The sequence below is a fragment of the Zingiber officinale genome, chromosome 3B (assembly GCF_018446385.1).
Source record: "Zingiber officinale cultivar Zhangliang chromosome 3B, Zo_v1.1, whole genome shotgun sequence".
Classification (NCBI taxonomy): Eukaryota; Viridiplantae; Streptophyta; class Magnoliopsida; order Zingiberales; family Zingiberaceae; genus Zingiber; species Zingiber officinale.
The window spans coordinates 8,176,768-8,248,856 of record NC_055991.1 but is presented as its reverse complement, the minus strand read 5'-3'; the positions used below and the strand labels follow the sequence as shown (position 1 = coordinate 8,248,856).

At 38.5% G+C, this 72,089-nt stretch overlaps 3 protein-coding genes, 1 long non-coding RNA gene and 1 other non-coding gene across 6 annotated transcripts; 2 read left to right on the top strand and 3 right to left on the bottom strand.

Annotated features, from left to right (window-relative positions):
• Positions 1–22,538: 22,538 nt before the first annotated feature.
• LOC121968059 lies at positions 22,539–24,096 on the bottom strand. Its single transcript, XR_006107911.1, has 6 exons — positions 23,967–24,096; positions 23,710–23,748; positions 23,514–23,577; positions 23,090–23,164; positions 22,699–22,882; positions 22,539–22,606 (listed from the first exon to the last, which is right to left on the bottom strand). It is a non-coding gene; the product is annotated as an uncharacterized LOC121968059 (long non-coding RNA).
• A 9,426-nt stretch (positions 24,097–33,522) lies between these two features.
• Positions 33,523–37,172, top strand: LOC122055795 (histone deacetylase HDT2-like). The gene is made up of 10 exons (XM_042617418.1): positions 33,523–33,616; positions 34,488–34,558; positions 34,636–34,859; positions 34,957–34,973; positions 35,056–35,106; positions 35,849–36,024; positions 36,148–36,228; positions 36,316–36,415; positions 36,666–36,801; positions 36,883–37,172. The coding sequence occupies exons 1-10, from the start codon at positions 33,604–33,606 to the stop codon at positions 36,944–36,946; spliced, it is 933 nt and encodes a 310-aa protein (XP_042473352.1). The 5' UTR covers positions 33,523–33,603; the 3' UTR covers positions 36,947–37,172.
• A 385-nt stretch (positions 37,173–37,557) lies between these two features.
• Positions 37,558–41,404, top strand: LOC122055794 (histone deacetylase HDT2-like). The gene is made up of 10 exons (XM_042617417.1): positions 37,558–37,699; positions 38,280–38,350; positions 38,433–38,656; positions 38,752–38,768; positions 38,850–38,900; positions 39,872–40,053; positions 40,155–40,232; positions 40,301–40,400; positions 40,977–41,115; positions 41,200–41,404. Exons 1-10 carry the CDS (start codon positions 37,687–37,689, stop codon positions 41,261–41,263), a joined length of 939 nt encoding a protein of 312 aa, XP_042473351.1. The 5' UTR covers positions 37,558–37,686; the 3' UTR covers positions 41,264–41,404.
• A 1,434-nt stretch (positions 41,405–42,838) lies between these two features.
• Positions 42,839–42,912, bottom strand: TRNAV-CAC. The gene has a single exon. It is a non-coding gene; the product is annotated as a tRNA-Val (tRNA).
• Positions 42,913–44,301: 1,389 nt separating this feature from the next.
• Positions 44,302–47,640, bottom strand: LOC122055792 (PAP-specific phosphatase HAL2-like). Of its 2 annotated transcripts, none has more exons than XM_042617415.1 (4): positions 46,954–47,640; positions 45,295–45,982; positions 44,759–45,114; positions 44,302–44,672 (listed from the first exon to the last, which is right to left on the bottom strand). In XM_042617415.1, the coding sequence occupies exons 1-3, from the start codon at positions 47,363–47,365 to the stop codon at positions 44,811–44,813; spliced, it is 1,404 nt and encodes a 467-aa protein (XP_042473349.1). In that variant the 5' UTR covers positions 47,366–47,640; the 3' UTR covers positions 44,302–44,672; positions 44,759–44,810. The 2 variants fall into 2 exon arrangements, with proteins under 2 accessions (XP_042473349.1, XP_042473350.1); XM_042617416.1 differs by having other exon boundaries at positions 45,295–45,907.
• Positions 47,641–72,089: the final 24,449 nt, after the last annotated feature.

The window sequence follows — 72,089 nt, the reverse complement described above, 5'->3', positions numbered from 1 at the left end:
TTAGAGCCACTTTTTCTCTCTTGAGCTTCGCCTAACTTGAGCGTCGGAGGGTCGCCGCCGGGAACCCCTTCCCGGCCCGACTTCTGTGTAGGTTCGCCGGAGGTTCGTGCAACCAGTCGAAGACCCACGTCAGCAGCCGGGGAGCGCCACGTGCCCAGCGTCCGTTGATTCAGCATTTGGACAGGATCAATTTGGCGCCGTCTGTGGGAACACTCCTGCATCCGAACGGAAGCAATGGACGAGACTGGACGACAACACACGGTGACGCTCTCTACGGAGGAACTCGACGCCCTGGTCGAGTTGAGGGCCGCTAAGCTTGTGGAGCAGAAACAGAAATCAGCGGCCGAGCGGCCGGAGCAGCAAGCATGTCTGCTTCTGGTGGCCGAGCGGAGGCACCTCAAGCCACCGTTGAATTCCACTGGGCCCTATTCCGCACCCCCGAAGCCGTACCCACTCATAGAGATAGGGGATCTTCTTCGGATGAAATGCCGAGACGAGACGACAGGAAAGGGAAAGCCCCCCGAGCGGACGCATCGCCTGAGAGGATTAATCGCCAATTCTCAGAAGCCATCTTGAAGGATCCTCTGCCAAAGCACTACGTGCCCCCAACGATCGGCGAATACAATGGAACCACCGATCCGGACGATCATTTGGGCAAGTTTGATAACACGGCAACCCTGCATCAATACACAGATGGGGTGAAGTGTCGGGTTTTCCTCACCACCCTCTCTCGGTCGGCTCAACGGTGGTTTCGGAGGCTGCCGGACGGATCCATCACGAGCTTCAAGGAGTTCCGAACGGCCTTCCTCCACCATTTTACGAGCAGTCGACGCTACCAGAAAACGAGCGTGAGCCTGTTCGCCATCAAGCAAGAAGCCCGTGAATCGCTCCGAGCTTACATCCAGCGGTTCAACAAAGTGGCGATGGACATTCCAACGGCCACCTCGGAAACCATGATGAATGCCTTCACACAAGGCCTAGTGGATGGGGATTTCTTCCGATCGCTCATTCGAAAGACGCCCCGAGATTATGATCACATGCTACACCGGGCCAACGAATACATCAACGTGGAAGAAGCGCAAGCGGCCAGGAAAAAAGAAACTCCAACCGAGCGGGCTCCTCCTGCCGAGCGGAAACAGCACGCCGCTCATCAGAGCCGAAGCAATCTGATCCCCCCATGTTAGGTCCCACGTGCAAGAAGTAGTTGCCGCCCGGCCCAAGCCAAAGAAGAAATGGACCCCGATGTTCTGCTCCTTCCACCGGACAGATACGCACAACACCAGGGATTGTCGAAGTCTTCCCTTCGTGGCTCATCCCGTGCCCCGAAATAGCGGCCGACGGTCTCCCTCAGTCGATAGGCGACAGAGAGCACATGAAGCCGATCAGACGCGAACCGATAGGCGACAGCAACAGACTCCCGATCGACATCGTTCTCCAAGGCAGGAGAATCGCCGAATGTCACGAGAAAGGTCTCGACCATCCGCTCGGGAAGAAGAGAATAGAAGTAATACTTCCCGAGGTGAGATCAACATCATTGCTAGCGGGCCGACCGGAGGAGACTCCAACCGAGCAAGAAAGGCGAGCGTCCGGCAACTCCAAATCCATGCAGTCGGCTGCAGCAGAGAGCGGGCGAGCGGACCCGAAATCAGTTTCGGACCCCGGGACTTGGAAGGAGTTGAAGTGCCCCATGACGACGCTCTGCTCATCAAAGCGGTAATAGCCAACTACACTATTCACCGCGTATTTGTTGACACAGGGAGCTCAGTCAACATCATATTCAAGAAGGCGTTCGATCAACTGCAAATTGGTCAAGCCGAGCTGCTACCCATGACAACCCCCCTATACGGGTTCACGGGTAATGAAGTTCAGCCGGTCGGACAGGTTCGGCTAGCTATTTCGTTGGGAGAGGAGCCGCTCAGAAGGACGCGAACTACAAACTTCGTGGTGGTCGACTCTCCCTCATCATACAGCGTCATTTTGGGACGACCAGCGCTCAGCGAGTTCCGGGCGGCCGTCTCCACATTCCACCAGAAGATCAAATTCCCCGTCGAAGATAAAGTAGGAGAGGTACAGGGAGACCAGCTGGCAGCTCGGCGATGCTACATTGAAATGGTCCGAGCAGAAGCAAGTTCCGCTCGGAAATCGCCTCGGATCGAGGTAAACGCCATAACTGAAAAACCTCCCTCTTTAGTTTATGAAGAAAAAGAGGAAGTGCAGATACACCCGACCCGATCGGAGGGCACGACCTTCGTCGCGTCCGATCTGGGGGCCAATCAGAAAGAGGAGGTAATCCAATGTCTCCGAAGAAACCATGATGTCTTCGTCTGGTCGACGCATGAGCTGCCCGGAATTTCACCAAGTGTAGCGCAACATGAGCTCCACGTCCGATCGGACGCTAGGCCTGTAAAGCAGAGAAAAAGAGATTTCAACGCCGAGCAGAATGCCATCATCCGAGCGGAGGTGGAGAAGCTTTTGGAAGCTGGCCATATACGTGAGGTGCAGTTCCCGAGTTGGCTGGCTAACGTGGTATTAGTCTCCAAGCCGGGCAACAAGTGGAGAGTATGCATAGATTTTCGGGACCTCAACAAAGCTTGCCCGAAAGACTTTTATCCTCTGCCCCGGATAGATCAGTTGGTGGACTCTACGGCCGACTGCGAATTAATTTGTATGCTCGACGCTTACCAAGGCTATCATCAAGTGCCGCTCGCCCGTGAAGATCAAGAAAAAGTCAGCTTCGTGACGGCCGACGGCACATATTGCTATAATGTGATGCCGTTCGGATTGAAGAATGCGGGAGCCACCTATCAGCGCTTGATGAATAAAGTATTCAGAGAGCAGATCGGGCGAAATCTGGAAGTGTATGTGGACGACATTCTCATCAAGACCGTCCGAGCGGCCGATCTCTTCAAAGACCTGGAGGAAACCTTCCGAACGCTGCGCAAATATGGAGTCAAGCTAAATCCCTAGAAGTGCCTGTTCGGAGCAAAAGGAGGGCGTTTTCTGGGATACATAGTTACCGAGCGGGGAATCGAAGCAAATCCCAGCAAGGTGAAAGCTCTACAAGACATGCCGCCTCCAAGAAATACAAGGGAAGTGCAACGTTTGACCGGTCGGATAACTGCTCTGTCCCGATTCATCTCCAAAACTGCCGACCGGAGCCTCCCTTTCTTCAAAATCTTGCGCAAGGCCACTAAGTTTCACTGGGATGAAGAATGCGATCGGGCGTTTGAAGACTTGAAGACGTATTTGAACTCCCTCTCGGTACTAGCCAAGCCCGTTGCGGGTGAGCCGCTCTGTATTTACTTATCTTCTACTGAACAAGCCGTAGGCTCAGCGTTAGTAAGGCCGAACGGAGAAGAGCCAGTGTATTTTCTGAGCCATATTTTAAAAGATGCTGAATCTCGCTACACCGGGCTCGAGAAACTTGCTTTTGCTTTGGTCCTAGCCGCTCGCCGCCTCCGTCCATATTTCTTGGCTCATACTATCATCGTCCGGACGAATAGCCCATTGGGAAGAGTGTTGCTGAATCCCGAAGCGTCCGGATGGCTCATCAAATGGACGACAGAGTTAAGTGAATTTAACATCCAATACCAGCCCCGCTCGGCAATCAAAGCGCAGTCCTTGGCCGATTTTGTGACTGAGGTGCAAAAGCCGGAGCCGGAAGCTATGTGGAGAATATATGTGGACGGGTCGTCCACTCGGCTCGGAAGCGGGATTGGAATACTACTGCTCTCTCCCCAAGAAGAGAAGATGCACTTATCCATCCGGCTGGATTATAAAGCTACAAACAATGAGGCAGAGTATGAGGCCCTCATAGCCGGCTTGCAGGCAGCACGACATGTGGGAGCCGGTCGGGTAACGCTTCATTCGGATTCCCAGTTGGCCGCTCAGCAGCTCTCTGGTACCTTCGAAATCAACAGTGCTCGACTCAAGCTCTACGCTGAAGCCTTTGAAAGGCTTAAAGGCGATTTTAGAGAAGTTATTGTCCAGAAGATACCCAGAGCAGAAAATCAAGCGGCCGATGAGTTGGCCAAACTCGCAAGCTCAATAAAGCTGATCGCCATTCAGCAGCCAATTGAATAAGTGTTGTTGGTGGCGCACATCGACCGCATGGAAGGCCTTACGTTTCCGAGCGACTGGAGAGCACCCATTACGGAGTTCCTCTGTTCGGGCGCCACACCGTCCGATCAGAATGAAGCCCAGCTGCTAAGGAGGAGAGCCGGTCGGTTCACACTCATCGGCGATCAGCTTTACAAGAAGGTTTTCTCACGCCCGTTGTTGAAATGCGTGAGCTCCGAGGACTCGGCTTATATCCTCCAAGAAGTACATCAAGGATCGTGTGGAGGGCATCTGGGCGGACGATCGCTAGCTAAGAAGATCCTGCTGGCCGGGTACTTCTGGCCAACCTTACAAGCAGACGTCGCTCGGACAGTGTCGACGTGCCTTTCGTGCCAGAAGTACCATAACTTCTACCACCGACCGGCAGAGGAAATGAAGGCATCAACAGTTTCATGTCCGTTCGATCAATGGGGAATGGATATTGTTGGTCCATTTCCGATGGCGACCGGGCAGCGGAAATTTCTGCTAGTGGCGGTCGATTATTTTTCCAAGTGGGTGGAAGCCGAGCCGCTAGCCAGGATCACCGAACAGATGGTTAAAAAATTCATCTAGCAACACATCATCTGTCGGTTCGGCATCCCTCGCCGACTGGTTTCCGACAATGGGAGGCAATTCACCGGGAAATTGCTCGAGGACTGGTGCAAAAGCTATGACATCGAGCAACATTTCACGTCCGTGGCCTATCCCCAAAGCAACGGTCAAGCCGAAGTAGCCAATCGGGAAATTCTTCGCATCCTGCGCGCTCGGCTCGACCATTTGGGAGGAAGTTGGGTGGATGAAGTGTCAAGCGTCTTATGGGCCATCCGAACGACTCCAAAGGAAGGGACGGGCGTCACGCCTTTCCACCTGGTGTATGGCGGCGAAGCAGTCATTCCTGTTGAAGTCGGCGTCGAATCCGCTCGGATCCAAAATTATGATGAGTACAACGCCGAGCGGAGGAACATGGAGCTGGACTTGGTCGAAGAAGAAAGAGCCAAGGCATCCGTGTGGCTGATGGCGTACCGGCAGCGGATGAAGCAAAACTACAACCGCCGCGTAATCCCCAGATCATTCCAAGTCGGCGATCTTGTCTGGAAGAGAGTCAAGCCGGTCGGCGACGTCGGCAAGCTGGAAGCTCCTTGGGCGGGCCCCTTCAAGGTTATTGAAAAGCTCCGCTCAGGCGCTTATTATTTGGAGGATGAAGACGGGCGTCAACTGGACCGGCCGTGGAGCGCGAATCATCTCCAGCCTTATCAGGCTGGGTGAAAGGTGCACTAATGTAACTTATTTTTGCATATATTTTGGTTGCCCGTACCCCTGTAATGCAGGAAGCAAAATTAATTCAAAGGATGGTCAATGGGTTTGCCGAGCGGCTATATTGAAGTTAGCCTTAAGGAAGGCCGTCGAGCTCCGACGTTAAATATCGAGAGACGAGCCGGCGTCTATAAATAATCCGAGCGGAAGACCGTCAAGCTCCGACGTTAAATATCGAGGCAGGCGTCATAAATAATCCGAAGGCGGAAGACCGCCGAGCTCGACGTTAAATATCGAGAGGCAGGGCGTCTATAAATAATCCGAGCGGAAGGCCGTCGAGCTCCGGCGTTAAATATCGAGGGGAGCCGGCGTCTATAAATAATCGAGCGGAAGGCCGTCGAGCTCCGGCGTTAAATATCGAGAGGCGGCGGCGTCTATAAATAATCCGAGAGGAAGACCGTCGAGCTCCGGCGTTAAATATCGAGGGAGGCGGCGTCTATAAATAATCCGGAGGACCGTCGAGCTCCGACGTTAAATATCGAGAGACGAGTCTATAAATAATCCGGCGGAAGACCGTCGAGCTCCGGCGTTAAATATAGAGGCGTGGCGTCTATAAATAATCCGAGCGGAAGGCCGTCGAGCTCCGACGTTAAATATCGAGAGACGAGCTGGCGTCTATAAATAATCCGAGCGGAAGGCCGTCGAGCTCCGACGTTAAATATCGAGAGACGAGCCGGCGTCTATAAATAATCCGAGCGGAAGACCGTCGAGCTCCGACGTTAAATATCGAGAGACGAGCCGGCGTCTATAAATAATCCGAGCGGAAGACCGTCGAGCTCCGACGTTAAATATCGAGAGACGAGCCGGCGTCTATAAATAATCCGAGCGGAAGACCGTCGAGCTCCGACGTTAAATATCAAGAGACGAGCCGACATCTATAAACCCTCCGAGCGGAAGACCATCGAGCTCCGACGTTAAATATCGAGAGACGAGCCGGCGTCTATAAATAATCCGAGCGGAAGACCGTCGAGCTCCGACGTTAAATATCGAGAGACGAGCCGACGTCTATAAACGTTCGAGCGGAAGACCGTCGAGCTCCGATGTTAAATATCGAGAGGCGAGCCGGCGTCTATAAACGTCCGAGCGGATTATAGCAATAAAAAATACGGCAAGTATCCCGAGGTACGCGATTTCGATACCGTTCGCCCGTCTCCACGCTCCGATTGGCCCAGTATCCAAAGGTACTTGACATCTTGAAAACGAGCTCTAACATCTTGAAAGAGGGACATGGTATATTTCGCCGAGCGGGAGCACGAGAAGTAATAATGGGCGAGCGGATAAACACACAATTTAGTTATGTAAAGAGGCATCAAATACAAGGAAAACATTGCATTAAAGTTAAAACTTTAGGCCGAGCGGCCCAATTACAAAAAGAGATGACATCCAGTCGAGTGGCCCAATTACAGAAACTACTCAATATAATCATAAAGGGTCTTGGGGATGTTATCCAGAAGAGCCACCTGGTCGTCGGCCGGAATAGAGGCGGACTCGGGGAGAAGGCCCTTCGACTTCAGATAAGTCATGGTGGCAGTCATTGCCAAATCAAAGGCGGTGTACATCCGCTCGCAGATTTTCTCCGAAAATTCGGCCGAGCAGATGTAACCCTGTCTTAAAGCTGCAACCCGACTCGGCTCAGCCTCTTGGTACTCTTTGAAGGCCGATTGGGCTGCAGCAAGAGATTCTTGCAAAGTGGTCAGCTCGTCCTTATGCTTGGTGGCGTCGGCCGAGCGGTTCACTTTCTCTTGGTCGAGCTGCTTCATCAACTCCTTGACCTTCAGCTCCAAGCCTCGAGCCTCCACATTCTTCTTCTCCAAGTCAGAAATGGCCGTATTCTTCCGAGTGGTGGCTAGGGTAAATTTTTGGTCGAGCGACTTGACTTGTCGCTCGAGCTCGGCCAAATGATGAGCCTGGTCGGCAGTTCTCTTCTGTTCGGCCGCCAGCATATCTTGGGCCTTCTTCAGCTCCTTCTGCAGATCGGAATATGAAGGGCCCTGAAGGCCGGACGGACCAACCGCTGCCTTCAGTTGTCGCAGCTCTTCATCCACCAGGGCCAAGCGATTGGAAATCGCAATTTCTTCTACCCATCTCTGACGGGAAGAATTAGAAGCTGTTAGTGGCCGATCGGGAGGAAGGAAGACAAAACTTGGTAGATTACAAACTTACCCCCGTGGTCTGCTGCATATGGCTGTTAGCCAGGTTCCCGATGGGGATCAGGGCGACGCGTGCCCGAGCGTCGGCCCACATCTCGGCAAGAGGCCCCTTCAGGGTAATAGTGTGCTCGGGCGCGGTCGGGCGGTTGGCCTCGGGCAGCAGCTCTTCAGTCGGGAGGTGAAGAGATACTCGTATAGTACGGTCGTGGCCGGGGGTCATCCGACCGGCAGTCGGAAGGGGATCAGAAGCCAGCGCAGAAAACTGCGAACGAATGGTCGAGCGTTGGACTGAATGACGAGCAGGCGGAAGAGTGCTGATCGGAGTAGCCTCAACTGGAGCAGCTGGCTCGTCCCAGTCAGAAGGCGTCCGGTCGGATGAAATGGTTTCGGCCTCTGGTGCCTTGCCCCGAGCAGTCGCAGTGACCCGCTCGGATGGTTGGACCGCGGAGGTAGCCGACCGCAGTGGAGTCTCCACTCGGGGCCTCTTTTGCAGAGGCTGCTCCTCCTCCCGAGCGGAACCTTCCTCAGGGGCAGTTGTTCTCCGGGAGAGATGGCTCCGCTGGCCACGTGCTGTTGAGAAGCTTGAGCGGCCAACTCAGCTTGAGTTCCGCTCTCTCCTTCATGGGATCCGACCGGCTGGATACCCAGCGCTTCCATCTCTTTGGCAGCCGCAGCTTCTAACGCTGCCGCCCTTCTCTTCAAAACGCCGGCCATGACCGAATCCATGACGATGTCCGCTGCAAAGAAAGGAAAAGAAATCAGTTAGCAATCAAAGCAAATGCCCAACCAAAGTTCTTACCGAAGCCGGCCGGAAGAGGAGTCCGTATAGGACTCAAGCCGAAGATGTACATCACTCCTTCGTGAAGAAGCTTATTGATGTCAAGTCGCAGACCGGCTAGCATATTTGCGGCGTGGAGATAGTCCGGTCGGGTCTTGAATTTCTTCAGCTCGGGAGTGGGGGGCAAGTTGACTTGCCACTTTGTCGGGAAGGTGGCCTGATCGGGCATACGGATGTAGAAAAAATAATCCTTCCAATGTTTATTGGAAGTAGGAAGTTTGTTGAAAAAAACCAAGCCGGGCCGAGCTTGGAACATGAAGGTGCCCGGCTCGGCTTGCTTGGGGTAATAGAAATAAAAGAAGACCTCCGGTCGGAGGGGGATGTTGTGAATCTTAAACAAAACGACAACACCGCAGAGGAGACGGAAGGTATTGGGTACTAAACTGCTGAGCGACACACCGAAAAAATTACAGACATCTATGATGAAAGGATGTACCGGAAAACGAAGACCGGCGGTAAACTGGTCTCGGAAGACACAGAAAGCTCCGCGCGGCGGTCTGTGAGGCCGAGCGGAAGGACCAGCTAAGCGAATTTCGAAATCCTCTGGGATTTCGAAATTGTCTGTCAAAATATCGAAGTCCCGCTGTTCGAATCGGGACTGCATGGTGGTGTACCATGGGCTGAGCGACTGATCTTCGGGATTGGAAGAGCTAGCCATGGGCCGATCGGAAGGAATCAAAAGGCAAAAAGGCAGGAGAAAAATAACAGCAAACGAAAGGAGGTTTCAAGGATCGAAACTGAGAAAGAAATGCGGAGGAAACACTGGAAAGGAGGAAGGAAAGATATAAAACCTTACTGCGGGGAAAGGGACCAAGGAAAAGGCGCCGGAGAGCGTCGGAGAGCAGAAACAGGATCGCCGGAGCTCCAAAGCGCAGGGGGCAATGGTTGAAATCGCGGAGGCAAGTGAGGGAGAGAAGGAAACGAAGAATTTATAGGGTGAAGGCCGGGCGACCTCCATCGTCGGATCCAGGTCACGGGAATCAAAGCATGCATCGAGCCGTCCATTTCGAATTGCTTCGATCACATCAAAACACCATGCCACCGCCGACGTACGCTGATGGCAGTGCTCCACGTGGCATTCAATCATTCGGAGCATTTAATGAAAGCATGATCAACCTTAATGTCGAAGATTGGCGCAGAACACAAGGAGATCCGGTGAATGCCATCGTTGATTCGCTTAAGGCTATCTCTATGGTTGGCCGAGCGGAGGGTACTAGCACGGAGGAGTCGTTCGGCTAGATTCGTAGTCCAGTCAGTCGGACTATTCGCCTCCTTCGACTAGACTTGAAGGGGAGGCAAGTGATCCGGTAGTAAGAATAGGGGACCCCGTCCTGTGGAGTCAACGCCACGTGGAAGTCAAAGTGGCAGTTGTCCATCCGGGGAGGGCCGGGTCCGACCGACCGTCCGGTGGAATCGAACGTCCGGAGATGGATGGGTCTGACCGACCGGCCGACCGCCTGGTGTTCGGCTGATGGTTAAAGGCGCCCTGTCGAAATCAGGGTTCCGGCGCTCAGTGGAGAAGGTCGCAGGGCCGAGCGGACTGCACGCTCGGCCAAAGCCATAAGGTAACGTACTGCTAATAGTCTCCACAAAGCACGTGATGGAGAATCTCCCCAAGTAAACCATCGCATATGTCCGGCCGGATGTTGAGGGAACTGTCCGGCCGGACGCCAGATATGGAGTAAAGGGGAAAAGGACAAGGGACATCTTTTTCTGATAGCAGATATGTTTCACGTGTAGGCCATACTCCAAATCTTCTGACGGGAGGTTCCGCTGTCCCATCGAGGACATGCTTGGACTGTAGCAGTATGGGTTAGGTAAGCTCACTGACAAGCCCTTACTAGGGCATGGGCCATGGACACGTGTACACCTTGATATGTGTACACTCGCTTCTTCGTTGCCCTATATAAAGGCCCTCATCCTTCGCCGGAGGTACGCTTTGGACGAGTTTTGGAGCCACTTTTTCTCTCTTGAGCTTCGCCTAACTTGAGCGTCGGAGGGTCGCCGCCGGGAACCCCTTCCCAGCCCGACTTCTGTGCAGGTTCGCCGGAGGTTCGTGCAACCAGTCGAAGACCCACGTCAGCAGCCGGGGAGCGCCACGTGCCCAGCGTCCGTTGATTCAGCATTCGGACAGGATCACGCTAGAAACTTGATGTCGATGTGCTTGGACTTCGACGAACTGCGGTTGTTCTTGGCATAAAGTTCTGCGGCCTTGTTATCACAGTAGATCCTAAGTGGTCTGTCAATACCATCAACAATCTGCAATGCTGTGATGAAGTTCTGCAGCCAAATCCCATGATTGGATGCTTCATAGCATGCTACTAACTCTGCCTCCATAGCAGAAGTGGCTACTAACATCTGTTTGACGCTCCTCCAAGATATAGCCCCTCCAGCAAGCATAAAGATATAGCCCGAAGTAGATCTTGTTGGAACCCCAAGGTTATTTTGGTATGATCAACAAGTTAAGTTAGGTCCTGTGTGTCTCTAACCTTGTGTCTAAGTGTACAGGAGCTTAGGAGCATAGGTACTCGAGCGGAAGACGTGACTAGCGAGAAGGACGGCATGGGGAGAGAGCCGAAGGGCTCGGTGCGTCCGAGGGACGAGGTGCCGCGGAAGAGTACCCTGGTGGACGAGAAGGAAGCGTGTGCTGGTTCCGAGGGACGAGAAGCCGGAGTGGAAGATTGCTCAGGGAGCAAGAGACGCAGCTAGCGAGAAGGTCGGCATGGGAGAGAGCCGACGGGCTCGGTGTGACCGAGGGACGAAGACTGCGGACGAGTACACTAGCAGACGAGAAGGAATCATGCGACGACTCCGAGGGACGAGGAGCCGGAGTGGAAGCCTGCTCGAGAAGACCTGAAGTTCGGTTCGGGTGAGCTCTGTTCCGGATGGCAGAGATCACCCAAGCGAGCGGATCCGGAGCAGAAGACCCGGACCAAGGCGGGACTGTACCAGAGAAGAGGTCCCGGACAAAAAGTCAACAACTGTTGACTTTTTGCTCCGGGACGCCAGGAATGGCTCCGGGCGCCCGGACCTGGAATTTGACCAGATCGAGTCAAAACTCGATCTGAACGTTGGGGATAAAGTTTTATTCCCCACGGTGCCCGGAACCCCTTCGGGGCGCCCCGACCAAGGCTATAAATATAGCCTTGGTCCAGAAGCTTTTCAACGAACTCCTGTAATTCATTTCCAACGCTTGTGTGCTTTAGTTTATAGTTAAGCTTCTGTTTTCTGCGCTTCATTATTGTACGAGGCTTCTCCGCCTGAAGGAGATTGATAGTGGGTTTTATCTTCCTTGGATTAGCAACCACATCGGTTGTAACCAAGTAAATACTGGTGCCTCGTTCTTTATGCCTTTTATTTATCTACTTTGTTTATTTTACAAATGTTAGCTTAAAGAGTTCGAGAAGGGTTGTTTGTTTTATTTTCTACAGGATTATCCAACAACACCCCTTCCAGCCGGCCGCAACGGTCCTACAGATCTTCTGTTATCCAAGCATCCAGCAAAATCGGAGTCTGAATATCCAATCACCTCCAGATGATCTGATCTCCGATACGTAAGCATATGTCCTTTGGTTCTTTGCAAATACCGCATCACTCTCTTTACCGCTTTCCAGTGTGACTATCCTGGGTTACTAACAAATCTACCTAAAATCCCCACTATAAATGCTATATCTGGTCGAGTACAAACTTGTGCATACATGAGACTTCCTACTGCTGACGCATATGAGAATTGCTCCATCTCCTTTATTTCAAATTCAAGTCGTCGACACTGCTGCAAGCTGAACTTGTCACCTCTTGACACAGGTGTGTCACCGGGTGTACAGTTCTGCATACCATACCTTATAAGCACCTTTTCAATATAGGTCTGTTGTGAAAGTCCAAGAATACCTCTTGAACGATCACGATAGATCTGTATGCCTAAAACAAAGGATGCTTCACCAAAATCTTTCATTTCAAAATTACCAGATAGAAATGACTTAGTTTGATGCAGCGTACCCTTATTATTGCACGCAAGCAATATATCGTTCACATACAAAATAAGTATAATAAACTTGCTCCCACTGAACTTGACATATATGCACTGATCAACAGGGTTCTCTTTAAATCCAAATGAGGTAACCACTTGATCAAATTTCCGATACCACTGACGGGATGCTTGTTTTAAACCATAAATGGATTTCTTTAATCTACACACTAGGTGCTTTGAGTCGTTAGACTCAAAGTTCTCTGGTTACACCATATATATAGACTCCTCTATGTCTCCATTGAGGAATGTAGTCTTTACATCCATTTGATGTAGCTCCAAATCATAATGAGCTACAAGTGCCATGATTACCCTAAGGGAGTCTTTCGTCGACACAGGTGAGAAAGTCTTCTTGTAATCAATGTCTTCTTTCTGAGTGAATCCCTTGGCAACAAGACGAGCCTTATACTTTTCGACATTACCCCTTGAATCCCGCTTGGTTTTAAATATCCATTTACAACCAACGGGCTTCTTTCCTTCAGGCAATTCGACAAGTTCTCAAACGTCATTGTCCGTCTAGACTTTAACTCTTCTTGCATAGCGTTAATCCACCTTTCAGGATCAGAGCATTGTTTGACTTCTTGGAGAGATGTAGGATCACCTTCTAACCCTATTTCAAAGTCATGCTTTTGGAGATAAACATAATCACGAGAATTCGTGCTTCTCCGTTCCCTTGTGGATCGTCTTAAAGGCACTTGTATTTGAGGTGGTTGAGGTACTTGCTCATAAATATAAGGTAATACTTCAATTACAGTAGCAGGTTCCTCCAATTGCATTGGAGATATCATGGGAATATCTTGGTTCACTACGCTTACTGGATGTGTGATACCCATAATGTGCGGTATAATAACCATACCGCTACTGATCGCACTAGTAGTAACCACAGGAGAATTGCCATCGCATTTCTCAAAAGATATTTCCCTGATTTTATCACTCCTACTGTCCTCAATGAACTTGGCATTTCCCGTTTCGAAGAAGGATTTATTAGAGCGATCATAAAATTTATATCCTCTTGACTTTTTAGAGTATCCTACAAAATTACAGCTAACTGTTCTTGTGTTTAGTTTCCTTTCATTAGGCTTGTAAGGCCTAGCTTCAGCTGGACAACCCCAGACGTGTAAGTGCCTAATGCTAGGCTTCTTACCCATCCACATCTCGAATGAGGTTTTAGTTACTGCCTTATTAGGTACTCTATTGAGTAGGTAAACTGTAATTTTGAGTGCTTCACCCCACAAGGACTCTGGTAGAGAAGTGAAAGTCATCATACTTCTTACCATGTCTTTTAGGGTTCGATTGCGACGCTCAGCTACACCATTCTGACTGGGTGTACCAAGCATAGTATATTGAGGCACAATTCCACACTCAGCAAGGTAATTCACAAAAGGTCATGGACATTGTTCACCTGATCCATCATATCGACCGTAATATTCACCTCCACGGTCGGATCGGACATCTTTAATTTTCTTACCTAGTTGAAGTTCAACTTCGGCTTTGAAATTTTTGAACATCTCCAAAGATTACGATTTCTCATAAATAAGGTACAGATAGCCAAATATGGAATAGTCATCTATGAAGCTAATAAAATATGTGTGCCCATTCCAAGATGCCTTAGGGAATAACCCACAAATATCCGTATGTATTAGCTCCAAAACATCACTACAACGGCTAGCTCCATTATTCCTTTTGTTAGTGGTCTTCCCCTTAATACACTCTATGCAGACGTCAAAGTCTGACATATCAAGGGAATCGAGAATTCCATGTGACATTAACCTTTTTAGGCATTGTTTGGATATATGTCCTAAACGCCTATGCCACAACATGAAAGAATTATAGTTAGTCAATTTACGTTTTGTACCTATACTATACATTATCACGTTGTCAACTGCAAGAGTAAAGGTGTTCAATTTATGAAGCTTATCAACCAAGGAACCATTGCCAACCAACACTGAATTAAAGAAAATACTGAAAACTCCATTTCTAAATGAACAAAAATAACCTGATTTGTCCAAACAAAAAATTAAAATTAAATTCCGTCGAAAAGACGGTACAATAAATGTATTTTCTAAATCCAGAAAGACATTGGTTCCTAAACAAAGCCTAAAGACACCAATCGACTCGACTTTAGCCTTCTTTCCATTTCCTGTATAGATGTATCTTTCACCATCAAGCGGAAGTCGGCTCCTGAGACAACCCTACATAGTGACACTTATGTGAGTAGTAGCACCGGTATCTATCCACCAAGTGTCAGTGGGTACAATAGCTAAATTGACTTCTGAACTAACAAAATTAAGAAATTTACCTTTCTTTACACGCCAGTTAGCGTACTTGAGGCAGTCTTTCTTCATATGACCTTTCTTCTTGCAAAAGAAACAAGTGGATTCCTTATCCTGCTTCTTGTGCTCCTTATGGTCATTGTCTCCGGAATCTGGAGTTTGTTTTCTTTTTCCTTTCTTATTGATCCTCTTTCATTTCTTGCTCGTACTTTGAGAACCAGATGCTAAGTGAGCACTCTCAGATGTCTCAATCTTTAGTCTCTCCTCCTCTTGCACGCATTGGGCAATAAGCTCATTCAATGTCCACTTTTCCTTTTGAGTATTATATGATATCTTAAAAGGAGTGAACCGTGCAGGTAAAGACATCAAAACGAAATGCACTAACATACCCTCAGACATATCAAGTTTTAGTGCTTTCAGACTTGTCGCTATATTGGACATCTCCAAAATGTACTCCCTTATATTTCCTTTACCATTATACCGTATGGTTACCAACTTCGTAAGAAGTGTGGTAGTCTCGACCTTTTTATTTGAGGTGAATCGGTCTGCTAATTGGTTTAGAAAACTCTTAGCATCTTCTCCCTTTGTTATTGAGCCCTTTATTGGTGCCAGTATGGAAAGCTTCATGATACTTAGACACATACGATTTGATTTCTCCCACAACTGAAATTCAACTCTCTGCTCTATAGTGCTAGCACTGGTCAGAGGTGCGGGACGATCATTCCTTAATGCATAGTCTAAGTCTATGCAGCCTAAGACTACGGTTACGTATTCTTTCCATTCAGCAAAATTCGAATCAGGTAATGTTGGGATGTTATTAATGCTGGTAGTTACAGATTGCACTGAAATTAAAGAGAGAAATTTATTTAAGCTCACGATTTTACTAAAGTCAAGAACATATTAAGTAATATAAAATTATACAAATAAAATAAAATTTTAAATGCATATAAATGGGCTCTTTATGAGATACCAAGTACAACATAATGTGTCTTCTTTTGGCCCGACACATTATTTGTTAGCAATACTATCTAATATAACTCAAACTTTAATTGACCACACAATGTGCCTTCCTTTGGGCCGACCCATTGTGTGCATAATATGATACTTTATATGAGTTATATTTTGATCTATAGCTTACAACGACCTTAATCGGCCACATAATATGTCTTCCCTTGGGCCGACATATTGTGTGCATGATCTGAACAAAATAATATTTTGTTCTATAGTTGTAAATTATCTTATGCATATATCTAACATAAAAGTAACCTTCCTTTAGATCGATTACTTTTAACATAGATATATGTCTACCAACACAAAATGCACTAAACCTACCTAAGGTGTCTTCCTTTGGGTCGACACATTAGTTCAACTTAGTAGCACGTTGTGTAGATAGACCTAAGAAAAATACTAGGAACTTAATTCGAATAGAAATTACTTAATCAGCCTTAACAGCATAAAATTAGACCTATTAATCGAATGATACCTTATGATAATCGATTGATTTTATTTAATTGATTATCAAAATCGATTTAAAAGTCTACTATATACGACTACATCACTAACTATATATATATATATATATATATATATATATATATCCCTTATGAAATTAAAATTTTCTTTAAATTCTACAATTAAATAGTATTAATTAATACTATTTAACTTCTTAATTATTTAACTTCTATAATTAAATAATTTTACTGTTTCAACGAAACAATAATTCTGTTTCACCGAAACAGTAAATATATATATAAACGCAGAAACAGTATATATATATATATATATATATATATATATACGTTTTTTTTTTCGGATTCCGCTTCAAGTTATATGAAATTTAATCCATCAAACCCTTTCTTTTGCATGAAACAGTAAGACTGTTTCAGAGTTTTATTACACGAAACAATAATTTAATATTTATTTAATCGATTATAAGGAAATAATCGATCAAAACATGAATGTTAATCGATTAAAAAAAACTGAAATTAATCAATTAAAATTGACATACGACAGTCGTAAGTTTAAGGCAGGAAATAATTTAAGAAAAAATTCTTAATCAATTTTTTATCAATTTTATTAGATGTTTTAAATTTGATAATATATTAGTTAATTAAATCCATTCGTTAAATTATTATTACATGGAAGATCAAGTTTTTTCCTAGACTTTCTATACAAAAGATTTCGACGACCAAATAATTATATTATATTAAAAAAACTTAATCTAGATAAATCGACGAAAAATTCAAACTTTATAGCCAATAAAAACGATGAAACAAAAAACTTGGCACTGATATCAATTGAAAAGTTCTCATAAAACCTAAGCTGCATGAATTCTAAACAACCGAAATAAAAATTCAAATAGGAAAAACAAGAATATATAAGCATGGATCTTGGTTTCGTCGAAAACTTGGCATAAGAAACTAATAATACATAAACATAACGACAAAGAACCTGATTGAAAAGTCATATCTTTGTCCTTCAGCATCGTTCAAAAGATCCTGTGGAATAAGAAGCAGCGGAAAGAAAAAAGTAAGGGGGTGTTTGGTTCTTTCCTAGGAATAGGAATCGGAATGAGAATCATTGTATTGTGGAATGGGAATAGGTATGAGCATGGATATCACTCTTAAAAGCAATGTTTGGCTAGTTGTATATCTTCTATCGGAATAAATCAAAGTTTCCTTTTTTACCCTTAAAGGAAAATAAGAGAAAAAATTAGATGTGAGAGAAAGATGAATGTGAGAGAAAAAAATGATGAAAGAGAATGATGAGAGAGAAAGTATTATGAGAGAGAAAGTGTGATAAGAAAGAATGTAGAGAGAGAAAGTGTGATGAGAGAAAATGAAAAAAGAGAATGTGATTGGAGAGAGCATGATGAGAGAAAATATGATGTGAGAAAAAGTATGATAGGAGAGGATGAAGAGAGAGAAAATATAGTGAGAAAAAAATGAGGAGAGAGTGTGTCATGAGATAGATTGAGGAGAGAGAAAGTATGGTGAGAGAAAAAAAGAACAGTGAATATGATGGGAGAGATTGAGGAGAGAGAAAATATGATGAGAGAGAAAGTGTGTTGAGGAAAAAAGGAGTAAGTGTGATAAGAGAGATTGAGGAGAGAGAAAGTATGAGGAGAGAGAAAGTGTGTTGAGAAAAAAAGGTAAGTGTGATAAGAGAAATTGAGGAGAGAGAAAGTTTGTTGAGAGAGACAGTGTGTTGAGGAAAAAAGGAGTAAGTGTGATAAGAGAGATTGAGGAGAGAGAAAGTATGAGGAGAGAGAAAGTGTGTTGAGAAAAAAAAGGTAAGTGTGATAAGAGAAATTGAGGAGAGAGAAAGTTTGTTGAGAGAGACAGTGTGTTGAGGAAAAAAGGAGGAAGTGTGATAAGAGAGATTGAGGAGAGAGAAAGTATGTTGAGAGAGAAAGTGTGATGAGAAAAAAAAAAGTGTAATGAGAGAGATTGAGGAGAGAGAAAGCATGATGAGAGAGAAAGTGTGATAAGGAAAAGAAGAAGGAAGATAGGGATGTAAATGAACCAAGCCGCTCGCGAGCTATTCGAAGCTCGATTCGATAAAAGCTCGTTTGAGCTCGTTTAATGATGCTCGTTAAGATAAACAAACCAAGCTCAAGCTTCGCAGTATTCGGCTCGTTAGCTCGTGAACACGTTCGTTAAACTCATTAAGTAATTTTTAAATAATAATAATAATAATTTTGATATTGAATTTATAGATTTTACACTCTACTTATGAAAAATATAGACAAATATATTAAATTTATTTATTAGAATAAAATTATAAATTTTAATAATATTATTATAATTTTCTCTAAATATATAATGTAGTTTTTAATGAATATTTAAATTTATGATTTATATTTATTAAGCTCGTTTAGGCTCGATAAAAGCTCGAATAAGCTCGTGAGCCATGAATATATTCGTTAAATAAAGCTCGAGCTCGGCTCGATTATAAACGAGTCAAGCTCAAACATTCAAGAGTTCGGCTCGGCTCGATTACACCCCTAAAGGAAGAGAATGCGATGGAAGAGATTGAGGAGAGAGAAAGTATGATGAGAGAGAAAGTGTAATGAGAAAAAAGAGGAAAGAGAGTGTGATAGGAGAGATTAAGGAGAGAGAAAGTGTGTGATAAAATGATGAGAGAGAAACTATGATGAGAGAGAATAAGGAGAGATAAGTGATATGAAAGAAAAAATTAATAAATATATTTTGATATTTGATATTAATGGAGAAAATTTTAGTTTTAAGTCAAGGGTATTTTTGGAATAAGGGAATATTTTGATTGATGAAAATAGGGTAATGACTCATTGAAGGGGGGTACATGAGAATGAGTTATTACCCAATTTCAAGGATTCATTCCCTTATTTGTATTCCTATTCCTATAATCCAAACATTAACAATGGGAATCAATGATTCTTATTCTCATTCCCCACTCCTATTACCTTAAACCAAACGCCCCCTAAGTCTTCCGAGAGACTTAGGGGATGACGGCGTCAAAAAACTTTAGGTCAATGGGAAACCAAAAACTATATCAAGATCCTTCTAAGTCTTTGGGGACTAACCCTATTTATAGTTGACATATATTATTAGCTCATCGATAATAATAAACGTGAGATTATAAGTCCATATATACTGAACATTTATTATCAGTATATAGATGATAATAAATACGGGACTAAAGGTTCTACACATATAAAATTCACATACAATTACTCGAAACTCATTAGATACAAGTTAGATCATTTTAAAGGATTCGGATCATATTCACATATGTAACTTATAAATAAATCCACTAAATAAAGATAATTATATCCAACATGTTCTTCCGAAAGCAAGCTTGGAGTTCACAAGTTGTGAACCGGTAACCACGAAGCGGGCTGCAATCATGTCGTGCACCAGCGGCTGTGCTGCTCATCGGCGACCACGTCGAGAAGTCGGCGACCGACTGCCATGGTCAGCGACCACGCCTTCGTCGCAACGAAAGAAACGTTCGTTGTAGAAATGAGAAATTTTTTGATTTTTTAAATAAAAAGAAAATAAATTCTCTTCTCATCAAATTCTCACGTGCAATCTTGTCAAAGGAAAAAGTTTTTCCCATGTATTAAAACTTTTTCAATCGGAAGCGTGAGAAGATATCTCATGTGACTGAACCAATTTGGTTCATTTGAACTAGACCAGTTTGATCCTTTTAGATTATGATTTAATTTAAATTATTAATTAATTTAATTCAATTATATTGGATTGAATCTAATTGTGCCGGATCATTTCAAATTTGATCAAGTGAGCTAAATTTATTCTAATGAGCCATATTTGATTAAATTTGGCTAATTTATCCATTGAATCAAAATTGATCAAATGAGATTTGATTTGATGAATAAATCTCAGTTAGACTCAAATAGACTTAAGTTAAATAATAATAATAATTGAATATTTAATTAGATTAATTTTAATAAGGACGGGGACTTAGGATTCAGTTACTCAATTCATCGATCAAATGTGTCAATGAAGTGGAACACCTCAAATAATGAAAATTTAATTTTTTTATTTACTTAATTATTTTGTTTATTGGTTCTATCCATATATGTGAATTGAAATAAATTAATTTTATTATTAGTTTGTCGATTAGTACTGATATTATTATTTTCAATTTTAGATGTCGAGAATGATATAAACGATGACCCATCGTGATATATGATGAATGAGTTGATGGAGGAAATTGAAGAGATTGGATATGACCTGATTTACAGACTCAGAGGATATATTAGACGACTCGATCAATTATTCTGGAAGCTCGAGAAGAAAGATTTTTCAATTATAGATAATTACAAGATCTTGGTTTTTGGTTTAATCGCCACCGATACACCTCAATGAAATATCACACCATTTATGAGGGCATTTCGAAGGGTGAATCTCATATGTACAGTTATGTATGGAGCTACTTTATCATGTCACTACAAAAAATAAGACATTTTGGGACAAAATTAGGGACGAATTTTAAAAAAAAATTCGTTGCAAAAATTTTAGGGACAAAATTTGGGACGAAAATTTTTTCGTCCCAAAATGGTTGATGCCAACTTTTGGAACGAATTAGGGATTGTTGCAAATTTGGGAACGAATTTGGGGACGAATTTGGCGACGAATAAAATTTTCGTCCCCAAATTCGTTGCAAAAAAGTATACAAATTTGCAACGAAAATTATTTTTGTTGCAAACTTAGGAACAAATTTGGGGACGAATTCACATAAATTTACTGCCAAATTTGTCTCTATTTTTGCAACAAATTTGGGGACGAATTCGGTAACAAATTATATTTTGTTGCCAAATTTGTCCCTAATATTGCAACGAATTTGGGGACAAATTCGGTGACAAAATTTTTTTTGTTGCCATTTTTGTTCCTAAGTTTGCAACGAATAATAAATTTGTTGCAAAACTGGCAACGAATTTGGCAACAAAAACTTGCCAAATTCTTTGATAATCATAAGATCAATTTTCGTCCCAGAATTCGTCCCAGATTCTGGGACGAATTTTGTAGATTCGTCCCAGATTCTGGGACAAATTTTGGGACGAATTTTGTGGATTCGTCCCAGAATTCGTCCCAGAATCTGGGACGAATTCTGGGACGAAAATAATTTTATCCCAAATTACGATAGAATTGGGACAAATCATTTTCGTTGCCAAATTCGTCCCTATATCAAATATTTTTTCCAGCTTCAATTTATTTCTGCAATACAATCCAAATACATAAAAACCAAATTCAAATAACAAATAATATGCATTCAACACATCCTAATTTAACATTCAACACATCCTAATTTAACATTCAACACATCAACTCATAATTCAAAAAATATAAAGATTTCAACAAAGTTTATAAAATCCATCTTGTTCAACAAAGTTTACAAGTTCAACAACCCAATGTTTTATAAGTCCATCATCCATCCAACAACACTAAGAATACATATAGTCATCTTCGTGTGCCACAAAATCTTTGATCCCCATCAAATCTCCTTTGCCTACATAACAACAAACAAATAAACTAGATTATGTGTAACAAGAAATATTGTAAATAGTATACGATATGGCCATGTAAAAAGAATAATTGGAAACAAAACATAAATGTGAAATTCCTTAAACATTCTAATAAAAGCCCTAATTCTAATAAAAGTCATATTTACCAACGATATGAATCATCCATGTCATAGCAACGGTAAATAAAATTATAAGCATTATTTTGAAGCTAAGTACATGTATCGTAACTATGATACAACCTAATATAATTGGCACATCATATAGAGAGAAAAAGAGAGAGATCTTGTGAAGTATGGTATTAGGGTTCAAATTTTCTCACTTAGTTAACTTTATTTTTCATTTTAATTTGCTGAATTTATAGTTTTGTCTTTGGTTGGTATTTAATGTAAACTAAAGGATGTTTAAAATAATTGTTCCTTTCATTGTGTTAACTAGTTGACAATTTCATATGAATAACTTTAGCACATTTTTAACAACTCTTTGCAAAATATTAAGGTAGGAGGATGCATCGTTATCTAGTAAAGAATTTTAGAATAGTGTGATGTAATTCTAGATGAAATATAGAACTTTTATGTATCTATATAGTTTTGAGACTGTACATAGATCAAATTCAGAACTTTTATGCATCATTATCATTGAAGACAAAACAAGAAAGAGCAGCTTATCAAAAGAAGGAACACAATTAAACAACTATTTAAAGCTAACTTTAACATAATTATTTAAAGTTAACTTTATATAATTAAACAACTATAACATAATTATTTAAAGCTAACTGTATATATAGATCAGTAAATGCATATTAATGAACTTAGGAATACCGAAAAGAGGTGAACAAATACAGTTGTCTTCAACTACAGTGAGATCACACCAAATTGAGACCTGCACAAACAACATTATCAAATCAGGACAAAAATAAAGTTAGAGTATTAGAGACTTCATTCATATTGCCTAGTTAGAGACTCCAAACGAACCTCTGGATTAGTAGCTCGAGAATCTCTATCAAAGTGCCTTCCTCTTTTTGTTCCTTTCTTCTTTTTATCTTTTTTACCCAAATCATTGGATTCATGTGCCAAAGTATGAGAACCATTTGATATTATAGATTGCTCCAAATTTATGCATTTCAGATATAGAGTTTGCCAGACAAACATTTTCCTTCTTTGAATTACAATACAAGCATAACTCAAGTAAATAACAGAATATGAAACATAATTGAAACAGAGTAAAATTGAGTTCACATTTTCAAAGAATCAACAAAGCTCCTACAACAATATGTTATTTATTGCTTCCATGTACCACATGAACCCAGCCAAACAATAAACCAATTAAACAACAAATAAAATACAACTGAACCCCACAACTTACCTTGAACCTTCTGCACCTTCTTCCTGACCTATCCTTACAACCTTCACAATGTATACGGACTATAAGAACACATGTCTGCAATTGAAAACATGTACTGATTAATACGCATGAAAGTCAATATTTTCTACAAATAATTCAATTCTCATTTCATTAAAAAATATAGAAACTAAAAATTAAAACATATTATTGAAGAAATCACAATGAAATCCTGAACAATGTACTTGGTGTTGATTTCTTAGCAAAGATTTGGATATACCATTTTGATTAGTCATCTCGTCAAAGAGTCTCTGAGTTATCTGAAACGATTCTTAATAAATAAATGGCAAATCTAAAATCATTTAACTGAGCTCTTACTAGTTTCTAGAACTAAAACCCTCATCAACGATCTCTAACCCTTGCAGAATCGAGGACAAATAAAACTAACCTTATTCATTGGCTTTGTAGGATCGAGGAGTTATCTTGGATAGCCATAAACCAGGGAAACAATACTGCAGAGGCAAATCAAGCATAAGAGAAGGCGCATATCAATGGTAAAGAGCAGAAAAGAGATCAATCCTAAGTCAAGTGCGAGAAATCAAACCAAATTTAGGAAAACAAGCATGTTTTTATAGGAAACTTACATCAAGATGCTGCTGCATGATCTTGGGCTTCTTCTTCAACTGCAGAGGGAGACGGCGGTTAGCCACGGCAAGGCCCACGCCGGCGGCCAGACGCCGGCCAGCCAGCGCCTGGCGGTGGCCAGCCACACGCCGGCCAAGCAGCGGCTTGGCGGCGGCCAGGTAGGGCCTGGCGCCGGGCAGGCAGCGCCTAGCGGCGGCCAGCACGCGCCGGAGAGAGGGAGATCCGAGAGAGGGAGATTCGAGAGCAGTGGGCTTACCAATCGAAAACCTTCCACGGCCGGAGATCAAGCGGTCGTCGCATATCACGCCGCCATCGTCGGTTGGAGATGTGGCCGAAACCCTGGAAATCGCAGGTTGGAAGGGGAACGGGGGAGAAAGAAATGGGGGAAAACAAGAATCGGAATGGGATGTAGACATAGGGTTATTAGCATCAAATTTTTTTTGTTCCCAATTTTGACCCTAATCTGGGACGAATCTTGGATTCGTCCCAAAATCTGGGACGAATCCTGGATTCGTCCCAGAATTTATTTTTTTTTTTAATAAAAAAGGGAAAAAATCAAAAGGAATAAATACAGACCTAGAGACATCGGAATTTAATGAAACAAGTTTCTATGCGTTCGTATCATTGTCCTGATCGTAAATCTATCAATAAAAATATTTTTTACCAAATATATATATATTTGGAATTTTTTAATCCCAATTTGACCTTATTTGGTGTTAAAAATTCAAATTACTGAAAATAATAATTAAAAATTATGGATGATGACGTATTTACGATTAGCTCAACGATACCAATGCATAGAAACTTGTTTCATCAAATTCCGAGGTCTCTAGGTCCATATTTAAGCCTTACATGTTTCATTTTAATTATTTAAAAATAATTTTAGGTTTGGGACGAATTTTGGATTCGTCCAAAATTTTGGGACGAATCCAGGAATTCGTCCCAAAGTTTGGGACGAATCTCTGGATTCGTCCCAAAATTTGGGACGAATCCAGAGATTCGTCCCAAAAATTTAATCATTTTTTTAAAAAATAAACAAACTTGGACGGCTTAAATACGGACCTAGAGACATCGGAATTTGATGAAACAAGTTTCTATGTGCTCGTCTCATTGTCATGATCATAAATCTATCAATAAAAATAGTTTTTTACCAAATATATATATATTTGGAATTTTTTAATCCCAATTTGACCTAATTTGGTGTTAAAAATTCAAATCACTGAAAATAGTAATTAAAAATTATGGATGATGATGTATTTACGATCAGCTCAACGATACGGATGCATAGAAACTTGTTTCATCAAATTCCGAGGTCTCTAGGTCCTTATTTAAGTTTTCGGACACTAATTTACAAACGTTTAGTACACAACACATTTTTAGTTAGTATCAATCTATAGATGTTTTAAAAAATATCTACATAGAGATATCGGAATTTGATGAAACAAGTTTCTATGTGCTCGCCTCATTGTCATGATCATAAATCTATCAATAAAATATTTTTACCAAATATATATATATTTGGAATTTTTAATCTAATTTGACCTAATTTGGTGTTAAAATTCAAATTAATGAAAATAATAATTAAAATTATGGATGATGACGTATTTACGATCAGCTCAACGATCTGAATGCATAGAAACTTGTTTCATCAAATTCGAGGTCTCTAGGTCCATATTTAAGCCTTACATGTTTCATTTAAATTATTTAAAATAATTTTAGGTTTGGGACGATTCTGGATTCGTCCCAAATTTTGGGACGAATCCAGAATTCGTCCCAAAATTTGGGACGAATCCAGTATTCAATTTAATCATTTTATTAAAAATAAGCAAACGGATTAAATACGGACCTAGAGACATCGAATTTAATGAAACAAGTTTCTATGTGCTCGTCTCATTGTCATGATCATAAATCTATCAATAAAAATATTTTTAACAAATATATATATATTTGGAATTTTTAAATCCCAATTTGACCTTATTTGGTGTTAAAAATTCAAATTACTGAAAATAATAATTAAAAATTATGGATGATGACGTATTTACGATTAGCTCAACGATACCAATGCATAGAAACTTGTTTCATCAAATTCCGAGGTCTCTAGGTCCATATTTAAGCATTACATGTTTCATTTTATATTTAAATTTATTTTTTTTAAATTATTTTCAATTTTGGGACGAATTGGATTCGTCCCAAATTTTGGGACGAATCCAGGAATTCGTCCCAAAGTTTGGGACGAATCTCTGGATTCGTCCCAAAATTTGGGACGAATCCAGATTCGTCCCAAAATTTCATTTTTAAAAATAAACAAACTTGGACGGCTTAAATACGGACCTAGAGACATCGGAATTTGATGAAACAAGTTTCTATGTGCTCGTCTCATTGTCATGATCATAAATCTATCAATAAAAATATTTTTTACCAAATATATATATATTTGGAATTTTTTAATCCTAATTTGACCTAATTTGGTGTTAAAAATTCAAATCACTGAAAATAATAATTAAAATTTATGGATGATGATGTATTTACGATCAGCTCAACGATACGGATGCATAGAAACTTGTTTCATCAAATTCCGAGGTCTCTAGGTCCTTATTTAAGTTTTCGGACACTAATTTACAAACGTTCAGTACACAACACATTTTTAGTTAGTATCAATCTATAGATGTTTTAAAAAATATCTAGATAGAGATATTGGAATTTGATGAAACAAGTTTCTATGTGCTCGCCTCATTGTCATGATCATAAATCTATCAATAAAAATATTTTTTACAAAATATATATATATTTGGAATTTTTTAATCCTAATTTGACCTAATTTGGTGTTAAAAATTCAAATTACTGAAAATAATAATTAAAAATTATGGATGATGATGTATTTACGATCAGCTCAACGATACGAATGCATAGAAACTTGTTTCATCAAATTCCGAGGTCTCTAGGTCCATATTTAAGCCTTACATGTTTCATTTTAATTATTTAAAAATAATTTTAGGTTTGGGACGAATTCTGGATTCGTCCCAAATTTTGGGACGAATCAAGGAATTCGTCCCAAAATTTGGGACGAATCCAGAATTCGTCCCAAAAATTTAATCATTTTATTAAAAAATAAACAAACTTGGACGGCTTAAATACGGACCTAGAGACATCGGAATTTGATGAAATAAGTTTCTATGTGCTCGTCTCATTGTCATGATCATAAATCTATCAATAAAAATATTTTTTAACAAATATATATATATTTGGAATTTTTTAATCCCAATTTGACCTTATTTGGTGTTAAAAATTCAAATTACTGAAAATAATAATTAAAAATTATGGATGATGACGTATTTACGATTAGCTCAACGATACCAATGCATAGAAACTTGTTTCATCAAATTCCGAGGTCTCTAGGTCCATATTTAAGCCTTACATGTTTCATTTTAATTATTTAAAAATAATTTTAGGTTTGGGACGAATTCTGGATTCGTCCCAAATTCTGGGACGAATCCAGGAATTCGTCCCAAAGTTTGGGACGAATCTCTGGATTCGTCCCAAAAATTTAATCATTTTTTTAAAAAAATAAACAAACTTGGACGACTTAAATACGGACCTAGAGACATCGGAATTTGATGAAACAAGTTTCTATGTGCTCGTCTCATTGTCATGATCATAAATCTATCAATAAAAATATTTTTTACCAAATATATATATATTTGGAATTTTTTAATCCCAATTTGACCTAATTTGGTGTTAAAAATTCAAATCACTGAAAATAATAATTAAAAATTATGGATGATGATGTATTTACGATCAGCTCAATGATACGGATGCATAGAAACTTGTTTCATCAAATTCCGAGGTCTCTAGGTCCTTATTTAAGTTTTCGGACACTAATTTACAAACGTTCAGTACACAACACATTTTTAGTTAGTATCAATCTATAGATGTTTTAAAAAATATCTACATAGAGATATCGGAATTTGATGAAACAAGTTTCTATGTGCTCGCCTCATTGTCATGATCATAAATCTATCAATAAAAATATTTTTTACCAAATATATATATATTTGGAATTTTTTAATCCCAATTTGACCTAATTTGGTGTTAAAAATTCAAATCACTGAAAATAATAATTAAAAATTATGGATGATGATGTATTTACGATCATCTCAACGATACGGATGCATAGAAACTTGTTTCATCAAATTCCGAGGTCTCTAGGTCCTTATTTAAGTTTTCAGACACTAATTTACAAACGTTCAGTACACAACACATTTTTAGTTAGTATCAATCTATAGATGTTTTAAAAAATATCTACATAGAGATATCGGAATTTGATGAAACAAGTTTCTATGTGCTCGCCTCATTGTCATGATCATAAATCTATCAATAAAAATATTTTTTACCAAATATATATATATTTGGAATTTTTTAATCCTAATTTGACCTAATTTGGTGTTAAAAATTCAAATTACTGAAAATAATAATTAAAAATTATGGATGATGACGTATTTACGATCAACTCAATAGATACGAATGCATAGAAACTTGTTTCATCAAATTCTGAGGTCTCTAGGTCCATATTTAAGCCTTACATGTTTCATTTTAATTATTTAAAAATAATTTTAGGTTTGGGACGAATTCTGGATTCGTCCCAAAAATTTAATCATTTTTTTTAAAAATAAACAAACTTGGACGAGTTAAATACGGACATAGAGACATCGGAATTTGATGAAATAAGTTTCTATATGCTCATCTCATTGTCATGATCATAAATCTATCAATAAAAATATTTTTTACCAAATATATATATATTTGGAATTTTTTTAATCCCAATTTGACCTAATTTGGTGTTAAAAATTCAAATTACTGAAAATAATAATTAAAAATTATGGATGATGACGTATTTACGATCAGCTCAACGATACGAATGCATAGAAACTTGTTTCATCAAATTCCGAGGTCTCTAGGTCCATATTTAAGCCTTACATGTTTCATTTTAATTATTTAAAAATAATTTTAGGTTTGGGACGAATTCTGGATTCGTCCCAAATTTGGGACGAATCCAGGAATTCGTCCCAAAATTTGGGACGAATCTAGAATTCGTCCCAAAAATTTAATCATTTTATTAAAAAATAAACAAACTTGGACGGCTTAAATACGGACCTAGAGACATCGGAATTTGATGAAACAAGTTTCTATATGCTCGTCTCATTGTCATGATCATAAATATATCAATAAAAATATTTTTTAACAAATATATATATATTTGGAATTTTTTAATCCCAATTTGACCTTATTTGGTGTGAAAAATTCAAATCACTGAAAATAATAATTAAAAATTATGGATGATGACGTATTTACGATTAGCTCAATGATACCAATGCATAGAAACTTGTTTCATCAAATTCCGAGGTCTCTAGGTCCATATTTAAGCCTTACATGTTTCATTTTAATTATTTAAAAATAATTTTAGGTTTGGGACGAATTCTGGATTCGTCCCAAATTTTGGGACAAATCCTAGATTCGTCCCAGAATTTGGGATGAATCTTCGATTCGTTCCTAAATTTGGGATGAATCCAATATTTATCCCTAAATTTGGGACAAATTATTTTTTCGTTCCAGATTTGGGGACGAATTTAGCAACGAATTATTTTTATGTTGCAAACTTGAAACGAAATTTTTTTGTTGCAAGTTTTGTTGGTTATTTGGGTCAAAATTTATTTTCGACCCTAAATTTGTTCCAATTTTGGGACGAATTTTTTTCGTTCCAAATGTTTGTCCCCAAAGTTGTATTTTTTTGTAGTGTGTGGATCAAGAGGATTCTGAAGTGTTTAAGGAGGATCCACAAGAGAATCTGATAGAAAATCCTAAAGTTAGTCTACTTAAGATTGCCCTTATTGAGTCAAGGATGAAAGGGATAGTATTAAACGTTGCTCTAATATTTGTCTTAGTGGTAGTGGTATTAATTTATCTAGCTTATTAAAATATTATTGTTGTTACTGTCATTATATATGAATAGTATTAGTCCATTAAATGTAATAAAATCATATAGTAAAAATTGTTACATATAACAATACTATTTTATGAAATGTTATGTTATGGGTTGATAAATTAAAAAAGAAATGTTATAGGTTAAAACATTAAATGCAATTATGTATAAATTTAATTTTATATATATATATATATATTCAATAAAACATTCGACGACCAATACTATTAAACTGTATTGTAATAATTATGGTTCATACTCTTGTAATTTGAATGTTTTTTTAATCAATATTAAAATCATGTTATAGTATGCTGCAATATATAGATTACTTACAATCAATATCAATTAATATTATATTATAAGAAATTAAAATGTAAGTCATATTTTTTATATATAAAATAAAAAATAACACCCTTTTAATTTAAAAAAAATACACGAAGGTCTCATTTACGTCCATGCCCCATCTTACCTTTTATAATATATTGGTTCTAAAAGTAATTAATTTTAATTACTAAGGACATCTGCAGTGGGATAATATATGTTATAAATTTCTTAATATAAATCTCTTTTTCACTATATAGATGGGGTTTATAATTTTTTTTTATAAATCTGTATCAAAATCTTGAGACCAAGTTTATAAAAAAAATAACGGAGAGAGGATAGAGAGAGAATTTTTAAAAAAATTGAGTTTTTAAAAAAGAGAGGTTTTATGATAATAGAGAGTTGTTTTTAAAAGAAGTAAAGTTTTTAATTTTTGTTATGATAATGATGTGACAGAATATAAATCTTTTTAAGAGGTTTACGACTATGGATGTCCTTTATACTTAAGTTCGAGTACATCCAAAAATTGACAGAAATTTTAAGCTAAAATGACAATAGGATTTCCAAAGGAGATTCTTTACAAATAATCAATGGTTAGGATTTGATCTAATCAGATCGGACGACAAAAAAAAAGTTTTTTTTTTAAGAAGACTATTTGTATTTTGCAGTGCGGCAAGAGAGAGAAAAAGATAGAAGATCAACAAGCGTAGCTAAGTTGGTAGGTAAATTTGTATCACTATAGTAAAATTTAAATTTTTGGAGATTCAATTTCTTAAAGAATAAGTTATTCTTACCTAAGAGGCCACTTAGTATGGTAATTTACTTCCCTTTTACAAGATTTCGGAACGGACAATGGAGACGGGTATGAGGGACGCTATCACCTTGAGAAAAAGATGATTTAATATGAACTTGATCAAAATATATTACATGCTATTTATTCGATTCTCATATACTATCAGCCTCGGTCCTAACAATCAAGAGGCCCAGATGAAATGATGAAAATATATCTTTAATTTTTTTTCATAAAATAAAAATTATTTATAATAATTTCTTTTAATTTTTTTAAATATAAAATCATCTATAATATTATTAATTTTCAAAATATATTGAACTGCTAGTGCAGCAGTGTAGGGAAGAGGTAAAGGCGTAGCTTCGCTGTGAAGCCATCGTGGAGTCGCCGATAGAAAGGAGAGCAAATTGTAAATAAAAATGAAAATAGAAGGCGAAGAGAAAAACGATGTAATTGTAAAAAAATTTTAAGAGAAAAGAGAGAATATAGAAAAGGAGAACGTTGGTGGAAATTGCAAAAGCTTGAGCGCTTGTAAAGCGGCGGAAGAGAAGGTTTGAAACGTTGAACTTGTCTGCTTGTGCGGCTGTGGAAGAAAGGAACAACAGTGCAAGGTTTAGAAATTCTTAAAACAATTAATATATATATAAAAATTATACAAATATTTAAATATTGTGGGCCCCATCCATACTTGGGGCCCTGGGCAATCGCCCAGGATGGCCCGGCCTCTGGGCCGGGCCTGTATACTATATATTTATAGGATATTTTTTTAAATAAGACATATAATTATGAGATACTGAACTTCTAAATTACCATCACAAATGTTTAATTTCCTGATTTACTTCGACAATGAAAATTTTCTTCGGAATAGGATCGGTTGCGTATTACCTAATTCAATATATTTTTTTTTCTGGGTATTAAATCATGAAAAAAGAAATATAAAGAGAGAACTTCTAAAATATCTAAAATATTTATTATTATTATTATTTAAATGTCTCCCATTTATTAATGTCAAAACACCGAAAAGTCTATTATGGTCATTATGATACTTGATGCGGGGATAAAAGACCCACCTCAAGGTGGGGCAAGGTCACGGTGGAAGTCAAAATCTAGACGTGATCAACCCCCCTATATCACTGGTCGGTTGGGTAACTCACTTGCTCGACCGAGATAAGAAATATCCTATCCAACATCATCATAGCTCGCCCACGTACCGAGGTTCTGACACTCAGAGAAGCATGTGCCGGTGAGGCACACGCCGAGCGACCAGCCCGCTTGGACTTACATCAAATCTCGGAACCAGCAAAGTGGGGTCACGACCGAGTAGAGTACATTCAGACACAACTCCACTCACCACAACAGCGGAGCTCGGACAATGGAAGATTGGAAGGTTGGTCGAGCGACCATCCCGCTCGGCCTGGGAACGATAGCGTTTGGACGGCTGATGGTTGGCTGAACGACTCACTTGCTCGGTCTAGTAACGAACAAAAGGAGGATCTGGCGATATCCTTCTGGGAGTCCATGCCCTCGACAGATGACATGGTTGGCGATATGGTCAGACAAAGGATCGTACGACGGAAATTTTCACTGTTACGTCAGAAATATGCTTGGGTCGTTAAAGTATGGTGTCGGGGACACTTTCCTGATATATCTTTATAAGGAAAGCTTTGAGAAATGTGTACATCTCGAGAAACGTGCACGCGCTACCGAAGCCTTATATAAAGAGGCCCAAGCTTCATTGGAGGTAGGAGATATTACTGTTACTCTACTTCTTTGGCTCCGCTTCCTTACTCCGCTTTCCCATCACCGGTGATTGATTTGAGCGTCGGAGGGCCAATACCGAGGAACCCCTCCCTGACTTGACATTGACATTGCTGTGCTTACAGGTCCATCTAATTTGGAGCTGACACACGGTCAATAAGAACACCACATCTCTAGTATCATCACCTTAACTTTCGAATATGATCAATACTCATTAAATTGAATTTTTTAAAATTACCATAAAAAAAAAAATACAAAATAGCATCGCATAAAATTGGCAAATATCCCCTATGAAATTTCATGAAGTCTAGAAAAAAAGGCCTTTGTTTTTTTTGTTTTTGTGTATTTTTTAAAGAAATTGTAAATCCTTTTTTAGAAGCGGGGATTACTAAGGGAAAAAAATTAATTTTTTTTTTAAATTGCTCCATATTTTGAGATATAAAGGAAGCAATAAAAATCCTTAAAATTTAAAATTATTTAAAATTGGCACATTAGTAATAAATAAAATAAATTTAAAATTTTTTAAGAAAATTTATTACATATTTTAATAATATATTTGTTTAAATTAATATAAATTTTAATTTATTTTTTTTGAAAGTTTTTTCACTTTTAATGGTAGGATCTCTTTTATTAATATGCTTTTAGATTTGTAGATTTTATATTCTCCCTTGTCTCTTTTAGGGATTTATAGAGTTTAATTATTAAATGCAAATATATATCTTCATGTGAATAAGCAAATTATTGTAAAGTTATCTTTCATATGATTTCAAGGAGTTGAATGAAAAATTTCAAAATATTTTGAGGGGCAATATGGAATTCAACTATGATTCGATTACGGTCATTTTCAAATCATGACCATTGGAACCGAGAACTTCGATTTTCGGATCCAAAACGGTATCCGACCCGTTCGGCGCCCGCTTCCGTCCCCTTTAAATTCCCACATGGAGCCTAAACCCTAATCCCCACCCCCTTCGCTCAGTCTCAGTCATCGCCCGCGCCTCCGCTCTATCAAACTTTCCTCTCGCTCTCGTAACTACGCCGACGGTCATGGAGTTTTGGGGTATATCTTATCTGCTCCCAATCGGTTCTTATCTTCTTTTCCTATCGCTTCTTGTGTTTTATGATTTCCGGTTAGACTGTTCGATTCATGGGTTGGTTTCTGTTGAACTACTGATCACGTATGCGACAGTGTTTTCCTAGTTCATTCGATTTTTGGAAATCTCAAACCTGGAATATTTGTCGAGATTGAAGCCAAGCATCTTTTGGCCATAGGTTCTGTTTTTATTTGCGGTAACTATTTCTGGTCTCTTCATATTTTTGCACACGGAATACTAGGCTTCCGTGTACAAAAATAGATGTCCGTCTTGAGTTTTTGAAATTTAGCTCCATTTTTTTTCCTTTTTTTTTTAACTTCGGTATATAGCCGTGTGTTATGATATTTGTACCGTTACGGAGGTCATTCATATTTTATGTATGTATATGATGGCATTCTTCTCATGATGTGCTTACAATGTGAGAAATTCAATTTTACTGGAATTTTTGAATAATAATTTATAAATTAAAGCTACTTACTGACAAAATGTATTTAATGAAATATCTGATTTTGATAAATGTATAATATACATTTCAATCCATTTGTTTGCTCTTCCTCATTTATTCAGATATTGCTTGGCAAGTTTGTTTTTGGTGTTTTGTTGTTAGTTTATCATCCCCTTTTACTGAGATAATTACAATCCTCTTGCCTTGTTTCAGAATATTTGTCTCCTATATGCTTCCATTAGTATTTCAATATAATAGTACTCTTATAATTGGCACTTTATCAGCATTAAATGTGACACCTGCTAAATGTGACGCCTGGCTTTAGCCTCTGTTAATGAAAACATTCTGCACTTGTGTTTTAAACTTGTTGTGATTGATCTGCATTTTATAAGGTTTGGAAGTTCAACCTGGCCAAACTGTCAATGTCAATCCGGGAGATAACAAATATTTGCATCTCTCACAGGTTCCATGTTCAGATTTTGTTATATAGAGAATTATTCTAAGTCATGTTTTAATGAAAAGGTGTCTTGGTTTATGTAGATATCTCTAGGAGAGGTAAAGAAGGAAAAAGGAGCGGAGGGTGCATCAGTCTTTGTAAAATTTGATGACAAAAAGCTGGTGCTTGGAACACTATCTGCTGACAAGTGTGCCCAAATTCAGTATGATTTGGTATTTGAGAAAGAATTTGAACTATCTCATGGTTCAAAGAATGCAAGTGTCCACTTCTTGGGCTATAAGACTGCAGCTTTTGCAGAGGATGATGAATATCCTTGACTTATATTGTTAAATTATTCGATAATTATGTTTCATGTTTTAAATTTTTGATTCCCTTGACTGGCCGTTTTTGTTTTCTGGATTTACCTTTTCTGATCCATTTGGTAAGCTCCTTTTTCTATCTTCTGTTTCTTTCCTTATTTGATGACCTCACTGAGATTATAACCTTCTCTAATAAACCTTCAGATAGCCAATCTGAATCTGACGAGGAGAATCTGCTCGCTGCACTTGCAAATGGTACAAATCTCTATATGTTTTTAGTTTTTTTGTCTGTTGGTTCCTTGCTTTGCATATTGTTATCTTGTTAGCACTAGTGGCTTGTGTTTCATTCACATAATTGTAGCTAGTCTTGTACCCAAACCATTTTCAATTCTTGAATGATAATGTGCCAGTAAGGACAAATATTATGATATTGTTGCTAGTGGTGGACCAATGAGTTGAAGGAGAAAAAGGAGACATTAGTCAATGAAATAAAAAATGATCTACTTAATTTAAGTTTGCTACTAATATTGTCTTGTATAGTTCTCAATGGTGAGAGACCATTTTTGTAGCCAACCCTAATTGTCTTCTTTGTCATAATTGATTTGCAAATAGTATTATGGTAATTGATATTTTTTATACAAATAATCATAACATTAAGTTTGAATTGTGGAGAATAAAAATTATAGTTATGCATATAACAAAATGTAGGTGTCATTGTATAAAAGGAAGCTACCAAATCAATGAAATTATGGATATTATTATCATCCAAGTGTAACTCTAGAAGATCATAAAATGCTAGGAAATATAGTTTAAAATGTTATATTTTCCTCTGAAGATGACCCATTAATTATATAGTCGTACAAATATAATCTATTTGTGTTGAAGGTGCAAGTGGCCATGGGGATAAAAGATTAATCTCCTTAACAGAATTAAAATAACATTGTATTTTATTTATTTTTATCTGTATATTCTTATCTACTATTCATGACTGTACTAGGCAAGCTGGGTACGGCGGCAAATGTTAAAGCAGCAAAACCACATGCCCAAAAGGCGGAAGCTTCTGTTGTTAAGGCAAAGGCCAAGATAGAGGAACCTAAGAAGGATGATAAACCAGAGGCTGAAGATGACGAAGACGATGAAGATACAGAAGATGATGAGTCTGACGATGATGAGGTTTGTGCTATTGGTGGAAAGCATGATCATATTTGTATACTTGAACTAAAACTGGTATATATGTTAGTGTGTTTCTATTGTGTAAAATGATAGCAAGATTTCATTTGGATTTGAGCCTATCAGGATATGATTGAAGGAGAGGAGGAAGATAGTGATGATGGAGATGAGAGTTCTGATGAAGAGGAAGAAGCTACTCCAAAGAAGGTTTGTAATTTTGCTATGGCACTGTTTTTCATTGGCATTCAGGTGTGTCTGCCGTAGTGCTGTAACATATGAATGGACGTATTGCAGGCTAATGCAGCTAAGAAAAGACCTGCTGGTTCTGCATCCAAAACTCCTGTTCCAGAAAAGAAAGCAAAGTTGGTTACTCCCGGTGGGAATCAGAAAACAGGTAGATATCTCAATGTTTTGTAATATTGAACTTTTCTTCGTGGTATTATTGGAACATGGATGTCGTAATAGATGATCAAAGCCTTGAGATCCATTTGAATTTTGCTTAGAATGCTTCAATGCCTACTAAAGCGTGCTAGAAGTCTATGATAATGTACCAAGATTGCAATGTTTCTTGGGGCCCTAAAACTCCAGCACACAAGAAACCTTCTTTCTAATTATCAAGAACATGTTACTTGTCTGTATCATAGGTGCTGATGGAAAGAAAGGTGGTCATGTTGCAACCCCACACCCTGCTAAACAAGGAAAGACTCCCTCAAATAGTGACAAGTCTAAGCAACAGACTCCGAAATCCACTGGCCCAATCTCCTGCAAATCCTGCACCAAGTAGGTTCCAACCGCTCTTCCCGCTTTCTTTTCAATTCATTAATAATAGTGACGTTACCAATCGATTTTATCTGTTTTCAGAACCTTCAACAGTGAGGCCGCCTGCCAATCGCATACCAATGCAAAGCACAGTGCCGGAAAGTGAGATGGCCCCTAATTTTGTAGGCGAACAAGTATTGTTACCTTGATTTTACTATTTATTGTGGTTGTTAAATGCTGGCAATGCTCTAGTGGTTAGCTGATCGAGACATTTAGTCTTTGGGTTCGTTGAATCACTTTTCATTGTCCTAAACTCAATTTCAATGGTCCTCTCTATATTATTAAAGTCTAGCAGTTTCAATGGAAAATTGTGAGTTTTGTCTTGATGTGAATTTGTTGCTTTTACCATTCTTGGGTGCGTTGGTTCTGCTGCCTATCGGAGGGCTTTTACCATTTTGTCTTATGTTATAAGATATAAAGTGTTAAATTAAATTGTTGTGTTATATTATTAATGAAAAGTTTATAAGTATTAGTCCAGAAGGTGATAAAGGGAAGAAAATGAATCTCATTTAATTACCTTTATTAAATATGATTTAATAATAAAATTTATTTTGTGGATAAAACAAGTTCTAAAGGGCAAATGTGGATTTTTTCGAGAAAATAAAAAACAAAAACCCGAATCCTCTAAGGCTTAGCGATTCGGGTCAACATTTCAAATCAAGAATTAAGATTTCTAGAACCGGAAGTTTGTTTTGGGATCCGAACCGATACCCGACCCCCTGCTTCCGTGACCTCCCCTTTAAATTCCCTTGCGAAGGTGAACCCTAATCGCACCGCTACGCGTTCTGCTGTCGCTCTTCGCACTCTCGATCATTTCTCTCCCTCTCGTCAGCTCCCTCCAGCGCCATGGAGTTTTGGGGTTTATCTTCTCCTCCTCTCCATATTCTCTTCTCGTCCTTTCTAATTGCTTCACGTATTTTAGGATTTCCATGTAGACTGTTTGCTTCGTGTTTATTTTTTTTTTCGATTACTATTGATGATTGCGAATGCGACGGTATGAGATTGAAGCCAATCACATTTTGGTTATGCGTTGTGATGCGATATGTTTTCTATTTGCAGTTTCCCTTTCATTTTTTCCTTAGAAAAATCTCCTTCTCATGTATCTTTGGTAATATAGTAGGACCTGGTGTATGCGTTTCTTGAATAGTTCGAAAGTCATCTACCATGGTTGGAAAAATGTGTTCTTATTATGCGTGCAAGAGGCCATCATTTTGTTGGTTTGTGATGCTTGAGTCCTTATATTGCAAGCAAGTTTTCCAAATCTTATCTATTCAGATATTGCCTAGCAAGTATTTGTTTGGTTTTTTTACCATTAGTTTAATAGAACTTTTCTCTGCAGTGCAACCATTCCCTAGTATTGTGACACAGTATTTTTCCCCTGCATATGCTTTCATTTTGGTGGGCTAATCTCATAGTAGTTTTTTAAAATAATACTTAAGGTTTGGAAGTTCAGCCTGGCAATTCTGTGAAGGTCAATCCTGGCGAGAACAAATACTTGCATCTTTCACAGGTTCTCTGCTCAGATTTCGTAATGCATACTGGTGAGTGCTTCTAAATCATATCATAATAAAAAGTAGCTGTGGATTATGTAGGTATCTCTAGGAGAGGTAAAGAAGGAGAAAGCCACAGAGGGTGTATCAGTATTTGTAAAAATTGATGACAAAAAGCTGGTGCTAGGAACTCTATCTGCTGATAAGTGTAATCAAATTCAGCATGATTTGGTGTTTGAGAAAGAATTTGAGCTATTTCATGGTTCAAAGAATACAAGTGTCTACTTTTTGGGCTATAAGACTGCAGCGTTTGACGAGAATGATGCATATCCTTTTATTTTATGTTAAGTTACTTGTTAGCAAATACATCTTTTTCAAGTTTTGAATACCTTGACTGGCTTTTTTTTTCTTCTGGACATACTATCTCTGATTCATCAGGTCAGTTTCTCTTTGCTTGTTTCTGTCTCCTTTTTTATTTGACGAGTGTACTGATATTATAGCACTCTAATAAATCTTCAGATGGTGAATCTGAATCTGACAAGGAGATTCCATTGGCTGTGCCCATCAATGGTACACTTTTTCTATGTATTTTATATTCTTTCTTTTGGTTTATGATTCAGATTTTGCATATTGTCAACTTGTTATTACTAATGATTTACTTCTTCTTGATTCACATTTTGTCAGTGTCAGTAAAGATAAATAGAATGATATAGTGATATAGCAATTAGTGGTTCATTACGGAACTATTTTTTTTAAACAAATGTAAGTTTGCATCAATGGTTAGTAGTTATAACTATATAATTTTTTTCACATTAGTATTTGATGATAATGTTTGTTGTAGGCTCCAGCAGATAAAGAAAATAAGTAGAGGTGATACGAATATATTCAAAGACGATAAATAGACTTTATAGTTATAAGTGTTAAATCTGTTAGAGAATAAGATGCAATGGTATAGAGAGTTCAAAAGAAAATATTAGTAGCAATATAGGGATTCAATTAATGCGGTTTATTCAAATAGTTGTATAGTTGTGAAAACAAGGCTGAATATACCTTGTTGATGATGAGTAGGACTAGATAAATTTACCAAATCTTTTTAAGATAAATCTCCTTGCTTGAGTAAATTTAAATTGTCTGGAGAAAAGATTTACATATCACTATGTAATTTTAATAATAAAAACAAGCTGAATGATGCATAAAATTTATAATATCATTATTAACCAAGATCATCTAGGTGTACCAGATGGTAAAATAACAGAATATGTATTATAATGATATGTGTTTGTTCCCTCAAAGGTGACCAATCGATTAAATAGTTATACAATTTAATCTATAGTTTAAGGGATAAGGGGTGACAAAAGAAGAATCTAGCTAAGTGATCAAGACATCTTATTTTAGGTTACATAAAAGTTAATGGAATATGTTATTCATGTAGCCTACCAATAGTTGGGACTAACACCATAAATTACAATGACGCAAATTTTTTAATGGATTTATAATTTTTCTTGTAAAAAAATTACTATTGTTGCTATTTATCTTAAAAGGTAAGCCGGAGGTGAAACCAAATGATAAAGCAGCAAAACCAAATACTCAAAAGCCAGAAACTTCTGCTGGTAAGTCAAAGGTTAAAGTAGAGGAACTTAAAAAAGATGATAAACCAAAGGCTGAGGATGATGAAGATGATGATGATTCTGAAGATGATTCTGAGGAGGATGAATCTGATGAGGTTGGTGCAATTAGTGGAAAGTATTATCAATTGGTTATTGGGTGTACTTGTTATCGTGTGCTTTTATTGTGTGGAATGGTAGTCTAATTGCATTTTTTTAGGAAATGATTGATGGAGAGGATGACAGTGATGATGAGGATGAGAGTTCAGACGAAGAAGAAGATGCTGCCCCGAAGAAGGTTAGTGCTACTGCATTGTTTTACTAGGCACTCAGGTACCCAGTGATATATGAATGCATCTGTTGCAGGCTGAAGCCAGTAAGAAAAGGCTTGCTGATTCGGCTTCCAAAACACCTGTTCCAGAGAAGAAAGCAAAGTTGGTTTCTCCAGGTGGAAATCAGAAAACAGGTAGACATTTCATGGTTTATAATATTACAATTATTATGCTTTGGTATATTGTGATCAGTATGGATAACATTTCTTGTGCTGGCTGCACTGTGAGCTAGATTCCTTTAGCAATTTGCTGACACTCACATTGACACTTGGTAAAGCATATTGAAATGAACTCAGTTAATCCTATCTCAAGTGTTTATTTATAGTGTTCATTATATTTTTTTAGTTTTTTTATTCGACAGTTTATTTCAATCAATTATCTAATTGATACTGTTATTATTAGACGTGAAAGGGATTGAACTAGTAAAACTGTATAAATTGACATGACATGATTTACCACATGTCACAGCATCATAGGTATTTGCAGCTATGATAAAGTCAAAATTTAATTTTCCCCTCTAATCAGTAATCACTATAATTTTATTTTTACAAATAAACATACTAAGTGGAAGCAGCCTAAAGGAGTTAAGTTCATTTGAATAGATTCTTGCGGGGGCATTGCAACTCAGGCACGGTCGGATTCTGTTTATCTAAAGTATACCACATCTCATATATTTCTTCTGTTATTTTAATGATAATGCTACCTTGCAGGAGCTGATGGAAAGAAAGTTGTGCATGTTGCAACTCCTTATCCTGCTAAACAAGGTAAGACTCCTGCAAATAGTGGCGACAAGTCCAAGCAGCAAGCACCCAAATCTACTGGACCCGTCGCCTGCAAATCATGCAGCAAGTATGCCCTCTTCTTTCTTACTTCCTTTTCTTTTCAATTCATTAATTATAATAACAATTCCATCTTTTTTTTTTGTGTGTTCAGAACCTTCAACTCCGAGAACGCCTTGCAATCGCACACCAAAGCTAAGCACAGCACTGGAAAGTGAGAGATGGATCCCAAGGGCAATGCGAGTTTTGTTTCTTTTGTATTTTTCACATTGTCTGTGAAATCTACTTCTAGACTTTTACTATGTCGTAGTACGAACGGTAGTTCAATTTTAAGCAATGCTCGTGTAGTTTGAAGTTTATGACATTGTCTGTGGATGCTTTCGGTGTGCTTTTGTTGCCTTGAAATCACGATCTACCCCCAGATGAGATATCAATTCTGAAGCACATTCATTAGTTTCAAAAAGAAAAAAAAAAACCCTCTGATCTTTGTTTTGTTTGCTGAAATGCCATGGATTTCTAAATTTTTTGCCCAGTTGAACATAACAATCAACTATTTACAGAATGACCTGTTTCTTCATTTGTGTTCGTTTATGAAGCGTGTTCGCATGGCACAGCAATAGGGAGAAGTGGGCACTTACGAGGTTGTAAATGAGCTAGGTGTTTAAGTTTATTTGATAAGATAATCGAAGTTGAGTTTAAAATGAATTAAGTTTTTAAAATGATTGTTTAAGTTTGATTCGGTTTATTTTTTATGAGCTTGAGTTTGTTTGAATCTTAACTTGTTTAAATATTATCGAGTTTTTAATTCAAATTTGGTTTGAGCTTGGTTCGACTAGATATTATTAAGCTCTTAATTCAAGTTTATTTGATTGTTTGAACATTTTAATTGTTTGATTGGTTATTAAATTTGATAATTTAAATTTATTTATTTATTTTATTTTATTATTTATTTAACATATTAAAAAGAGTTTTATTAGCTAACCTTGTTTACTAATATTAATGAGTTGAACACATGTGTTCAAGCTTGTTTGTTTAGTTTAATGAGTTGTTCAAATTTATTTGTTTAATTAATCTTTGTGTATATTGAATGAATATAAACAATCTCTTACCAAGTCAAACATTAAGTTTATTTATGAACGCTTGATTCATTTACAGCCCTATCTCTAGCTCTAAAAAAAAGATTAATTAGGCTGGGTAACGTCGAGCCTGGGTGACCAGTCTAGCTTCACGGAAATTTCCCACCGACCATCAGGATAAATCAGTAAGTGTTCGCAGCGGGCAGCTCAGGAGTCCAACATCCTTTAGTTGCGTGCCCTATTTGGAGGAATTTTTTTTATAAATTCATCATAGCTGGGGCTTAAACTGCGGGTACCTGGATGACAACCTGAATACCTTGCCGCTGCACCATAGCCTCGGGGCACCCTAGCTCTGACTCTATAGTGGCAAAAAAGATGAATACACTCACCCAGCGCTCCCGCCAAATTTATTTATGAATATTTGATTTATTTACAGCCTAGTTCTTATAGGTGGTGTTTGTGCAATAGGTTTTGGGATTAATTTTGTGAAATGTTTAACCACTAAAAGGTCACATATACCCTTGCAATGTGTCTCGTCCTGCAGAAAGTGCCTAAGGAGAAGCGGTATCGACTTGTTGGCTATTTCTGCCAAAATAAAAACTAGAGGACCATTAACAAAAGTTTGAGGAAAGTAAACGTAATGTTCGAGTATAAATACCATTATGTAAAATATAGGTAATACCTATTATTTCTAAAGTGATTGGAGCATAAAAATTATGTCTGAGCCCGGGTTCGAACCGGGGACCTTTAATGTGTGAGACTAACGTGATAACCAACTACACCACCCAGACCTTATGACATTTGGAAAGATTAAATTTTTGTTATTACTTAATTTATCTGTTATTGATTATTAGACTTGGTTCTTCAATATCGTGTCCATGAGGTTTGCGTGCCTATCCACTTTATGGTGTACAACTTGTAAGAGCCATCTATAATTTTTTATTTTTAAAATTCTTTAACTTAAATATTATAATTTAAATTCTATAACCTAAATTCTAAATTTTAAAGGCTAAGCTCTCAATAAAAATAAAAATAAAGAAAAAAATTACACTTAATACAAGATGTGCACCATAAGATATATAGGATAATATTCTTGTATATCCCATTATGATTTATAATATATTTCGTAGCATTCCAATTACTACCCGCATTATAAATAATTGGATAGCAAAAAAGATATAGCCATTTAATTGTGGGTAAAAAAATACATTTCATACACTATCATGTTAAATGTAAAATTTGTAGTGATTACGTTCACTCGAAACGTCCCTCACATTTTGTTCATTATATGAAAAGAGATAAATTATGAAGTCAGATTATAGTGACTAGTAAGTGACTAAAGAGTGAGAATTTTTTTTTCTAAAAATATGTTTTTATCAAAAATTAATCCGAAAAGAAAAAATCCACTTAATTATGATATTGATTGTTTTTGTATATTTAATTTATACTTGAAAAAGTACACATCCATATATATAAATTAACTGATGTGGTAAAAGATGATTCGTTTGCTCTTAGTATTTCTGTTAATTTATGTTTAGACCAACACGAAGTTGATAAATTCCGGATAACTATTAGTCATTAGTACAAGTGGCCAAAGTATAAAAGAGAGCATATTTGGATGCGTTGAGTTTTGATTCTAAGATCTTAGGTGAAGATCTTAGGTGATATATATAAACTGACTGATGGCCCATAAATTTTGCACGAGACCTAGAAATAAATAAAATCTTTACATTTTAATATTTTTTACATAATTTAATTATCATAAAAGAAGTTTCTTAAATTTATAATGCACTATTTTACCTTTTCAGTTTAAATAAACTCTCAAATTTATATAGTTTTATTTTGCCCTCAACCCTAAAATTGTGTGCCTCAACAAAATAAGGTTAATAGATTTTATTAATTTTTAAAACTATTTTGCTTGTAGATTGAGCAGAATTAGATAAGGTATTTTAACTGTATTGTAAATTTTGAAACAATTCATTAAAAAAAACAGATAATAAAGTACAAATTAATATATATTTTTATCACTATATATAATGTGTGAATAAATATGATTATGTCATTTGAAGTATTTTTTTAACATATATAATTAAACAACACATTTCTATGTGCAATTAAACCACAATGATAAATATAAAATACAAATAAATTTTAATCAAAATAAAATGAAGAGGGAATCATAAAAACTTAAAACTGAGAATTACATAAATGAATGATTGTAAGTCTTTATCCCACCAAGTGAGATTAACTTATAAGAAACTTTAAAACTATTTACAAAATAATTGTTGATTCATGATGAATCATATTATACTTTATGATGAATGCTTAAGAACACCTGAACTACAATAAGAATCTCTTAAAACAAAATCCTTTTGACAAGGGTCAAACAAAATAGTTTATGATGCCTAAAAAGTGTGGATAAAATACTTTGGTTCCATTGAAAAGAACACCTCTCTTCTTCCTTTACTTGACGTTCCGAATTGGAAGCTGACCAATCTGCAACTTATTTAGTTTCATCACCATCAGAACTGGATGAGGACCAAACGGCGCGCTGTTACAACAGACATTTTAAGTCTACATTCTTCTGCAATGCTCAACAAGAATCAAATTTAAGTTTCTAAAGAATCTCAGTGATACCTCATCTGAATATAATGATCATTCCTTTTTGCAGCATGTTTCGCAGTAGTTGCTATAAGTTTGATGAGCCCCAGCTAGCATCGACGGCTTTTAGTATCTTCTCATGCAGTAATGGCCCGGAGCAAGCAATTATTCCCCGGTCTAGGCCTTCAAGGTAAATACCTTTGGAGAAATCCAATGTCCGTCCACCAGCATCAGTGACCACTCCACCAGCCTCTTGTATGATCACAGATCCTGCCGCATGATCCCAGACCTTCTCCTTGTACCCAGCCCTCGCGAACTTCATGAATATTTCTGCATCTCCTCTAGCTATGGCAGCATATTTCACCATACTGTAAACTCGCAATGGTTGTTTTCTGCAGGTTGAGAAGCAAAGCCAATGATACAAATCGAGGTGCACGACAATAGTATTCTTTGTGTATGAATAAAAAAGGCTGGCATGAGTTACTCAGAGGTACTTGCAAAACAGGGAATGACCATTTCTCTTCATTAATGATTTATTTGATTAGTTTTAGAAAGGCTCAAGTGCACCTTACCTTAGACCGACACTGTGAGCCAATCCGGCTGTGAAGGAGTGGCTTGAGTTGGCCTTCTCAACAGGTTCACAAAATGTCGCAGAAGCAGGATCAGTAATGGACGATACACGAATCATCCTAGCAGAGTTGTGCCAATCAAACTTCTCAAAGTCATGAATGAGTGGCTGCATCCAAGCTTCACCGGTACCTTTTCGAGCATACATTACACAACCTTTATGCCATGATCCAGACGCAGGAGGAGATAAAGTAGTCATGAGCCTATAGTATCGCTGATGATAGTTGAGCCATTCCTTCCTTCTCGGATAGTTGGGGCAACCAAGAGCACCAAGGACAACCTCCCCATCCTCTATCAGGGCAAGAGCTACAGCATATTGGTCTTCACGCACAAATCCGAGAGTTCCATCCACAGGATCGAGGACCCAAAATCTTCCCTTTGAACCGCCAGTAGAGTTACAGCTGCGAATGGCATCAAGAATTTCCTGAGCCTCCAAAGGCTTCAGAGGGGCTTTCAGTCCATATTTCGGAGCTTCAAAGAGACATTCATTGACAGAACTCGTCACAGATTGAAGCAAAACTGTGCCATCCTCTCTTGACAGAGTAGAGACATCTTCTTCTGCAACAATTGATATATGTTCACTCCCAAAGTAGTTCGATAGAAGCCAACTAACTAATGCTTGAACTCCCCAATCTGTCGAGCAAAATGAAATCTAACAATAGGATATGGTCACCAATATATGCACAATGGACTGAAATTTGTACTCAAACCTAACTATTATCTGAAAAGGAATACACCATCCTATGCCGACAAATTCCAAAAGCAATGCAAAAAAGCCAATATAATATGACAATAAGCACAGTACTATGATTTTCATAGTCATACTAGTAGACATAAGTTTACACATTTAAAAAGCAAAAGATACAGGGCCTTCTAACTTCTAGGCAAAAATCAATAGTTAAATTGTATAAATTGTTACATAGTCATACTTATAGACATTTGAGAAGAGGACCTTCTAATATGGAGTTCTTTGATAACAAGAGCTTGGGAGACAACAATGAAGAGTTTTTGTGGTTCGTCTAGCTTATGTGAACTGTACTTAGTGAGGGACCAAGTCAATTTCCGATTAACCTTCATCGACCTAAAAGATCAGATCTATTACCCTCTACCTAATATGTACAGATTACCATTTTAATGATTTCCTACAATAAAGCATGGATTTGTTCCTGAGTACTTGGATTTTTTCATCATAAGGTCCCTTGAACTTAAGGGATCAGAGTAGTAATGACAAGTAATCCTTCGATTTCAAGCAATCGGGAACTAAACCAATTAATGCCCTCACGGAGATGGCTAACAGGGCTGTTTGAAAGTGGGACGAATGACAAGAGCATTTTTACTCAAAAATGGGAGACTTTATATTCTTTGTGCAGGCATGTAGACTAGTAACTACAAACAACAAATTGACATAACAACATTCAATAAAATAGCAGAGAAATGTCAAAGAGCCAACTTTGCAATTTACCGAAAGCTTTCTATCAGAAATCCAAGTGATCAGAAAAAGGGAAATACTTATCGACAAAACAAGGTAAGTCAGCATGCATCTGTAATGAGATGAATCTAACAAACGCCACAAAGGAAGAGGAAAAAAAGCTCAGCTTGCAAACCTGCGACAGTAACCGGAGAATTATCCTCCTTCGACGTTACCTTTCCCTTCTCCCGCGCCACCAGCCGGCTCTGGACCCGTTGGCACAACGAACACGCCATCTGAACCACTCTCACCGCCACGTCGAGCTCTCTCGCATACTTTTCCTCCTCTTCCTCCTTCATTCGGGGGAATCCAAGTAGAGAGGAAAGCTTCGAAGAAGAAGAGGCGTCCCCCTCCGAGAGACCGAGACCTCTGTCGCTGGAGGCGGCATAGGAAGGCCCGACAAGGACCCTTCTTGCGCCGGAAACAATATTGGCACAGGCGAAAGGCACGATTTTGGGGAGGAAGCAAAGCAGACGGCGGCGTTCCGGCTCCGTCCTGAAAGCGACAACGGCGCGGGCGGAACGAGTGGGGCAAATCTCGGCCATCATCGGCGGCGCCACCTCTCTCTCCTTCTCGACCTTCTTCCTCGATCTCAGAAATCAACCGCTGAAAAAAGGAGTGGATTTGCTCGCCTTATTCGCCGCCTTCCAAATAAAAATCCCACCATGCGAGTGGAGAATACCGGTGGGGCTCCGGTTGGCGCCCACCGTGACGAATCGAAGTGGTCCTCGCTTCGCTTTCCGATCGGCTGGTGCACTTTTATTGCTCCAAAATCGCTTGATAGGATCGATCGCGATACGATAAGGGAAAAAGGCAACGAAGAACCCCCTAGCCCCTGATCTGGACACATGATTAATTAAGCACCGGTGGTGCAGGGTGGCAATATGGTAAATTCGTAAACACATGATTATTTATTCAACCTACATATTTAATAATTAAAATTTAAATTTTTAATTTTAAAAGTCCATATAGACCTGATCTGGACAGTTGGTGGTGCTAAAAGTAGTCAACTCATACTCACATACTCTAATTTAAAATTGCCAATTTCTATCCCAAGTCCAAATAAAAAAGTACCGTTATCAGTCAAATTTAAATACAGATGAATGCCCTGTAGTATCTCAATAATATACCAGAGTTGGGAAAGAGATAAAAATTGCCAATTTCTATCCCAACTTCTATTATAAAAAATTAATATTTGTAAGAGATAAAATTGATAGTAAAGAAGATAAACATGGAACTCATTGTAAAATAATAGAAGTATGATAAAAAAAAATTAAAAAATTTATATTTGTAAGAGATAAAATTGATAGGAAAGAAGATACGTATATTAAAGAATTCGAGTTTTAAATATATATATAACATGGAACTCATTGTAAAATAATAGAAGTATAATCATAAAAAACAATTTAATTTTTTTTTATTTGTAAGAGATAAAATTAATAGGAAAGAAGATGCGCATATTAAAGAATTCCAGTTTTAAATTATGATATATATATATATAAAGTAAAATAATAAATGAAGTAGGTATTATTATAAATAGTTGATTAAAGGATGAAATAGTAATATTAGTTAGAAAAGCGATAAAATTATAAATCTTAAGATAATAGTGATAAAATAAACTATTAATGGATGAACATGTTGGTGCAGCGGAGGTCGACAAGAGGGGGTGAATTACCTGAAAAAATAAAGTATACCCTCCTCGAAATTTTCAACTCAAAAATAAAAGTAACTATAATAAGAATAAAACAAAAGGAAACATAAATAAACTAGAGACTTGGGAGTTAACCTGTAACGCCCGCCCTCCCTGCTAACCCTAAGGGACGGGGCTACGATACTCTACGTACATATTACAGCGGAAGACTTAAAATCATTTTTCTTGGTTTAATAAAAACCGAACTACACTAATATGGTTTCCATAACATGATAACAAGTTAAATAAAAACATAACATCAAGTCAACCATATAGTACTACAATTTATGAAACCAAAGTGTAATTCTTAAAAGTTCTTAAAGCAGGTTCTTATTTGGTTGCCTAGCCACCGCCACACACATCTCCTTGCCTCTCCTGCTGCTCCTTTAGCTCATCCAGCTTTTTCCTTTATCTGTGGTACAAGGAAAGTAAGCTATGAGCACTCATGGCTCAGTAAGTTCCTTTCCTACTCACTAAAACCGAAAATCATCACATGATCAAAGAATATCTTAACATAACATAATCTCAACTAGTCATGACATAACATATCATATTCTTTAAGCATATCATGCAACATAACAACGTCATGACTAGTCATGGCATATCATCTCTTAAAGCATAGCATGGAACATAACATAATCTTATCTAATCATGGCATATCCTAGTATCATTTTAAGGTAGCATAGCATATCAAGTTCTTAAAGCATAGCATGAAACATAACATAGTCATATCTAATCATGACATATCATAGTATCATCATAAGATAACATAGCATATCAAGCTCTTAAAGCATAGCATGAAACATAACATAATCATATCTAATCATGGCATGTCATATTATCATCATAAGGTCACATAACATATCAAGTTCTTAAAGCATAGCATGAAACATAACATAATCATATTTAATCATGGCATATCATAAATCATAGCATCATCACAACATGATCATAAAGTGTATGCAATATGATTTTGAAAACATGTATCCGAAAAACATGTGTATGTCTCATGATCTTTTAAAACCATTTCTTCTTCTTACATATATACTTGAACATAATCTCAACATAAAGGGGCTCGGCTTAGTACCACATACATACATAATGCGCGCATCCTAAGTAGATCCAAGGTAGCTAGTTTTGAACCTACTAGGAAACTAGGCCCGTAGCTCGACCTAGGGGCACGTAAGGAGCCCACCCTTTACTAGGCCCGTAATTCGACCTAGGGGCGCATAAGGAGCCCACCCTTTTGGTACAAGCCATTCAAAGTAAAAAACATGTCATACTTATACATATCATACATCATACAAGCATGCATCACTTAGGCATACATCATATAAAAGTATGCATCACTTAGGCATACATCATGTCATAAAAGTATGCATCACTTAGGCATACATCATATAAAAGTATGCATCACTTAGGCATACATCATATTAACATGCATATCATAAAAGCATACATATTTTAAGCACATAGCATATCATCAAAGTATGCATATTTCCTTCCACATAGCATATCATAAAAGCATGCATATTTTAAGCACATAATCACTTCATCAAAGCATGCATGTTTCTATCCACATGGCATATCACAAAAGCATGCATATTTTAAGCACATAGCATATCATCCAAGCATGCATATTTCTATCTACATAACATATCATAAAAGCATGCATATTTTAAGCACATAGCATATCATCAAAGCATGCATATTTCTAAGCACATATCATATCATGGAAAGTAGAAATCACAAGCATACATGTTTAAGCTTAAGGGTGTATCATGTAATTATACTATCATAAGAAACATGGTAACATAGTTAGCTTGGGGTTCTAAGCTTCCTAATCTCTTGGGTTCTTATCATGGCCGAACCCCCTTAGATCTCAATTTAGGTAAAAACAACCTCCAAGCATGTGGAACTTAAATTATCATTACATAAATTTCATAGGAAGCATTATAAGTATGATTTACTTGGTTTCTAAGTTCTCCAAGTCCCTAAACTTCATGTGGCCGAACCCTATCAGGTGTGAAACAAGGTCCCAAATGTCATGAAAGCATGGAAACCATAAACCACATTTATAACATTTTCTTTCAAGTAACATAGTAAGCATATTGAGCTAGTTCCTAAGTCCTTCAAGCCCTTAACATATGTCATGGTCAAACTTTTAACCAGTGCTCATTAGGGCTAAAAACAAATATACAATCATGTGAACTTGAACTAACATCATGTATAAATTCATAACAAGACATTATACAATATGTATGGCCGAAACTTACCCTAGCCTCAATTAGGTCATTAAACAACATATAACATAGGAACTTTGTCTTTCTACTTATCATATTTCATGTAGAGTGACATAAGCATATTTAATTTTTGTTCTAGGGTTTCTAGGGCATCTATCCCTTCATGGTCGAAACATACAATGGTCCATTTAGGTCATGTAAAAATTGTACAAGCATGTGACACAATCAACACATTATCATATTTCCATAAGAAGCATTTTTAACACCTTTGATTTCATTTCTAAGGCCTCTAGGTCTTTTAAATCCTACTTGGCTGAAACTCAACAGTATATAAACTTGCTTCAAATAGCCTAAAAGCATAAGAAGTCATACAAGTTTCATAGCATGTATAAAGACAAGCATAATAAATATACATGTGAATTGTGTCTTAGGCTTCCTAGGTTTCTTTCCCTTTTCCTTTTATTTTTCCACATGGCCGAAACCTACCAATCTCTAAACTAGGTTTTAAGTGGCCTAAAGCATGGAAAACCTAAGTAAGTTTCATGGCAAAAATTACTAAGAACATCATATACAAAGTTGGTTCATAAACAAGCTAGGACCCTTGTGATCTTACATGTCATATATCATGTAACTAATTTTCTATACTCCAATTAAACATGAGAGCATTAAATAACTTTCATATCATAATATCACAGAGGTCTTGAGCATATTAGAATTTTGTTTAAGCTTTTCTAAACTATCCATCTTATCATGGCCGAAAATCTAAAATAAGAGTTCATGAATTTCTAGCAATGTTCAACATGCAATTCTTTAAGAGAACTCTATATTCTATCATACAAACATGGTTACTTAAATTTAAAGGTCTTCCTAACCCTAAGCCCTTTTCTTGGCCGAAACATATAAGTGGATTTCTTTTGGTTCCAAGTAACTTTTAAGCAAGAAAAACAAATAAAAGATCCTTAGTAGTTCATGGAGGGAATCTTGTACTAGTTTGGCTACACAATATTTTCCCTAACCTCCTTAAAATATTTTTGGCCTAAATTCTAGGGTTAGGTACTCCTCTGATCAAGCATCATTTAGGTATAAAAAAAAAACATGAAGAAAATCCTTCCTACATAGCATAGAAAAATGTCATGAAATAAGGACTTGTTTAAATCTTCCTAGATTTGAAAACCCTTTCTTTGGCCGAATTTTCTTAAATTCTTTCCTAGGTTTTCTAATCCTTATAAAATCCGAAAATCACATAAAAAGCCTTGTACCACAGGTGAGGGGAAGCTTACATCCTTTTCGCTTGTGGATCTAAGGTATGGTGATGGAAGAAGTAGCCTCTTCTTCTAGTTCCTTTCCCTTGATTCCCTTGCTTAGTCCTCCTTGTATCTTAGGCTTTCTAGGAGAAAACCTTGGCTTTGGGGCCGAAGGTGGAGGAGAGGGTGTTGGTGTTCTCGGTGAGGGAGAGGGAGGATGAGAAAATGAGAGAAAAATAAACTTCTCTTTTCTTGCTCCCTTTTATGTTAAGGGGGAAGAGGTAGCAAAATTGATTTTTTGCTTTCCTTCTCCCTTAACCCATTTTCTATTTTTCTTTCATTTATTTTATTTTCTAATTTATTCTCACCATTCATGATGAAATAAGGGGGAATGAATCCCCTTAATTCCTCTTTTAAATTTTCGGCAAAAGCAAAGAGGAAGAGGGAGAGAAAGGGAGGAAGGCAAGTTGCCTTTCTCTTGCTCCTTTCTTGTTTTCTTTTGGCTAGCTTTTACTCTTACCTTTATCATGAGTTTCCCTCCTTTGCTATCAACATCTTCTCTCTATCCCAATTGGTTTCTACTAATTAATTCTATGAAATATAATATAAGAGGTTCAAGGTTCAATCCTTGACTTCCTCTTCTTTTTATTTCATTTTATTTCTTTTTGCTTCAACTCACTTCTTATTATTTTTCTAAGGAAAAATCCCATATTCATATGTTTATCTTAAAAGCTTAGTGGGTGTTACATAACCTGATTACAACAAAAAAGGTTGTTAATCCAGGGCTATGAAAAACGCGCACTAAGAAAGTCTCCTTTTATGTAGGCGGAGAAACCTTTTTACACACTGAGAAAGCTCACAAGCTGCTAGGAATTGATTACATAGTTGAATACTTAGTTCATTTTTAATTCCTAGCTTCAAGGGCCTTTTTATAGCCCCTGAAAAGTCTATCTCGGAGGTCCAAGGCGCCTCCAACAGAGATCCAAGGTGCTTTCAACCAAGTCAGCGGATAAAACTCTATCCGCGCACAAACGGTCACTTTTGACCAGTTGAAGGTGCCTTCAAGGTGAAGGCGCCTTGAGCAGATTTTCCAGCTCAGTTACTTCTTTGCTTCAATTTCCGAAGCTCCGTTCTTTTGGGTGATTTCGGCCAACCGAAATAGGGCTCACCCGAACCCAATTTCTGACCTTCTCCTCGAGCAGCCTTCCTCCCCGGCTTAACGTCCCTCGAACGCCGCGCACATTCTTCTCGCCCACCGGTGTACTCTTTCACAGCTCTCTCGTCCTTCGAACGCACCGAGCCCGTCGGCTCCCTTCCCGTGTCGTCCTTCTCGCTAGCTGCGTCTTCCGCTCGACTTCCTGTGCTCCTAAGCTTCTGCACACTCAGACACAGGGATCAAATACAAAGCATGACCTAACCAACTTGGTTAATCATATCAAAACAACCACGGGGTCCAACAGAACATACTAAATATAAGCTTTGGGAAGATAGATAACATTAAAAATTTCATCAAATAAATAATTTTAATAGGAGAAGATCTAAATGAACATATAAGAATAATAAATAATAAAAATATAATAGAGTGCATAAAAGTTATAGTTTTGGAATATGAAATAAAGGAGGAAAAATTATATTGCATTTTCTGATAGTAAATGAACCTGTAATAACTAATATAACTTTCAAAAAAAGAGCAAATACACTTAGTTACGTTAAGTTTAACCGTGCAAATAATAAGTCATAAATTAACTTTCTTATAATTAGAAAGAAGAATACAAAAAAAAAATATAAAGATTGTAAGGTCATTTTTGGAGAAAAATTAACTAACCAATATAGGTTAATGATGTTGGATATCTGTTTCAAACATAGTATCAATAAAAAAAAATATGAAATTGCCATATCAACGACCCCCCTAGAACCAGTTCCACGGATATGGAGCGAGGTGAATGCAGGTACACAGCTGAAAGTGCATGGCCGAGACGCTAACCCTAGGCAATGACACCCCGAGAATCAAACCCTGGACCTCTCGGTTACGAAACCATGCACCCCCAGCAGTGCTACGCCTTGGGGACAACATAGTATTAATAAAAAGGAAACATGTATGTGTTAGGATGTATACTAAAAGCCTAGCTTTTTGTATGAATATTTATATTTTGAAATGAGAATCACTTTGGTCAAATGTTGCATTTTATATGTTAATGCAGTTGTCCATTTAATTTATATTGTAAATAACATGGTGTGTGATGCCACACAGAAGATCATGTTATCAGTTTCTTATAAATTATAAATAGTAGCTCACGGCCGAGATGGATAGGGACAAACCATTGGAACGGTTGTAGTGTAATTTGGTATTAGTCTGTCTTGACTATAAAATTACGCTAATACACTATGTGTGTATTGAGCAGGACCATTTGAGATTGTTTGATTTATACTGACTGCATAAAAGAACAGAACCTCTGTTATTATGGATGTGCATTCTCTTAATCCCGATATAATAACAAATATGTATACTTAGTATTTATTTTTTTGACTTATCAATGAGTGAAATTTATTCGTTAAATCAATAGGCTCGATGAGTTGGGAGATAGTACCATTTATATGGTGTGTTGTTGATTATAAAAGGAAACAGTGTCCTATTTATTTAGGTTGATGATGTCCCCTTGAGGAGCTCATAAGGATTATCATGTAAACCCTGCAGATGGACTTAGTCCGACATGATAATAAGGTTGAGTTGTACTACTCTTGGAACTAGATGTTAATTAAGTGAGTTGTTAGTAACTCATTTAATTAACGGACATACTATATCTTAAACACAGAGAGACTAACACTCATGATAAGTAGGAGCCCATATTATAATATGGGATTGGTGCGGTAGTTCAATAATAATTTTTTAGTGGTATGAGTTATTATTGATGAACTTGAATTGGGTGTTCGAGTTGAACACAGGAAGCTCAAGTCCATCAGGAGATCAAAATCAATTCCTCCTCTCGGTCCCTGTTGTAGCCTCTATAAAGCCTCACATTCACCCGTTTTGGTTTTGCTTCCTACCCAAGAAAGGGGACGACCACATCCTTACTTGGTGCCCAAGCAAGGGGCCGGCCAAGCCTTGCTTATTGCCCAAGCATAGGGTCAGCCAAGCCTTGCTTGGTGCCCAAACAAGGGGCCAGCCACAATAAATGAAAAAAAAAGTTATGAAAAGGGAGATTTTTTTCTCTCAACAGAATTCTAAAAAAATTTATTATTTTTTCTCCTTTTTTATCTGGCGCAAAGGGTTATAAAAGGAGAGGAGGTTGTGCCACAACAATCAATCAATTAAGAATTGATAAGTTTTTCTCCACAACTAAAAACCCTCTCCTTTCCCTTAAGGCCGACACCCCATCCTTTTCTTCTTCCCTTTCTTCCCTCTAGGGCCGGCGCCCCACTTCCTTTTCTTCTTCCCTTTCTTCCCTCTAGGGTCGGCGTCCCATCTTCTCTTGGTGGCCGAAGCTTGGAGGAAAAGAAAACGAAGAGACGAAGCACCTTGGTGGCCGGCGGTTTGGAGGAGAAGAAGAAGAAGGAGGCACCCCTTTTCTTTGCATCTTTTGGTGGTAGGCGGCTTGGAAACAAAAAGGGTTCGGGTGTTTTTTGTCTTGGTAGATCGTCGCCCACACGATGTCCAAGAAGAGGAGAGGAATACAGCAGAAGATCAAGAGATCTTTGTCTATGAAGAAAGGTACAACTAGTTATTTATTCCGTAGTGCAACTAGTTTTGTTTTCTTTGTATGGATCCTGAAATACCAACACAAGAGGCTAGTGATTTTGTGTTTCGACTTTGTATTTCGATTTTGTGTATCGATTTTGTATTTTGATCTTGTACTTCGATTGTGGTATCTGTAGTTAAACCTAAGGTTACTAAGGAGTTTAAATATTCAATTTCTTTGAAAAGCTTTGTCTAGGAAGTGGTGGATGATCCCATAACCAAGAAGGCCAAGTGCCTCGCCAACAACCTGGAAGCCAATCCTTGAAATAAATATTTAATCAACTTCTGTAATATGATTTAACTTTTGAAGAACACATGAGTTAAACTTGGATTAATAATGTTAAGTTTCGTTTGCAATCCAAGTTCAACTTCTGAAAAGCACATGGGTTGCTAGGAAAAGTTCTGTGCTTGTATAATTTTTTTTTACAAGGGAAACAGAACGAAATTCCGAGTAGTACCCAACAATTGGTATCAGAGCTAGTTTTATGCCTTCGTGTGTTTGGTTTTCAGTTAAATTATGCACTTTTCATATATAAATTTAGGCAGGATAATAGTAGGATGTGTAAATAGATTAACTCTGTGGTTGCAGGCATCCTAGTTCCAACTATTATGGCCCTATTGTGTTTGTGTGTGATTGGACCCTCGAGCATGTCGAGGACATTTTATGTGCATGTGTGCATGATTGTAATTATTAAAGATAGCAGAAGCTGTATTAGTTTTAGGATTTTACATTCTGTTCGATCTAGATTACATGTACATTCCCTTGTGGAATATAGGATCAATAAATGTAAAATTTTATTTTTGTTGCGGATCATATCCTTGCGAGGCGTGGTGCTATTTAAGGACTAGAGGCACAACGGAAAACGAAGCAAGATAGACGCGACAACATGACCCGTTGGCGGCGACTAGGGTCAGCGGCATATGGAGAACAGCTATGGATGAGGCCATAATAGTTGAAAAATTATTTTTTTCATATTTATTGCCTTTATGTGTTGTGGTGTGTATGCTTTTGTGTGCATGTGTGATAAGTGTACGTGTTAAAATTCCTCGTTTAAATAACTAAATGGGAGAGAGTTTATTTATTTAAATTCCACGGTCTCCATTACTAGTTTGTAAGTGATGCATTCAAACTTGCGCATTGGCTTTAAGTGTCTTCCTCCACATCAGATGAGTTTGTTTGCGGATCACTAGATCAAACTTCCTGTATGGATGATTATAGGAAATTATTTAGTTTTGTGTGATCTTCTCCATCTGAAGGGGCACAATCCTAATTAATGGACTAATTAATCAAGTAATGGTATACACTTAGGCGCATCTAATAGTATCCTCCCCATCGGAGTCACTGCTATTATTTTGTGTAATAGAAGACAAACCAACTATTAATTTTATTTGTCATAAAGTTAGGTTGACAAGATAATAAAATTAATGGATAAAACCTCCTTTTACAAATGTTTGAATTAATATACGTCCACACTATCGTGGCATGCGAAATTCACGGTGTTTTGAGGTGTTGGTGAATTTAAATTATATTGTTCGAGGAATCAATATTATTTTAAATTCTAAAGTTTTGACCAAATATTTTGTGATTCTCAGGATTTCAAAATGACTTTCAATCTTCTTGCTATTATTTTAAAAGAAAACAAACTCATTGGTCCCAATTATATTGATTGGAAACGAAACTTGGACATTGTCTTAACTGTTGAAGGGTACAAGTTCGTACTTTTTGAGGTATGTCCTAACGTGCCTGATAGCAATTCTAGTGAAGAGGAGATTGACAAGCATAGGAAATGGGTCAAGGCAGATAAGATGGCGCGGTGTTACATTTTGGCTTCTATGTCAAATGTGTTGCAACATCAGCATCAAGTCATGTCTACTGCCTATGACATGATGTACAATTTCAAAGAACTTTTTGGACACTAGAATCGAGCTGCCAGACAGGAGGTTATGAGAAACTTGATGACAACCACCATGACTGAGAGGACACTCATGAGGGATCATATCCTCAAGATGATGACTTATTTGAACGAAATACAAATCCTTGGAGCCGAAATTGATGGGGAAACCTAGGTTGATATCATTCTCCAAACGCTACCCAAGAGTTTTGAGCAGTTCCGCCTGAACTATAATATGAACAAAAGGACATATTCGTTGGAAGAACTTCTGACAGAACTCCAAGCAGCAGAAGGGTTATTTCGTCAAAATTCTCAAATTCACATTGCTGAAAACGTTTTTTGCTTCTAAGCCGAAAGGCGGGAAGAAGAAAAAGAAACAAGTTGGTTCAGTAAAGAAAGTGATTCGACCTCAAGGGACTGGACCACAAGCAGGTGTGAAGAAGCCGAAGGGCAAGTGCTTCACATGCAAACAGTCTGGACATTGGAAGGTGGACTATCCTCGCAGAAAGCAGAACAATAAAGGTATATCTTATTCATTAGTTGTTGAAACTGTTGGTCCCTTTGGAGGCCGGCAAGAGGGGAGGGGTGAATTGCCCTACAAAATAAAACTCGAACCTTTCTCGGATTTCAACTATATAACATAAACGCTTGTAATAAAAAGTAGAGACTAAGTAAAGAAATCATACACCAGAGATTTACTTGGTTTGCAATCAGAGGATTGCTAATCCAAGGAAAGTAAGCGCACTATGATCTCCTCTAGGCGGAGAAGCCTCTTTACAACGTTGACAGCACAAATGAAAAGAACACAACTGAAAGCACAGAAAGAATTGATTACAAGTGAGTTATACTGAATGTGCAGACCAATACTATATTTATAGTACTGATCCGGGCGCCTGGAAGGAGTTCCGGGTGCCCTGGAGGGGATAAAATTCTATCCCCAACGATCAGATCGCGTTTGACGCGATCCTGGTCAAAAGTCAGCTCCGGGCACCCGGAGGGGTTCCGGGCGCCCGGAGGGGTTCCGGGCGCTCGGACCCTCAATAGCGCCCAGGGTGCCCGGACCTCTCAAGTCAACTTTGTTGACTTTTTGTGGTCCGGTTCCACTGCTCCGGTTTAGCTCGTTTCGGTCCGGGTCTGTTCGCTCCGGCTCCGTTAGCTTGGGTGATCTCGGCCTTCCGGAATAGGGCTCACCCGAACCCATGTTCCGGTCTTCTCTTCGAGCAGCCTTCCTTCCCGGTTTCTCGTCCCTCGAGCGCCGCGCACGCTCTTCTCGTCCACCGGTGTACTCTTCCGCGGACACCTCGCCCCTCGGACGCACCAAGCCCGTCGGCTCTCTCCCGTGCCGTCCTTCTCGCTAGCCGCGTCTTCCGCTCGACTTCCTGTGTTCCTAAGCTCCTGCACACTTAGACACAAGGGTTAAACAAACGCAGGACCTAACTTAGCTTGTTTGATCACATCAAAATACCTTGGGGTTCCAACAATCTCCCCCTTTTTGATGTGAGCAACCCAAGTTAAGTTAGGGTAAACATATGCAATAAAAACAATTTATATTCAGATAAGTCCAAGTATTTTTCAATTGAAAAATTATAGTATCTCCCCCCTAGACTTAACATACTTCTCCCCCTTTGATCACATAAAAATTGGGGTGATAAACAAGTCTAAGGAAAAAAATGTTCTTAATTAAACAATTTAAGTCAATTTAAAAAAATTCTAAGTTAATTTTAAGAAAAATTATAAGGCAAAAAAAATTCTAAGATAACTGAAAAAATTTCTAAGTCAATTTTCATAAAAATTTCTAAGATAATTAAAATTAATTTCTAAGGTAATGTTTCAAAAGAGAAATGTCTAAGACAATATTCATAGAAAAATTCCTAAGTTAAAAAAATATCTAAGTCAATAATTTTCAGAAATTTTCTAAGTCAATTAAAAAAATATTTTCCAAAATTTTTTTTATTTATAAATTAATTTTAAATATTTTCTAACACAAATTGAATAACTCTTTTAAAGCATTAGGTAAATTAAATTAATACTTTTTCAGTTAGTCAATTAAACTTTTCATTTCGATACTTGGCTTCCAGGTCGTGGCGAGGCACTATGCCTTCTTGGTTATTGGAGCAACAACCACTTCCTTAGACAAAGCCTCATAATGAAATTAGTCGTTTAATTTCCTTGCTGAAAATGCTAAGTCTAATTTTAAATTAAACAGGCTTTTGGAACCCAGTAGAGGTTCCTACCTACAGGGTTAACCAAGTATTTCCTAGGTACATAGATTTTTGATATATTTCTAATTTGACTTTGATGAAACCTATAATACCAATTTAAACCTTTATAATTTCTAAAAGTAGAGATATTTGAACTTTTATATTTTTTCAATCTTTCTATTTCTTCTTTTAGTTTTTCATTTTCAATTTTCAATTTATCAAAATCCTCTATAAGACATGATTTTGCTAAAATTCTTTTTGTTTCCAAAATTTCATTTTTTAATCTGATATTTTCATTTTCTAATTTATACATGGATTTAGTCATTGCCTTAATGCCGGAATAAAGTTGATCAGGGGGTAAGAGGCATACCTCACTTACCATATCAGACTTGAAGCCTGAATCTCCCCCTGCTTCGCTGCCTTCATCTGAAGTCGCTCCCCCTTCATCAATGCTAGGTTCTGATGAGTTTTGCCCTTCGTAACTTGCCATCAGCGCTATCCCAGCATATTCTTGAGCTTCTGATTTGGATGAAGAAGTGTCGTCCCAAGTCGCTTTTAGGTTGTGTTTCTTGGGAGACTTCCTTTTGGCCTTTTTGAGTTCTGGGCAGTCTTCTCTTAGGTGTCCCTCCTTCTGACACTGGTAGCACCGCACCTTTCTTCCACCTTTTTGATTCCTTTTGTTCTGCATTTTAAATTTATTAGATCTAATTTTTTTTTTAAAATTTCTTACCATGTATGCTTCTTGATCGTCTTCGGAGTCTGACTCGAGTTCATCCTTCTGGGTTGCGTTCAGCGCCATAGTCTGGGTTGTATCCTTTGTCGTTCCTGCATACCTGGTTTCATGCAATTCAAGAGTAGAAAATAACTCTTCTAAAGTGCTTACCTCCAGGTCTTTTGAGATGTAGTAGGCGTCGACGATTGATGTCCATTCCGGAGTTCTTGGAAACGCGTTGAGCGCGTAGTGTATAGTGTCCCGGTTTGTTACCGTTTCACCGAGGTTCTCGAGACCAGTAACTAGTTCTTTTACCTTTGCATGTAAACCAACTACTTTCTCACCTTTCTCCAGACGGATGTTCATCAGTTTGTTGCGGAGGATGTCCCTTCTAGCGAGCTTTACTTCGGACGTGCCTTCGTGGAGTTCCAAGAACTTCTCCCAAAGTTCTTTAGCAGATACATAGTTTTTGATGCGGTTGACCTCTTGAGGCGGTAACACGCTCAGCAGGTGATGTTCCGCACGGCTGTTTGCTACCGACTCATTCTGCTCCTTCTTTGTCCAATCGCTCTCTTCTTTTTCTTTTCCATCTTTATCTATTGGAGCTACAAAACCATATTTCATAATAAACCGGATTTCAAAATCTGTTTTTAGGAATACCTCCATACGACGCTTCCAGTCTGCGAAGTTCCCCTCGAATTTTGGTGGAACAATGCTTGGTCCAGCCATCTTTGTTGCTTCGATCGGCGGTTAGTCCTCCTGAAGCGCCCTCGCTCTGATACCACTTGTTGGTCCCTTTGGAGGCCGGCAAGAGGGGAGGGGTGAATTGCCCTACAAAATAAAACTCGAACCTTTCTCGGATTTCAACTATATAACATAAACGCTTGTAATAAAAAGTAGAGACTAAGTAAAGAAATCATACACCAGAGATTTACTTGGTTTGCAATCAGAGGATTGCTAATCCAAGGAAAGTAAGCGCACTATGATCTCCTCTAGGCGGAGAAGCCTCTTTACAACGTTGACAACACAAATGAAAAGAACACAACTGAAAGCACAGAAAGAATTGATTACAAGTGAGTTATACTGAATGTGCAGACCAGTACTATATTTATAGTACTGATCCGGGCGCCTGGAAGGAGTTCCGGGTGCCCTGGAGGGGATAAAATTCTATCCCCAACGATCAGATCGCGTTTGACGCGATCCTGGTCAAAAGTCAGCTCCGGGAGCCAGGAGGGGTTCCGGGCGCCCGGACCCTCAATAGCGCCCAGGGCGCCCGGAATGATTCCGGGCGCCCGGACCTCTCAAGTCAACTTTGTTGACTTTTTGTGGTCCGGTTCCACTACTCCGGTTTAGCTCGTTTCGGTCCGGGTCTGTTCGCTCCGGCTCCGTTAGCTTGGGTGATCTTGGCCTTCCGAAATAGGGCTCACCCGAACCCATGTTCCGGTCTTCTCTTCGAGCAGCCTTCCTTCCCGGTTTCTCGTCCCTCTAGCGCCGCGCACGCTCTTCTCGTCCACCGGTGTACTCTTCCGCGGACACCTCGTCCCTCGGACGCACCGAGCCCGTCGGCTCTCTCCCGTGCCGTCCTTCTCGCTAGCCGCGTCTTCCGCTCGACTTCCTATGTTCCTAAGCTCCTGCACACTTAGACACAAGGGTTAAACAAACGCAGGACCTAACTTAGCTTGTTTGATCACATCAAAATACCTTGGGGTTCCAACAGAAACATGTTTAATGGTGTTATCTACCGGTACCTGATGTGTAGATATGAGAGCCACTGATCATGTCTGCAATTCATTGCAAGGGTTCCAAGAAACCCGACGACTACATGAAGGGGATATCACCGTCTACATGGGCAATGCTACGAGAGTGTCGATTGTTATAGTGGGGGATGTTTGTTTATCTTTTGATAGGAATAAAACATTGATTTTGAGAAATTATCTTTATGTACCATCTTTTAGAAAGAACTTGATTTCAGTTTCTAAATTGTTTAAGGATGGATATTCTATTTCTTTTGATGACAAAATAGTTGCCAAGAAAAATAGGGAGATTATCTATTCTGGTACATTAGTTGACAATTTGTATACTCTTAATCCAAAAACTCCCGTGATGCAACAAATGGAAATTAATAACACATCTTCTAATTCTAATAAGAGAAAGTTGTAAAATATACAATCAGATAATAATTAAATAATAAGATTAATGGGTCAATAATCTTATTGGAATTTTTAGGAATTTTTAGAAATTTTTTTTAAAAATTAATTGGAGCTCGTATGACATAATCAAAGGGGATGCTTTACTGGGCTCGAGAAAAGCCTGTTTAGAATACCCAGAGGTGAGAGTTAATTGAGGAACGGATCTAGGGTTTAATTAGAAAATTCCTAAGTTATAAAAAGGAAAACTCCCGTGCCCTAACTCTCCACACGGCGCCAACTCCTTCCCGAGCCTTCACCGCGCGAGCACACGCCGGCTCTCCCTCACGCGGGCACCTTGGACGTTGTTGGCCATCTTCTTCTCTCAAGCCCCGGCCGCCGGTCTCCTTCCTTCCTCGCGCGTGATCACCACAGCAGACGGGTTCTCTTCTCACGCGGCCATCACAACCGCGATCGCTCCCTCACGCAAGAATCACAGACGCCGCCGACCACCTCGATCCGTCGCCGACCGAGACCTAGGTTAGGGGGTGAATGAGTCTCCCGATCCTCCTTCCTCTTCACTAATCTGGATAAGGGGTAAGCCATGGTTCGATCTCATCTTGTTGTAGCTGTTCTCTAGTTAGATGTGGATATGGGTTTTTGATTGAATTTGACGATGCTGGTTTTATGATTCTGTGTTGCTGGGATGTTGCGGATTTGGGTTTTCAATGTTGCCTATGTTTTATTCCGTGAGGTTCTGTGCTGAATTGTTCGGAGAGTGTGTCATTGTGATTGACAGAATTGATTGTGTTTCTGAGTTTGGGATGGTAGGCGGTTTAGATTTTCTATTATCTCCAATTGAACCTCCTTTCTTGGGTTTCAATTGAGGTGGTTCTGCTCATTGAATTGATATGGATGTTGGGTTGAATTCCGTAGCTGTGTTGATTCCCATGGTGTTGTAGAAACACCAAATCGGATTTGGAGTTGTAGATTAGAAATTCTTATTTGAAACTGTGATGGTGTTGTTGGGTTGAATTTGAAAAGGTCTAGTGTTCTATGACCGACTTGAATTTTTGGTTAGAAATGAGATAAGTTGAGTTCTGTTTTTGATGTTGTTTAATGAATGGATTTGAGGAGTACGTGGTAATCTATAATTAAATTGGATGAATTCATAAGGAGATTTGATGTACAAGGAATGATGGATTATTAAATATAGTTAAAGTGCAGTTTCCTAATCGAGTTTGGATTATGTTTAACTATTTGGTTCATAATAGAATTTAGCTATATTATGTATTCTATGTTGCAGGATACTGGTTCGGGACGAGCGTCTCGACGTGAGACTACTTGACAGGGTCTACGTATAAAGGCGGGTACTTCTTGCTTTGTTTTCTTTTAGTACTTTGTCCTTAGTGCATGAACTATTTTGGATAAGGACTGTCTACCTTGACTCCACTCGTAATTTTTCTTGTTCTTGATACTTCCACTCTATCTTTGAGATATTCGTTTCCACATCGATACAGTCTCTTGTTGTTGTCCATGATCAGTAGCAGATACTAGATACCATGTTTGTATGCTTTGACTGTTGCTTATTTATGTACGATATTGAGCATGTTGGCCTCATGTAGCATACCTATTTCTGCTTATATATATATATGATGACTGTTGCATTGTTCGCATCATGTCATTGCATGCATGCCGCACCCTCGACCACTCGAGAGAGTGGTAGCTGGAGTTGATGCCGCTTGTCCTGTCGTGCCACACTCGGCCATTCGTGTGAGTGGTAGCTGGAGTACGAGCAGCAGGGACCCCATCGCAGATGTAGCTAGTTAGCTACTATGCAACTGTCCCCTCGGCCATTCGTGTGAGTGGTAGCTGGAGTGGTGTACAGTCTGTCACTGACTCGACCTCTCGACCATACAGGGGTCATGGTGCGGAGAGGTGGGCGGGAGTGGCCATCCGTGCATACGCTGTTATTATATTTGCTTGGGCTGCTATTGTTTATATATGCTGTTATGGCTTGTTTACTGCTGTTGTTTACATACGCTGTTATTGCTTGTGTATACCTTGCTTGTTGTCTCTGTAGTTATGAGTAGTACTGTAGCAGATTAGTACCAGTTCTGTCCTACTATACCTAGCCTAGGATATGAGTTCAGGTATGAGTGCTTATTTTGGTTCTATTGTAGTATCTGCTATTTCTTTTATGAGACTGTATACTCTTGGCTCACTTTCTAGTTATATGTTATGTTCATGCACTATCTCTTTCCTTACCCGCTGAGTTCCAATACTCACCACCTCGCAAATTGGTTTTCTTTCGCCAGGTAACAGATAGATGAGTCATGGATGCTTGGAGAGTCTCGGCTGCCGGTCCTACTGTTGGTTGCTACTCAGAAAACTTATAGGTTCCACTGTACAAAAATTTTGTACAAAGGTCTGAACCTTTTCCTAGCTACCATGTGTTCTTTTAAATTAAATTTTGGATCGCCTGCGGAACTTAACACGTTTGATCCAAAACTTAATCTATTTGTTCTTTTAGGTTTTGACTTGGATCTCCTGCGGAACTTAACACGTTCGACCCAAGTTTCCTTAAGTTATTAATTCCATTAAATATTAATTTCCATAATTGGTTCCCAGTACTGACGTGGCGAGGCACATGACCTTCTTGGATATGGGAGCAACCACCACCGACTAGACAAAACCTTTTATAGAAAGATAATATTTAATTTCCTAAAATAACTTTAGGTTAACCAAAGAGAACAATCAAATCACAAGGAAAAGAAAAAACAAAAGAACACAACTTCAAAAAACATATTCGAAATTCTAGAACGTAAGCCTCTTGTATTTGGTATTATTTCCATAAATAACTAGCATGATGTGGAAAGAAAAATTACTAGTTATACCTTGTAGAAAAACCTCTTGATCTTCTACTGTATTCCTCTTCTAACCTCGGACGTTGTGTGGGAAACGATCTTCCGAGACGAGAAACCACCAATCACCTTCTTCTCCTCCTAGCTAGGTTCGGCCAACAAAGAGAAAGCTTCACCAAGGAAGAAAATCAAAACACTAACCAAGCTCCAAGAGATGCTAGCTTTCTCTCCTTCTTCTTCTTCTTCTCCGAGTAGTATCCGGCCACCACAAGAGCTCCAATGGAAGAGAAGGGTTCGGCCACCACAAGAGGAAGAGAGGGAGAGGATGGCCGGCCACACCAAGGAACAAAAGAGGGAGAGAAATAATAGATGTTGTGTCTTGTGAAGGCACCCTCACCCTTTCTTTTATATTCCTTGGCCTAGGCAAATTAGGAAATTTAATTACAATAAAATTTCCTTAATTCCCTTGACATGATTTAATTGAGAAAAATAAAATAATATTTCCCAAATCAATGGCCGGCCACATCAATGAAGGAAAAAATTAGACAAGTTTTAATCAACAATTAAAACTTCCTAATTTGTTTCCGGAAATTTTAAAAATAAAATTTTTCTTTAAAAATCTCTTCATGGTTGATAAAAGAAAATTTCTATAATTTTAATTTTATCAACATGTGAATAATTTTAAAGAGAAAATAAAATATCTCACCAATCTACAAATAAGGAAAGAGATCTAATCTCTTTCTTTAATCTTTTGTAGATCTTTTACAAGAGAGATATTTTAATTTTAATTCTCTTTAATAAATTATTTCATCCACATAATAAAAATTAAAATTAAAATCCCTTTTAAATCTAATTTGGCCGGCCCCCACTAGCTTGAGTTCAAGCTAGGGCCGGCCACCCAATATTATACCTAGGCCGGCCCTAGCTTGTTCCCAAGCTAGCTTGGCCGGCCCCTATTGGGTGGGTATAGAAGGTGGGTATAGGTGGGTATAGAACTCTATAAATAAGAGGCTACGATAGGGACCGAGAGGAGGAATTGATTTTGGTCTCCCGATAAAAATTAAGCATCCCGTGTTCGCCCCGAACACACAACTTAATTTTATCAATGATAATTCATTCCACTAGAGAACTATCATTGAACTACCGCACCAATCCCAAATTACATTTTTAGGCTCCTTCTTATTATGAGTGTGTTAGTCTCCCTGTGTTTAAGATATCGAATGTCCACTAATTAAGTGAGTTACTGACAACTCATTTAATTAATATCTAAGTCCAAGAGTAGTACCACTCAACCTTATTATCATGTCGGACTAAGTCCACCTGCAGGGTTTAACATGACAATCTTTATGAGCTCCTCTTGAGGACATTATCAACCTAGTATCTCTAGGACACAGTTTCCTTCTATAATCAACAACACACACTATAAGTGATACCATTTCCCAACTTATCGGGTTTATTGATTCATCGAACTAAATCTCACCCATTGATAAATTAAAGAAATAAATATCAAACATATGTGCTTGTTATTATATTAGGATTAAGAGCACACACTTCCATAATAACTGAGGTTTTTGTTCCTTTACAAAGTCAGTATAAAAGAAACGACCTCTAATGGTCCTACTCAATACACTCTGAGTGTACTAGTGTAATTATATAGTCAAGATAAACTAATACCTAATTACACTACGACCTTCTAATGGTTTGTTCCTTTCCATTTTAGTCTTGAGCTACTGTTTATAATTTATAAGGTACTGATAACATCATCTTCTGCATGTGACACCACATACTATGTTATCTACAATACAAATTATATGAACAACTACAAACAAATGTAGACAATTTGACCAAATGTGATTCTTTATTCATAATGAATGTTTACAAAGCTTAGGCTTTCAGTATACACTCCAACAATCTCCCACTTATACTAATGACTAAGCTGCCATATCTTCTACCATACATCTAATTCCCATTCCCTCCACATGCCGATCGAAAGCTTTCGCCGGAAGGGCCTTAGTGAAAGGATCTGCCAGGTTATCCGCTGATGCAATCTTGGCGATGACAACTTCTCCTCGCTTCACGATATCTCGTATCAGGTGGTACTTGCGCTCTATATGTTTACTTGCCTTATGAGCTCGTGGTTCCTTCGAGTTTGCAAGCTATTATCACAATAAATTGTGATGATTTTGGGCAAACCAGGAATCACATCTAAGTCCATTAGAAAGTTCCTGAGACATACTGCTTCTTTAGCTGCCTCAGAGGCTGCTACATACTCAGCTTCCATGGTTGAGTCCAAAACGCATTTCTGCTTAACACTCCTCCATGAAATGGCTCCACCTCCTAAAGTAAACACATAGCCTGATGTAGACTTACTGTTATCCCTATCTGATTGGAAATCTGAATCCGTGTAACCCACAGGGAGCAAATCGTCTGCTTGATAAACTAGCATATAATCTCTAGTCCTTCTCAGGTACTTTAATATATGCTTTACCGCAGTCCAATGTCCTTGTCCAGGGTTACTTTGATATCTGCTGACCATGCCCACGGCAAAACAGATATCAAGTCTCGTACATAGCATTGCATACATTAGGCTTCCTACAGCCGAAGCATAAGGAACTGCTTTCATGTCCTCTATCTCTTTTGATGTCTTTGGAGACATCTCTTTAGATAGAGCTACTCCATGTCTAAAAGGTAAGAAACCTTTCTTGGAATCCTGCATGCTAAAACGAGCAAGAATTGTATCTATATATGAAGCTTGGGACAGACACAACATTCTTTTCTTACGATCCCTTATAACTTTGATCCCAAGAATGTGTGCACAATCTCCTAAGTCCTTCATATCAAATTGTTTTGACAACCATACCCTTACGTCTGATAATACCTTGACATTGTTGCCAATTAACAAAATATCATCTACGTATAGTACAAGAAATACCACCACGTTTTCGTTACACTTCTTATATACACAAGATTCATCCGCCCTTTGAATAAATCCATATGACTGGATTACTTCATTAAACCGGATGTTCCAAGATCTTGAAGCTTGCTTTAGTCCATAAATGGACCGATTGAGCTTGCACACTAGATGCTCTTTGCCTTTTTCAATGAACCCTTCTGGTTGCTTCATATGGATGTTCTCTTCAAGACTTCCATTAAGGAAAGCTGTCTTGACATCCATTTGCCAAATCTCATAATCCATATGAGCAGCAATGGATAAGAGTATCCGGATAGACTTAAGCATGGCTACCGGTGAAAAGGTTTCCTCATAATCGATTCCCTCTTTCTGAGTGTACCCTTTCGCAACAAGCCTAGCTTTGAAGGTTTCTACCTTCCCGTCTGTCCCTCTTTTCCTTTTGTAGATCCACTTGCATCCAACGGCTTTTATACCATCAGGTGGTTCTACAAGCTCCCAGACCTTATTAGAGTACATAGACTCTATTTCAGAATTCATTGCCTTTTGCCAAGATGCTGCATCTATATCTTGGAGTGCTTCATCATATGTTCGGGGATCAGGTTCATGTTTACCCGGGATCAAGTCCGAAGACTCTCCCAAAAACATGAATCTATCAGGTTGCCTTACAACCCTCCCACTATGACGAGGCACTGTCTGTGGTTGTGTATCATGTGTGACACGTGTTGCAGTCTCTTGTGGTACTTCATCTTGTACTGTTGGTACTGAAGTAGACATGTCCTCTCTAAGTTCTTCTAAAACAACTTTACTACTGGGCTTGTGATCCATTATATAGTCTTCTTCTAAAAACTGGGCATTGGTGCTAACAATGACCTTCTGGTCTTTATGACTATAAAATAAACCTCCTTTCGTTCCTTTGGGATATCCTACAAATACGCGAACTTCTGTACGAGATTCTAACTTATCAGCATCTGGTTTTAGCACATGTGTTGGACTACCCCAAATCCGAATATGTCTTAGACTGGGTTTTCGCCCATTCCACAATTCTATGGGAGTAGAAGAACCTGATTTAGAAGGTACTAAGTTCAGAACGTATACTGCTGTTTCCAGAGCTTATCCCTAAAACGAATTTGGTAATTCTGAATAACTCATCATCGATCTAACCATCTCCATAAGAGTCCTATTCCTTCGTTCTGCTACACCATTCTGTTGGGGTGTTCCAGGTGCAGACAATTGGGATTGAATCCCGGCCTCTGATAAGTAATTCCTAAACTCTCCTAAGAGGTATTCGCCACCACGATCAGACCGTAGTGTCTTGATACTTTTACCTAATCGTTTCTCCACACCAGCCTTGTATTCTTTGAACTTATCAAAGCACTCGGACTTGCGGCGCATTAGGTAAATGTATCCGTATCTTGAATAATCATCTATGAAAGAGACAAAATATTCAAAACCTCCTCTTGCCTGGACAGACATAGGACTACACAAATCAGAGTGAACCAATTCTAACATTTCTTTGGCTCTATACCCCTTGGCCTTGAATGACCTTTTGGTCATTTTACCTTCTAAGCAGGATTCACAAGTTGGAAAATTTTCCAACTCTAATGAACTCAAAAGTCCATCGGCTATAAGCCTCTGAATCCTACTTAAGTTAATATGACCAAGCCTTAGATGCCAAAGATATGCTTGGTTCATTTCCGAAGGTTCTTTTCTCTTTTTAGAATTAGAAGATGAGTTATAAATTATCATGTTTTGCTTTGTGGAAGAAATTAGATTTAAAGTATACAAATTGCCAACTAATGCACCAGAACAGATAATCACTTTATTTCTTTTAATAACTACATCGTTACTGAAAGAAACTGAATATCCATCTAAAAATAGTTTAGAAACTGAAATTAAATTCTTTCTAAAACTGGGTACATAAAGACAATTTCTTAAAACTAAATTTTTATTTCTACTAAAAGATAAGTAGACGTCTCCCACTGCAACAGCTGCCACCTTAGTAGCATTGCCCATGTAGACGGTAATCTCCCCTTCAGATAGTCGTCGGGTTTCCTGGAACCCCTGCAAGGAATTGCAGACATGATCAGTGGCTCCCGTATCTACACACCAGGTGCTGGTAGATAACACCGCTAAACATGTTTCAACAACTAGAGCATGAGATATACCTTTGTTTTGGTTCCTCGAGACGATCAGCCTTCGATGTCACCGCACCTTGATGAAGCACTTGCCCTTGACTTCTTCACTCGACTTTAAATCCGTACTCGAGATTTATTCACTTTCTTTCCTTGAGCCGACTTGTTTCTTCTTCTTCTTTCCTTTCGGTTTAAAAGAACCATTTTCAACAAAGTGAATTTGAGAATTGTGACGAAATAATCCTTCTGCTTCTTGAAGTCAGTAGTTCCCCTAATGAATAAATCCTTTTATTCATATTATAGTTCAGTCAGCTCAAAACTTCTAGGTAGCGTTTGGAGGATCATATCGATCTGGGTTTCCCCATCAATTTCTCCTCCAAGGATCTATATCTCGTTCAGATAAGCCATCATCTTTAGGATATGATCCCTTACAGGAGTACCCTCTTGCATGGTGGCTGTCATTATCTTTCTCATAGCTTCTTGTCTAGAAGCCCTATCCTGATGACCAAAGAGCTCCTTGAGATTGTTCATAATATCATAAGCTGTTGGTAAATCTTGATGCTGATGTTGCAATACATTTGACATTGAAGCCAAAATGTAACACCGCGCCATCTCATCTGCCTTTACCCATCTCTTATGATATTCAATCTCCTCTTGGGTAGATTCACCAGTGGGTGCATCAGGACAAGGTTCAGTCAGTACAAATTTATAGCTTTCAGCAGTCAGAACAATGTCCAGGTTCCTTTTCCAATCTATGTAATTAGGTCCAGTAAGTCTATTTTGTTGAAGTATGATGGACAGTGGGTTGAAAGTCATCCTAAGAATCACAAATAACTTTTGGTCAGAACTCTAAATTTAGAATAATATTGATTTCTCAAACAATACTATTTTAAATTAACCAACACCTCATAACACCGTGAATTTTGTATGCCACGTTAGTGTGGACGTATACAAATTCAACATTTGTAAAAGGAGGGTTTTAACCCATTAATTTTATTATCTTGTCAACCTAACTTTTGACAAATAAAATTAATAGTTGGTATTATTTGGTCACACAAATAATAGTAGTGACTCCGTTGGGGAGGATACTATTAGATGTGTCTAAGTGTATACCATTACTTGACACTAAGTCCATTAATAAGATTATGCCCCTTCCGTTGGGGAAGATCACACGCTCTTAATTAATTTCCTATAGTCATCCAAAATGGAAGTCCGTTCTAGTGATCCACAAACAAGCTCATCCGTTATGGAGGAAGGCACTCGAGCCAACGCAAGCTTGTTTGTATCACTTACAAACCAATAATGGAGACCATGGGATTTATTTAAAATCCCTCTCCCACTTAGTTATTTATAAATGAGGAATTTTAACTATGCTAGCCTACTAAACTTGTAAACTAACATGCACACAATATAAAAGCAATAAATAGAAAATTTAATTTTCAACTATTATGGCTTTTATCTCTAGTTATTCTCCGTGTGTTGTCATCCCAAGCTGCTGCCATATTTGGCCACCGCCACCGA

Coding starts and splice junctions, on each gene's coding strand:
- LOC122055795 (XM_042617418.1), top strand. Junction 35,107..35,848: donor GCTCGCTGCACTTGCAAATG/GTACAAATCTCT, acceptor TGACTGTACTAG/GCAAGCTGGGTACGGCGGCA. Junction 36,229..36,315: donor AAGAAGCTACTCCAAAGAAG/GTTTGTAATTTT, acceptor GACGTATTGCAG/GCTAATGCAGCTAAGAAAAG.
- LOC122055794 (XM_042617417.1), top strand. Junction 38,351..38,432: donor AATACTTGCATCTTTCACAG/GTTCTCTGCTCA, acceptor TGGATTATGTAG/GTATCTCTAGGAGAGGTAAA. Junction 41,116..41,199: donor GCCTGCAAATCATGCAGCAA/GTATGCCCTCTT, acceptor TTGTGTGTTCAG/AACCTTCAACTCCGAGAACG.
- LOC122055792 (XM_042617415.1), bottom strand. CDS start 47,365: ATGATGGCCGAGATTTGCCCCACTCGTTCCGCCCGCGCCGTTGTCGCT. Junction 45,983..46,953: donor TTCTCCGGTTACTGTCGCAG/GTTTGCAAGCTG, acceptor TTTGCTCGACAG/ATTGGGGAGTTCAAGCATTA. Junction 45,115..45,294: donor GCTCACAGTGTCGGTCTAAG/GTAAGGTGCACT, acceptor CTCAACCTGCAG/AAAACAACCATTGCGAGTTT.